The 72,089-nt window shown below is 29.7% G+C and overlaps 2 long non-coding RNA genes, 1 other non-coding gene and 1 pseudogene across 4 annotated transcripts; 2 read left to right on the top strand and 2 right to left on the bottom strand.

Annotated features, from left to right (window-relative positions):
* The first annotated feature begins 49,023 nt into the window (after positions 1–49,023).
* LOC110010520 (major allergen Pru ar 1-like) lies at positions 49,024–50,415 on the top strand (annotated as a pseudogene). Its single transcript, XR_016319667.1, has 2 exons — positions 49,024–49,407; positions 49,943–50,415. The product of XR_016319667.1 is annotated as a major allergen Pru ar 1-like (transcript).
* Positions 50,416–52,139: 1,724 nt separating this feature from the next.
* LOC110010521 (uncharacterized) lies at positions 52,140–53,620 on the bottom strand. Its single transcript, XR_002285513.3, has 2 exons — positions 52,556–53,620; positions 52,140–52,412 (listed from the first exon to the last, which is right to left on the bottom strand). It is a non-coding gene; the product is annotated as an uncharacterized LOC110010521 (long non-coding RNA).
* Positions 53,621–54,151: 531 nt separating this feature from the next.
* LOC110010519 (uncharacterized) lies at positions 54,152–54,742 on the bottom strand. Its single transcript, XR_002285512.3, has 2 exons — positions 54,618–54,742; positions 54,152–54,483 (listed from the first exon to the last, which is right to left on the bottom strand). It is a non-coding gene; the product is annotated as an uncharacterized LOC110010519 (long non-coding RNA).
* Positions 54,743–60,437: 5,695 nt separating this feature from the next.
* Positions 60,438–61,983, top strand: LOC105643895 (uncharacterized). The gene is made up of 4 exons (XR_002285511.3): positions 60,438–60,788; positions 60,908–61,203; positions 61,295–61,320; positions 61,619–61,983. It is a non-coding gene; the product is annotated as an uncharacterized LOC105643895 (transcript).
* Positions 61,984–72,089: the final 10,106 nt, after the last annotated feature.

The following is a 72,089-nucleotide window of genomic DNA, read 5'->3' as shown; positions in this document are numbered from 1 at the left end:
ATAGATATGGTTATTACCCCGAATATCATTTCATTTGTTGAAGTTGATATTACGATCGATTGAACATGGATATCATCACTAGATGATATATGATTGATATGAAATTCTCCCTCCATGTTGAGGTTGTAGATTGCTCCCTCTTCTGTTGAAATCATATCACAGATTGAGGTTGTAGATAGCAGGTCTAGATGTGCACATTAGACACTGATGGCCCTCAGAATTGACTCTATAAAAGCTGTAAAGACTATATTATGAATTGATGATTTAAATGGTATTGATTTATTTTGTTTCTTATTTTCTTTACCATGGTGGATTTATGAATTGTCATTCCTTATTATTTTTATTAGTACACCACTAAGCCATATGCTTAGCGATAGTTGCTTTTGTACTATCGCAGGTAAAGGAAAGGAAAAAGAACCAAGAGAGGATCATTTTTATTTGATGTAGATAGTATGCTACTGATATAGCTATTGTATATTTGACTTCTTTTGGAATATGTATGATGTATTAAACATTAACAGATCATTTATGTATATTTGAGCAGATTCATGTAAATTATGATTGTATGAATTTGAAAATTTATAGTCTATTAAAGTAATTAATTTCTATTATGTATCTAAGATTTGAACAGGACTCCAATATGTAATTAAATCATCCATGGACTTATGGGTTATGGAACCATTTTATTTTATGTTTTTTTTTATAATATGTTTAAGAAATTATATTGAGATTAATATCTACCAAAAGAAGTTATATATATTTAATAACTAAATTATTTTGCTACAAGATATAAAAATGAAGGAATTAAAAGGATTAAGTCCCTTGTAGTATACTTAGTAAGCATTTATAAGAATTAAGTGCTTATTAATTATATTACGGGCGACATGCCATGTCTTACAGTAGGGTAAGGTGTGACACATTCTGCCCTGTTTTAATGCTAAAAACTCTGCTTTACGTTGGTCAATGTAAAGCTCCCCAATATATTTCTGTCTGAACTCAGAAAGAAAGAAGTCCCAAGTCCTCTGCTCAGCACTAACTGTCTGTGATACAGTATCCCACCATTGGTAAGCTTCCTCTCTCAATAAGGAAGTGGCACAAACCAAACTGTCTACAGGTGAGCACTGCATCTGCTCCAATATCCTCTCCACAGACTGGAGCCAATACTCTGCTGCAGAAGCCACATCATCCTTTCTACCCATAAACTCAACAGCTCCATATTTCCTCAGTTTCTCAATAGGGGGACGAACTGGAACAGGGGCTGGAGCAACTGGAGCTTGGGGAACAGCTCCTGTTGCCTGCCTCAAAGCAGCAACTAACTGCTGAACAAATGTATCCTGATTAGGCCCAGCAGGACCTGCAGCAGCTTGCCCCACCCTCGAGGCGTGCTCTGCATCAGAACCCACAGCACCACTAGCGGCATCACCAACAGGAATACCACCACTAGGAGGGACATAACTATCCACCTCCTCATCTGACAGATGTTGAGACATCACTCAACTCCTACAAAGACCAAAAGGTTCGCATCAGAGAGAAGTTCCAAACCAAATCAATATGGCATGTATTTAACTTAAATTACTCATACTCTCACTTCAAAATAGATAAATGCCTATATATGCATATAGCCCTAGAACCGCCTAAACCTATGCTCTGATACCACTAAATGTAACACCCGCCGCCCGATCCCGAAAGACCCGACGGTGGATGCCACATTCGGTGCCGGAGGCACCGTCCTAACCTACATATAAATCAAACAATCATATTATGAATTAGAAGTGACTTAGTATTCACAAGTTTAGCAAGTAATAGTATTCTGTTTTGAAAATGATTTGGGAGAATCCTACAGAAAAACTGCAAGAGTTTCCCCTAAAAATAGAAGTTGCCAAACATATGAATACAAAGCACTCCCAAATTCAAACTCCAAACCCCATCAAACTCCAATAACAACACAATAGCACTTCTATAATTTCATAACTCCATAGTTCCTCAATAACATTATAATATTCATCATTTCAATACATTCATTTAAATATATCAACTTCTAATGTTCTAACCATTAAATAAGTCCAAGTTTATCTCCCAATATATATACACCAAAATAATTTACAATAACATGCTTAAGTTATAAATGAAATAATACAGTCTCCAAAAATGTAATACTTATACATGCCATAATTTTTAGTTACATAAAATACTAATCAACTACCAAAAGATCTCTTCAACTCTGATGCTACTCTTCAGGTCTTTAAGCAGCAAGCACAATCTCCAACCTGCGCGTGATAAAATCAACGCGCTGAGTATAAAACTCAGTGGTGCTCATAAAACACAACAAACCAATGTTGTGATGACAACATACTTAAAAACAATCATTTATATACATAAATGATTAAATTTGAACATGCAGTACATATGCACACCAACACATCATGCTTTAGAAATTCATTTGATATCATAAATAAGTTGTGGTAAATTAAGAGTTATTAACATAATGTGATTTCATTTATTTCACTTCCTTAAAAATATTGTATAAGGGCTCACATACACTTAGGAGAAAACGAAGCAGATAAGTTTTCATAGCTTATTCATAATGGCCATAGGTCGCCAACCTTTTCATAACATATAGAGCGCGTCCGCCCTAACATAAGACACCCACGTGCCTAGCATATGATCATAGCTTCTTATCATAATGGCATCAAATGCCGAGCATGCTCATCATACATAATAAAATCAAATCATGCATCAAATTCACACCAAGTATATTAGAGCCCAAAAACATTTCTCATAAAATTCATTTTCTTTAGTCTTCTCATAATAAAAACTTAATTTAAACTTAAGTAATTCATAAAAATTCTCATATTTAAACAAAATGACTTAACATAAAAAATTTCCAGCATAAAAATATCATGGACCTTTGCTGTGTTTTTAAAACATAACCGGAGCTATGGGTCTCCCAATTAAATGAAATTAGAGGCGTTAGAAAGCTAAGACAAAATCCTACAAATGTTATGAAGGGATCACAGCCCAGATCAATATGGAAGATAACAAAACAAAGCTAGGAACACAGACTGACAGACCAGACCTGATTCAGCAGAACCAAGTCCATTGTTGCTTGAATTCCTACTAAACCCCGCACTCAAATTAAACCAATCTAGAACGAGAGAATTCTCAAGACATAGGGAAACAACTTTTATGAAGAACTAAGAATCTAATCCTGTCATTATAGTGGTCAAAATGGGCACTAAAGTCAGTGATGCATGTGGCCCGACACAAACAGAGTCAGTTTGGGTGTTTCAGCCATAAGTTGAGTTATATATTTCCAAATTGGACACAAGAGAATGGGTTGGAAAGCTAAGAGATAGACCTACAACTTTTATGAAGGACTCAGACACAAATAGAAACTATAAAGGACCAAAAAATGGTCCTAAACCTCACTCAAAATCTCGTTTTTCCCAAATTCAGTTTACTTGAGCCATGAAAGGAACATGAACCACAAAGATACAAGGTAGAAATGTCTACCACAACATAAATACTCATCAAACATCATCCAAGAGCATGTAATGGCAACCAAAATTCAACAAACCAATCATTTCATACAAAATCTCAAAATATACACATAATAGCATAAAGGCACAAAATCAAAATTTGAGTAAGGTAAGTGTGTTTATGAACACTAACCTTCAAAACAAGCTTTAACAAGCTTTAATCGAAGCTTCTCAAGCTTTAATCAAAGCTTCTCAAGCTTTGGTCTTGCCTTTATCCTTATTAGAAGGCTCTCCACCCTCTACATGGAAGAAACTCAAAATCAAACAAAGAAAACAAATAAAAGAAGTAATTGGAGCATGATTAAGCATGTATATGCTAAAAGACAACTCTAAACCCAAAAATAATGAGATTATCATAAAATCACTTACTTGACCCAAGTAGGAAAATCACCAAATTTCTTGAAATTAGTCACCAAAGATTACTTCTCTAGCTTCACTCTCTAAGATTTATGACTTAAATCAAGTTGGATGGGTGTTTACTAAGTAGGAATTGAAGAAAATGAAGAAGAAGAAGAAGAAGAAGGAGGAGGAGGAAGAGAAACGTGGATGTAGAAGAAGATGGCAAAATTTGGTGGTCAATAATTGATAGTTGCTTTATTAAAGCAACTAAGGGGATATTTTGGTCTTTTCTTCAAATATTCTCCAATTAAATTCCTTCAAAATATTATTTATCTCCACAAAAGTCTCTAATTTATTCCATAAAAATAATTCCTCAATTTTCCTCCATAAAAAAAAATAATTGCTCAAATTTCCTTACTTAATATAACACCATAATTCACTATTCACTAAGTATCTAAATTCTCCAAAAATATTCCTTACTTACTTTCTACCCATAAAAACCATGCATACCTGCTCCAAAAATGTTAAATAAAATATAAAACATAAATAGTAATTTTTCGGACCAAAAATAATACCAACTTCCGGACCGGTGGTACTATTCACAGACCGGTAAACTACTATTAAAACACAGGAAAAAAATAGGGCGTTACAACGTGAATTAGATCACAACTCTGATACCTTAAAACTATTTGTAAAATATGAGATGAGGTGAAATGAGTTTTCATTACTATGATGTTGAGATTTAAATAGATGCAAGAGAGCTATTAGTTACAACAATATCCTATAAACAATATCCTTTTTAATGGTGATAGAAGGAGATTTAACAGTACCAAGAACCTAACCCATGAGATTATGTCCTATAAATAAAGGAGTAACTTGAGCTCTCCATGTGGAATAGTTGGTAGTCATGACCTTTAAAGGAAATTATGTTCTATTAATGGCAATAAGTGATTTGCCAAAAGAATGAGTAATATTATTTGTGCTGTTGGGAGTCATGGAAGAAGACAGATAAGAAAGAAAATTGCACGTGTATTAGATCACAACTCTGATACCTTAAAACTATTTGTAAAATATGAGATGAGGTGAAATGAGTTTTCATTACTATGATGTTGAGATTTAAATAGATGCAAGAGAGCTATTAGTTACAACAATATCCTATAAACAAGTAACTTAAATTTAAACAAAAGAATCTAATTTGTTACAACAGAAATTTGATTAAGCTTTATCCTTCACTTGATTTGATTTTAATAGCAAAGAATCTGCATAGACATCCTTAACATTTAATTGATCTAAAATTTTGCAAGTTGAAGTGTTTAAAAAAATAATTTTGCAAGTTGAAGTGTTTAATAAGTGTAATTTTATAAATTGAAGTGTCTAATAGGTCAAAGTAAAAGTTAAAAGTACCACAAGGTTAAAGTAACAAAGTTTAGGGTGAATCTATGTATTCAGCTAATAAAAAAAAATCAATTCAAACTTAATTAATTTAAGACTATGTCATTCATCATTAATAAATTAAAAACCGATAACTACCTTTAGGCATAAGTTGTGCATAGCACAGCCACAGTGTCATAGCCCTACCCTTGGTAAGTATTGTCCGCTTTGGCATAGTCCCCGAATGTCCCGGATGTCCCTACACCTCACGGTTTTGTCCCTTTGAGCCAGGGGTCACCCACTCTGCCAACTCAAAAGGCGCCTACCAAGGTTAGAGACTACCCCTCTTATGTATAGATCGTTTACCTCGTCCGTAGCCGATGTGGGATTCGCCTAAGGTGATGCCTCCTGATGTCCAGGATGTCACATTCACCCCCCCTAAGGGACTCAGCGTCCTCGCTGAGGTTTGCCCCACCACCAGCCAGAGGGAACGAGGCCGGCTCTGATACCAATTGTCATAGCCCTACCCTTGGTAAGTATTGTCCGCTTTGGCATAGTCCCCGAATGTCCCGGATGTCCCTACACCTCACGGTTTTGTCCCTTTGAGCCAGGGGTCACCCACTCTGCCAACTCAAAAGGCGCCTACCAAGGTTAGAGACTACCCCTCTTATGTATAGATCGTTTACCTCGTCCGTAGCCGATGTGGGATTCGCCTAAGGTGATGCCTCCTGATGTCCAGGATGTCACACACAGTGCATTGTTGTGGCATGGCAGTAATGCTCTTGGAGAAATTTCAACAATTTGTCTTGTTTATATGACTTACTATTGCTAATGTGATGCTGCGGTGTTGCCCATATCATGTTTAAAGTTTCAATTGACCAGATTTTGTTAGGATTGTTGCCGTGCATGGTGGCCGAAAAATCAAGCCAATTAAGAAACTTGCCTATTATATCAAAACGATCAGAATTTCATGAGGATCTCAGTTGTACTATCAATTTCATTAAAAGCCCCAAATTTGCCAAAATCAAACTCAAATTTTAAAATATTTCCATCAAACCTTTAAATCAACACAAAATCATGTTTAGTTCATAGAAAATTATAAATTCAAGCTTATCTTAATAAGAATTATGGCCAGAATCGTGAAATCCATCCTAAAAACTAAAAAAATAACAAAACTGGAATTTCTTAATCCGTAAAAATAGGAACTCGATCGATCAAACAGTGATTACATATAGACTTACCATAACTAGAAGAGTGTTTTGCCTTCTTATTCTTTTAAACGGTGACCAGAGTTTGGTCGGAGAAGGAGAGGTAGTAAGCCTCTTTTATTTGACATAAACAGAGAAGGAGAAGAAGAAGAAAATGTGATTTTCTCTCTCCTCTTAAACTATTTATAGTTCGGTTTGATCCGATTAGAGTTCGATTCAGTTTGAATTACAAAAATCTTGATTTCTTTGGTTTTCTAGTGGTTTTACTTGTAGTATTAGAATTAGATTAGACTAAGAAATAAATGCATTAATTGACTTCACATACTTCCCTTAATCGTTAAAAGACTTTCTATATCTATTGAAATGATGACAATCTAAATATCAGACATAATTAATTAAATTGATTCAACACCTTAATTAGCACATATAATTAATCAACGTCAAGATATTTTAAATAGTTGAAATATAATTATAGCATTTTTAATTACTAGCTAGTATTATCCTATATAAAAATAATAATAATAATAATAATAATAATAATAATAATAATAATAATAATAATAACCATTTTATGATCAAAACGACGTTGTTTTGATGTAGGAAGTTTAAATCAACCCACAAGCAAAATAATGTCACTCATGCTAATTATCATTCAAACTCTAATCATATAATAATTATAGACATCCTAATTATAGCTAGTTTTATATTCGGACTTAATATTATAATAACTCTATATATTATATGATTACAAATTTATAATTACCATCGTCATTCCAATAGTACTATAGTTGTAAAATTTCTAATTATCACTAGTTTATAATTAAACCTATTCGTATTCTAACAATATTGCATATTATTAATATTATTCATCTGTTTATGAGGTTATTAGTCCTGTTACTGTTGTAATTATACTTAGCATTATAATACCTAGTAGATATAATGCATAGTATAGAGAACCATTTTAATTTGTTTTTTTGGCTATAGTTATAATTATAATTATAATTATAATTAATAACTATACTAGTAATGCAACATTGTTAGAATATGAATAGGTTTGACTATAAATTAGTAATAATTAGAAATTCTATAATTAGATTACTACTAGACTGATAATGGTAATTATTATTATAATAGAAGTTAGTATTAAATATGATTATAATATTATAATTATAATAATTATATCTATAATGGTATACAATATTGTTAAAATATGAATAGATTTGATTATATATTAGTAATAATCAGAAATTCTATAATTACAGTACTATGAGAATGATATAGTAATTATAATAGTTATAATCATATAATAGAAGTTAGTGTTAAGTTTGATTTTAATGCCGGTAATAATTATAATGTCTATAATTGTGATACAATTAGAATGTGAATGATTACTAGCATAGTTAGAATGACATAGTTTTGGTTAAGGATTGATTTAAACTTCCAACATCAACACCACGTCGTTTTGATGATAAAATTATTATTGTTATTATATAGAATAATACTAGCTAGTAATTAAATATAATTATATTTCAACGATTTGAAATATCTTGACATTCATAAATTATTTGTGCTAATTAAGTTATTGAATCTCAATTTCATTAATTATGCCTAATTTTTAAATTGTCATCATTTTAATGGATATAGAAAGTCTTCTAACGATTAAGGGAAGCATGTAAAGTCAATTAATGTATTTATTTCTTAGTCTAATCTAATTATAACACTGCAAGTTAAACCATTGAAAAATCAAATGAATCAAGATTTTTGTGAGTCAGACCGAATCGAACTCTTGTCAGACCAAACTGAATTATAAATGGTTTAAGAGGACAAAGAAAATCACGTTTTCTTCTTCCTCTCCTTTTTTTTTTTTTTTTTTTTTTTACATCAAATGAAAGAGGTTCACTGCCTCTCATTCTCCAATCGAACTTCGGTCACCGTTTAATGACAATAAGATGACAAAATATTCCTCCAATTACGGTAAGCTTATATTCGGTCACCATTTGGTAGATCGAGTTCCTATTTCTACGGACTATGAAATTTAATTTTATTATTTTTGAATTTTCCAGTTGGATTTTACAATTCTTGTTGAAGTAATCTTGAATTCATAGTTCTCTATAAAGTAAACTAAATGTTGTGTTCACTTAAGGATTTGGTGAATGATTATGTGAATTGAAATTTGAGTTTGAATTTTGGAATTTCGATGAAATCCATAAAATTCATAAAAATTGATAACACAATCAAGGCCCTCATGAAATTCTCATCATTTTGATATATAATGATCAAATTTAGAGTTTGTTCGATTTTTACGGCCACCATACACGGTGGCCGGCGTCAGTCCAACGGCGGTGGCAGCGACAAAGACAACAATCCACCTTGGTTTGATAATTTAATTTGATGAGAAAAAAAAATTTTCTCATTTCACTAAAAAAATAATTGAATATATTAAGGGTATTATGCATATTTCTGTTTTACTATGCACAGGTTGTGCTACTTATGCCGTTTAGCACGTCTCTATTAAAAAAATTAATTTTAATTATTAGTAGTTTCTAACCAAATAAGCTGAGGCATTGGACTATTTTGTTGTATTTGAAGTGTTCTAATTGAAATAAATCCATAAATTTAATACAAAATAATTTTATAAGTTGACCATATGAGTAAATTGATCCGCCCGTAATTTTAATCCGATCCTGACATATCTTTAAATTATTATTGGATAGAAAATTATGCTGTTCCTTGTATATGTTTTCAAGTGAAGCATCAATATGATTTGATGCCTAAATTTCTTAGATTTATCCAAGAAATTAAATTCTACAAAATTGAGTTGACTAACGTGAATTGACAACCACCAGACAAGAATATCTCCTGTTAAGATTTTTCTACAATATGGTAATTTCACCACCAACCCTTGTTTCGTTCCATTGCCAATGGAAAATCCCTACCCTGTTATACGTTCCTACACCCAATTTCTTTACCTTAACTCAACTCGATTTTAATAATGTATTTTATATTTTATGTTGCCACATGTATTCAATTTATGAGTAAAAAAAACCATTTTTTTAAGAGGCATTTAATTGCTAAAAATTCAATATTTTTATGGAAAATTACATTAAAGTAGATTTCTAGGGAAACTCTAAAGTATAAAGAGGAAAGAGAAGAGTATGAGAGAAGTTACCTTAAATTTCCTCTGTTCTTTATTCAATTAAGGTAATTTCTACTTCATTGTATATATTATTTTTGTTTACTTTTGGATCTGTGATTATTTAGCCTACTGTAACTAAACCCCCAAATGGATAAGGGAAACCACAAAAATCGCATATTCATAATATACAGACAAACCATAGAGGTACATAAAATATAAATTAAAGTTATAAAATTATAAATATCTCTTAAATGAAAGAAATCAATATTTATTTCAATTATACTTCAAGCAACAACTCTTGTTCTACCAAAAACACATTATTTTTGTCTGCATTCTTCTGTTGTGTGATCTAAGTTATTTCTTTAAAAATGTCTGTGTGGGCAGATAGCTATTGAGAGGAAAAAAACCAAAATAATAGAGATCCGCCTAAACGTCTCTTATATATTTTTTCAATTAAAAATAATATTAATAAAAACGATTTATATATAAATATATAAAAAAATCACATTTTGTAATATTAACATTAAATTTCATTAACCTCTTAAATAGTTCTAAATAACATAAGCACCGCAGGAACCCACATGATTAAAATTAATAAGGCTACCTTATAATAATAATGTATCTATACAATCTGTAAAACATTATTATAATAAATTATGAATTAGTACACTAAAAATTCATAATTAAATTCTTTATTAATTTCGAATCTCCTAACATTAAAATATATAAACTCCACGTGTTAAGATTATAGATACCTGTCAATTAAATTAAATTACCGGCTATTTTATTCAATTGACAATTTAATTCCTCAAGAAATCCACTTAACTTATTTCATGTGTCAGGTACAAAATTCACCTACAGGGTTTTACAAAATAAAAACTTATAAGCTTCTCAATGATTATCATTATTTTCCTACTTATAAACTCTCTACTCAAGTACAATTATTCAATTTATCTCATTCAATTATAATTATTTTCATCCTCTCCACAAACTTAAGTATCAGAGTGATTGTAGGCTGATAGGCCAATCCTTTTCTCTTCCTTCTTCTTCTATCTCTTGCAAATTCTGACATCGGTACTATAGATCATATTCGGCAAAATATCAATTATTGTGTTAAGGATATTTTAGAAAATAAAGATAAATAAATTAAAACTTTTATTTTTATTCTAAATATTAATTATATAGAATTCAATTAAATTTTATATTTTAATTTAAGGTATATCAAACATGAAAAATTCATTTGTATATAAATTCTAAATGCTTGCTATGTATAATTTTGCGATTTATTTCAATTTCAATGCTTGAGATTGTTTATTTATTCATATATATATATGTTAGTTTTAAATATAACATGACTTAATTTAAAAACCGTTAAATCTTTCACTTGACTTTGCTGAGATACAAATTAAATCTTGATTTTCATTTTCTAAGTAAAATTTTAAGTTGGTTCAAGACTTTTCACATTTACTCATGCAATATTATTTGAAAATCTATTTTACTAAAAATAATTTTACATGAGAATGTTAATCTCCACTATTTTCTTTAATTACTTGATGATATATATATATATATATATATATAACTAATTATTCATATAATAATCATATCTTTAATCGACCAATTATTCATATAACTAATATTTTTAATAAAAAATAAAATTAAAAGTTTCTTGATTTGAGTGGGACTAAATTATCTGTAATGACATTATCGATAAAATTAAAAATAAAATATATTTATTTGCAAATACTTAACATTAATTACTCTCCTATTTATTTTAAGATTCCTAAATTAAATAAAAACTATTTATAATTTATTTCTTATTTATAATTAGGTTAAACTTTCTAATAAAATTTAGATTCAAATAGAAAATTAACATAATATGGGTCCCATTTATGTATGGCACAACCCAACAGGGGGTGAATTGAGTTTTCTAAAAATTTAACTTTCAAAAACAAAAATCAGAATTTTATTACAGTGGAATTAGAAAGCACTTGTGAGAGATAGTTATCAAGTTTAGAACCACCTCACAAAGCTTGTTGCAAATATAGAAAGACTCTATGAAAAATAATTATTGCATTTAGAACTACTTCACAAAGCTTAAACAATTTTAGAATAACTCTGTGAAAGATAGTTGTTGCATTTAGAACTATTGCACAAAGCTTAAACTAGTTTAGAAAGACTCTATGAAGAACAGTTATTGCGATTAGAACAGCTTCACAAAGCTTAAGCAATTTTAGAAAGACTCTGTGAAGAACAGTTATTGTGAACAGAGCAGCTTCACAAAGCTTATTGCTATTTTAGAAAGACTCTGTGAAAAACAATTATTACATTTTAGAACTGGTTCACAAAGCTTTAAACAAGATTAGAAAACTGATTATAATTCATATTGTGAATTACACTGAATATAGAAGGACAGATTAGAACTTGGTATAATCACAATACAGAGATCCAGAGTTCTAGTGTTCCACAGAGATAAAGCTTATTTACGATTAGAATCAAAAACTCATTAACAACTTTGCATTTCTAAACAGATTAACAGTTGTTTAAATAGAATATAACCAAGCAGAACTTCAAAAAGAAAAAGAAGATAAACACAGAGATTTATAGTGGTTCGGCACTAACTCGCCTACATCCACTCCCCAAGACGCATCTTGAGATCCTCCACTATGTTATCTCTTTTCAAGGGTAAGAGACAAACCAACAATACAAGGAAATAGATCAACATCTAGATCTAACCTTTATCCCACTAGATTTTCCAAAGGTTTTAGTCAACCTCAACCCTTTCTATTTTTGCATAGAACAGAAACTCAAATCAAGACATTAGAATCTCACACAAGGAGAAGGTCGCTTGATAACCTATTACACCATAGCTTTTCACCTAAGCTATTACACAAAAGTTTTTCAAATAAAGAGCCTGTCTTCAATAGATTACAGAATCTATATAGACAGAGAGAAATGCAAATATAAGCAGAGGAAGAACAGAAAACGGATTTAGAAAACAGATTTAAAGATTAGAATTATTCCTCAGAAAATGTTTTTAATAAATTTTCTTTTCTCTTAAAAATTTTTCTTGAAGCAAAAAGACAAAAAGAAATAGGGAGATTGAATAGAGAGCTTTAAGAGATTTAAACTTTAAACAATGGACTCATACTCTTTTGCAAAACCCATTCTTTTTAAAAGAGGAAATGGTTTTTATATGAAAAGATGATATTCTCTTTAGAAGTTAACGTTGAGATTATTGCTTTAATGAGCAATGAAGTTTCTGATATTTTTAAACTAAAGAGACAATGCATAGGCTGTAATTAAAAGGGCTGTCAGACCACTTTTAATACTCATACACGCAAGGTTTGGAGGTGAAAGGATTCGTTTAGAAAATAGTGTAACTTTAACAGCAGAAACAGCCAGCTGTATTAGAAACAGACAGCTGTATTGAATTAGAAATTGCTTTTTGCAGAATTTCATTTAACAGCCACCAAGGATATTTACTCCAAAGATATTTTAGATGGGAAAAAGTGAAGAGTAAAGATTTTGGTTATATCCTCTTAATAAATTTATTCAAAAACATTTCAAAATAATTTTGAGAGAGAGATAAAATAGATTTGTGCTTATAAAATTATTTACTCTCTATCCTACAATAATTTCCTAAGACTTATTATAATACTAACCAATAAAAAATATCTTCATTAATCTTTATGGTTTTCAAATAAAAGTCTTGGATTGTAGGAACTTCATTTCTTCAATAATTTCCATATTTAAAAAATTTGCATAAAATAATATCAGCACGTAAAAGAATATTAAATTTATTTGTTTCGTATAATCATCAAAATCTCAAGATAAAATTGACCCTTGAGCCAACAATCTCCCCCTTTTTGATGATGACAAAATCAATAAATTTATCAAACATAAAATCATGTGCTTCCCCTAAATTTATGCTGTCAACAAAATACAAGTTCTAAATAAAACAGATTTATCATGAAGTAGGATTAGAACTTATATAACACTCCCCCTGAATAAGTGCAATATAATATCTGTGGGGATTAGAACAGAATACAGATTTAGAAACTGACATTAGAATTAAAACTGAGTTCTAAGTCTAATAATCAGAGCATACATTAGAATTGAAACTAAGTTTTAAGATCTAACAATCAGACCATACAAAGCATATTCTGTTCACATAGAAATGAAACATTAGAAATAAATATCACAGATTAGAATATGATAAGCAAAGAGATTAAGTACTTAAATAATTCTCCTCCATGTACTCAAGCATTAAGTGTACTGTGTTCTCCCCATTATAATAAAAATATCACAGATTAGAATATGATAAGCAAAGAGATTAAGTACTTAAATAAATATATTATGTTCTCCTCCAAGCACTCAAGCATCAAGTGTACTATGTTCTTCCCTTTTTGTCATCATAAAAAAGGGTTAGTAAATCAGAGCAAAACAGAAATAGAAAAAAAATATAAACAAAGTGAAAAAAAATCTAACTAAACGACAAACACAAATAAAAATCAGAGCAAATAACAAAAAATTGTTCACAAAACAAAATAGAAACACAGTCAGAGAGCTAATTAAAAAGAAATCAAACAGGTTTAGAATCAGTTCTGAATCTTTTAGAACTCCTGAGATTCTGAATAGGTGAAGTCTTAGTTGGTTTCTCAAATCGTTTAGAAAAGGGATGCAGAGGAGGTTTTCTTCCATGAACTCTGTTTCTCCCAGAGTATGCTTAATTCTTTTAGGCTTCTCAGAAGTAGGAATGTAGGGCATAGCTTTAACTTTTAGAATAGCTTGACTTCTCTCATTGACATTCTTGGCTTCAGTTTCAGACTTCTTTTCCTCTTCATCACTTATTTCTAATTTTTCAGTTTGAGGATCACTAGCATCCTCAATTCTACTTTTTCTCCCTTTCCAATTGACTCAGGTTCTTTTCTTCTACAATTAATATTTCCTTTTTTTTTTTTTGGTTCTGTCTTTCTTAGCTTTTTCTTTTTCTAAAGTATCTCCTTTTTCTTTTTCTGACTTTGATTCCATTACCAACTTAAAGAGAAGACTAAGCAAAAAATAAAATAAAAGAAATAACTGAAACAAAATACCATAAAAAATAAATGAAATAAAACAAAACAAAATAAAGAAACAAAATAAGATGAAATAATTAAAAAAATTGACTATTTTAAAAAAAAGTAGAATCTGATGTAGATGGAAACATTAGAAATCGGTGACATTAGAAATCCACATCAGAACCTTATATAGTTCTTCTAAACACGAAAACGTTTTTCAAAGTCACACAGAATAGAATTTTAAAATATAACACAGAACAAGTTTTTTTTTTTTAAATCTCAAATATAGAAAGCATTTTAGAACATACTCACAGAGTTCTAAAATTAAGAGTTTAGAACTAACTTACCCAGTTCTCTTCTAATCAAGTAGAATTGGCTTTCATTTAAAGGTTTAGTAAAATATCTGCCAATTGCTTTTCGGTAGGAATGAACTCGATCACTATATCACCTTTTTGAACATGATCACGTATGAAGTGATGTTTGAGTTCTATATGCTTGGTTCTAGAGTGTTGGATTGGATTCTTAGATAAGTTGATAGTGCTTATGTTGTCACATTTGATTGGAACTGTTTCTAATTTCAGACCATAGTCTACCAATTGTTGTTTGATCCACAGAACTTGTGCAACACAGCTTCAGCAGCAATATATTCTGCTTCTACAGTAGAAAGAGCAACAGATGTTTGTTTCTTGCTGAACCATGATACAAGGGCACTTCCTAGAAACTGCCAAGTTCTAGACGTGCTTTTTCTATCTATTTTGCTTCCTGTAAAATCAGAATCACTATAGCCAACAAGATCAAATGTATCATCTTTAGAATACCACGGACCTAAATTAGAAGTTCCACAAAGATATCTTAGAATTCTTTTTACAGCAATTAAATGAGATTCTTTGGGGCATGATTGAAATCTAGCACATAAACAAACACTAAAGTGAATGGCAGGTCTGCTTGCAGTTAAATATAGTAAATAACCAATCATACTTCTAAACAATTTAATATCCACATCCTTTCCATTTTCATCTTTTTCTAATTTTGAGGATCGACTCATTGGTGTACTACATACCTTGGCATTCTCCATTTTGAACCTTTTTAACAATTCTTGAGTATAGTTGCCTTGGTTTATAAAGATTCCATCGTCACATTGTTTGATTTGAAGTCTAAGGAAGAAGTTTAATTCTCCCATCATACTCATTTCAAACTCACCCTGCATAATCTTAGAAAATTCCTTACAAAGAAGGTCATTAGTAAAACCAAAGATTATGTCATCAACATAGATTTGCACAACTATAATATGAGGTGCTTTATTCTTAATAAATAGTGTAGTATCAACCTTTCCTCTAGAAAAACCATTTTCTAACAAAAACTTACTTAATCTTTCATACCAAGCTCTAGGAGCTTGTTTTAAACCATAAAGTGCTTTAGTAAGTTTGTAAACATGATTTGGTTTATTATAAACTTCAAAATCGAGTGGTTGTTCTACATACACTTCTTCATTTAGAAAACCATTTAGAAAAGTACTTTTCACATCCATTTGATACAACATGAAGTTTTTAAAACATGCAAATGCACAAAGCATTCTAATGGCATCTAGTCTAGCAACCGGAGCAAAGGTCTCATCAAAATCGATGCCCTCTTCTTGGTTGTAACCTTGAGCCACTAACCTTGCTTTGCTTTTCACAACATTACCTTGTTCATTAGGCTTATTTCTAAACACCCATTTTGTATCAATAACAGAATGATTTTTAGGTCTAGAAACAAGTTTCCAAACTTGGTTTATTTCAAACTGATTTAGTTCTTCTTGCATGGCAAGAATCCAACTTTCATCATTTTGAGCATCTTCTAAATTTTTGGGTTCTAATTAAGAAACGAAAGCAACATTACCAAAATATCTTCTAAGTTGAGCTCTAGTCATCATCCTTTCTGAAGGGTTGTCAATGATATTCACTTGAGGATGATACTTGTGGAATCGCCACTCTTTTGGTAATTCAGAATTCTCATTTTCCGTTTCTGGCATTTGGCTTTCTGTTGCATTCTGATATTCATGTTCATTTTTTGGTTCAGCCTGATTTTCAACATTCTGCTCATTTTCTTGCCGTTCTTATTGTTCTGATTGTTCATTCTGCTTTTCTTGATCGAAATCTACAACATCATCATTTTCGAAAATTCTAGAAGTAGAATCAGATTTATCAAATACAACATGGATAGATTCTTCTACAACTAGAGATTTCTTATTAAACACCCTATATGCTTTACTTTTACTAGAATATCCTAGAAAAATTCCTTCATAAGATTTAGCATCAAATTTAGCAAGGTGATTTTTCTTGTTATCTAGAATAAAACATTTACACCCAAATATGTGAAAATAACCAATATTTGGTTTTCTACCTTTGTATAGCTCATATGGAGTCTTTTTCAGTTTAGATCTTACCAATGCCCTATTTAGAATATAACAGGCAGTATTAATTGCTTTTGCCCAGAAATACTTTCATAAATTAGAATCACTCAGCATGGTTCTAGCTATTTCCTAGAGTGTTCTATTCTTGCGTTCTACAACTCCATTCTACTGGGGTGTTCTAGGTGCTGAGAAGTTATGGAAGATTCTTGATTCTTTGCAAAAAGCATTGAATTTCTGATTTTCAAATTCTCTTCCATGGTCACTTCTAATCGCAGAGATGTTGTATCCTTTCTCATTCTGTATTCTCTTGCAAAGATGAACAAACATGTCATATGACTCATCCTTATTTCCAAGGAAGAGTGTTCATGTGAATCTAGAGTAATCATCAATAATAAAAAATGCATAAGATTTACCTCCAAGACTAGAAAGAGTAACGGGTCCAAATAAATCAAGGTATAGCAATTTTAAAGGTCTAGAAGTAGAAACCATGCCCTTAGGTTTGAAAGATGTTCTGATTTGTTAGCCCAATTGACGAGCATCACAAATATGATCTTTTTCAAACTTTAGATTTGGCAAACCACGAACCAAGTCTTTCTTAGACAGTTTAGAAATAAGTTGCATGCTTGCATGTCCAAGTCTTCTATGCTATAACCAACTAGAATTGTCAATAGAAACTAAGCATATATCCAGGTTATGCATATCAGAAAGGTCTACTAGGTATATGTTCCCAAACCTTTTTCCAACAAATAAAGTTTTGTTATCATGCATGTTCTTAACTTCACAATAAGAGGGTTCAAAGATCACTCTTCTATGTTTATCACAAATCTAACTTACACTTAACAAGTTATAATGTAATCCTTCTACTAAGCATACATTTTCTATTGAAGGATTAGAACCTACCACACCAATACCAATGATTTTACCTTTAGCTTTACCTCCAAAGCTTACTGTACCTCCCTTTTTCTTTTCTAATATGGTGAATTTCTTTCTATCACCAGTCATATGCCTAGAGCAAGCACTGTCCATGTACCACATTTCTGTTTTCAATCACTCCTTAGGCATACCTAAAAAAATCATGTAGATTTAAGTAACCAACTCATATTGGGTCCTGGAGGGCTAGTGGTAACAGGTGTATTCAACTTACTATAATTTTTCTTTCTGTTGAGACTAAAAGATTTTTCAAATTGCAATTGATGTTCTAAAGTCACAATATTAGAAATAGCATTTTTCTTATTAGAAACATGATTTTGTCTTGAAATGCTATCATAGCTAGAACTTGTCTTTTCTTTAGAAAACGATTATGAAATTTACTTTAGAATTCTAATTTCAGTTTTCAAAGATTCATTTTCAGAACTCAGATTTTTACATTTTTCTTCAAAGTGTTTCAAATTTTCAAAAAATTTGTCATTACAATCTTTAAGATCTTTGATTTCTACGATAAGATCTTTGCATGTAATTACTTAATAAAAAGCATCTATCAAATGATTGCATTCAGTTTTTAATTTTCTGAAATCTTTCTTTAGAACTTTATGCTTTCTAACAAGCTTTTCAAATTCAGTGCAAATGTTATTATAAGTATCTAGAAGATCACTTTCAGATTCAAGTTCAGAAATACTTACATTGCTTTCATTACGTTTTTGGCCTGTTGCATCTGCTTCACTACTTTTAGCTTTTGAAGTCAGAGTGCTGATTTCCTTGGAGTCAGGATCGATAGTGGCCATTAGATAGATATTCGCAATTCCCCCCGATCACTTTGACTTTCAGAATTAGAATCGTCTGAGTCACTCCAAGCAGCTACAAATGCCTGCTTGAGCTTTTCTTTCTTTGACTTCTTTTTCAGCTTAGGACAATTAAGCTTGATATGATCGGGCTTGTTGCACGCATAACAAACCACTTTAGAAGGTTCTTTCTTAGGCAAGTTGCTAATTTTAGGTGAAAAGTTCTTTTTAACAAACTTTTTCTGTGGCCTTCCACCCTTTTTATAGAACTTCTTGAATCTCTTAGCAACAAATGCTAAATCATCACTATGAAGATTAGAAGAACTTTCTTCACCAGAAACTACTTTCAAAGCCAGTCCTTTCTTTTTCTTATCTTCTACAGTCAAAGAAGATTTCATTTCTTCTGAAATAAGAGCTCCTATCAAATAATCATAGGTTGCTGAAGTTTCTTTATAGTTCATTACAATTCCTATAGAATCCTATTTTTTAGGTAGAATTCTAAGGATTTTCTTAACAAGCTCATCTTCTAAAATTTCCTTTCCAAGAGTTCTCAAAGGATTAACTATATTTGTGAATCTGGAATTTAGTTCAGCTATAGTCTCTCCCTCTTTCATACTAAACATTTCAGATTCTCTCCAAAGGATATTGATTCTGGATTCCTTCACTCGGTCAGTACCCTCATAGGTAACTCTAAGTTTTTCCCAGGCTTCTGTTGCAGACTTACATCCAAAAACTTTTTTATATTCTGTTGGATCTAATGCACAGTGAAGAACATTAATGGCTTTTGCATTTATAGATATGTCATTCCAATCAGCATCATTATATTCTTCTTCTATCTTTTGAACTCTTACATTGTCTACAGTTTTCATAGGAATACGAGGACCAGTAATAATGTTTCTCCAATAATTTATATCAATTGATTTTATGAAATTTTCCATTTTGATTTTCCAGTAAGAGTAATTAGAACCATTGAACAGAGATTGTCTAGAAATAGATTGACCTTCTAAAGATGTACGAGGAAGTGGGGCTGGCATGGGATCTTTTCTCTCAAGCTGTTAAGCTTCGGTAAGTCAAGAGCCAAGGGCTCTAATACCAAATTGTGGGTCCCGTTTATGTATGGCATAACCCAAGAGGAGGGTGAATTGAGTTTTCTAAAAATTTAACTTTCAAAAATAAAAATCAGAATTCTATTGCAGCGGAATTAGAAAGCATTTGTGAGAGATAGTTATCAAGTTTAGAACCACCTCACAAAGCTTGTTGCAAATATAGAAAGACTCTATGAAGAACAAAATTATTGTATTTAGAACTGCTTCACAAAGCTTAAACAATTTTAGAATAACTCTGTGAAGGATAGTTATTGCATTTAGAACTATTTTACAAAGCTTAAGCTAGTTTAGAAAGACTCTGTGAAGAATAGTTATTGTGATTAGAACAGCTTCACAAAGCTTAAGCAATTTTAGAAAAACTCCATGAAGAACAACTATTGTGATTAGAGCAGCTTCACAAAGCTTATTGCTATTTTAGAAAGACTCTGTGAAAAATAGTTATTGCATTTTAGAACTGGTTCACAAAGCTTTAAGCAAGATTAGAAAACTGATTATAATTCATATTGTGAATTATACTGAATATAGAAGGACAGATTAGAACTTGGTATAATCACAATATAGAGATCCAGAGTTATAGTGTTCCATAGAGATAAAGCTTATTCACGATTAGAATCAGAAACTCATTAACAACTGTGCATTTCTAAATAGATTAACAGTTGTGTAAATTGAATATAACCAAGCAGAACTTCAAAAAGTAAAAGAAGATAAACACAGAGATTTATAGTGGTTCGGCACTAACTCGCCTACATCCACTCCCCAAGACGCATCTTGAGATCCTCCACTATGTTATCTCTTTTCAAGGGTAAGAGACAAACCAACAATACAAGGAAATAGATCAACACTTAGATCTAACCTTTATCCCACTAGATTTTTCAAAGGTTCTAGTCAACCTCAACCCTTTCTATTTTTGCATAGAATAGAAACTCAAATCAAGACATTAGAATCTCACACAAGGAGAAGGTCGCTTGATAACCTATTACACCATAGCTTTTCACCTAAGCTATTACACAAAAGTTTTTCAAATAAAGAGCCTGTCTACAACAGATTACAGAATCTATATAGACAGAGAGAAATGCAAATATAAGCACAGGAAGAACAGAAAACGGATTTAGAAAACAGATTTAAAGATTAGAACTGTTCCTCAAAAAATGTTAATAAATTTTCTTTTCTCTTAAAAATTTTTCTTGAAGCAAAAAGACGAAAAGAAATAGGGGGATTAAAGAGAGAGCTTTGAGAGATTTAAACTTTAAACAATGGACTCATACTCTTTTGCAAAACCCATTCTTTTTAAAAGAGGAAATGGTTTTTATATGAAAAGATGATATTCTCTTTAGAAGTTAACGTTGAGATTATTGCTTTAATGAGCAATGAAGTTTCTGACATTTTTAAACTAAAGACACAATGCATGGGCTATAATTAAAAGGGCTGTCAGACCACTTTTAATAATCACACACGCAAGGTTTGGAGGTGAAAGGATTAGTTTAGAAAATAGTGTAACTTTAACAGTAGAAACAGCCAGCTGTATTAGAAACAGACTGCTGTATTAAATCAGAAACTGCTTTTTGCAGAATTTATTTAATAGCCACCAAGGATATTTACTCCAAAGATATTTTAGATGGGAAAATGTGAAGAGTAAAGATTTTGGCTATATCCTCTTAATAAATTTATTGAAAAACATTTCAAAACAATTTTGAGAGAGAGAGATAAAATAGATTTGTGCTTATAAAATTATTTACTCTCTATCCTACAATAATTTCTTAAGACTTATTATAATACTAAGCAATAGAAAATATCTTCATTAATCTTCATGGTCTTCAAATAAAAGTCTTGGGTTGTAGGAACTTCATTTCTTCAATAATTTCCATATTTAAAAAATCTGCATAAAATAATATTAGCACATACAAGAATATTAAATTTATTTGTTTTGTATAATCATCAAAATCTCAAGATAAAATTGACCCTTGAGCCAACACATAACCAGTCAAAATTAAACTACTTTTATTTTTCAACCAATAAAATTAAAGTTCTCAATGATATTTTTGTCAATTCATAAACTTAGCATGAGCATTTTTATATATGTATTGTCTATTAAAGCAGTATGAGATAATAAGTACTTCACAACTGGCATGAGATTATCTTATTCATACTCATTTTGTACAATTCATGAAAAGCAAATGAAATAATGTTTTACCAATTCAAAACCTTAACCTAGAAATTAAATATGAAATGTCAAATAGTACTGATTAACATATTTATTGAAAATCAAGGCTCATTCTAATGTACTTATGTCTGTGATACTTTAACAGTTGTCCAAGACTCTAAGGTACTTGATCACTGTAAAAAAGTGTTAAAATAATCTCTAGAAAATGGTAGAGTTATATTATTAACCATGCATTTTGTAATAGTATAGTTTGTTGAATGATTATTTTTGGATAATTATTTAATATATTGAATTTGAGATTTGAGTTTAATATATTATTTTGTAGTCCATTTAATAATAATGTGTGTCACTTATCTTATATTTGTGATTGATTTAATGTATAGAGATTAAGTTATACATAGAAGATTAAATCTTAAGTTCATATAAGATATAAAGTTTAATTCACAGTCTAAGGTTGAATTGACACACTGCCGGTATGATAGCACAAGATTATATGTAGTTCATCTTGATTATGGGAATTGTAAAATTCCAACTTCTTGTGCTAGTGCATTTTGTATGTATTGAACTGGACCAAGTTCAGAATATTATTTTTACACTGACTTAATAAAATAAGATTCTCTAGGGCATTAGAATAATATTTATACTCTTAATCTTGATTCAATTAATATGATCAAATGTACATTGTCTTTTTTTTTTTTTTTTTTTTTGATTCTTTAAAAAGTGAGTTCCATTTTTAGAATAATAAACTTGGTGAATTGGACAAAAGCAGAGTGCATTTGTAAATTACTAACTGATGATAGAATCCATGTCTCGGTATAGAGGATGATGATGCTCCTTAAGTAAGCTTATAAGTTTTCATCGTGTAAACCTTGTAGATGGATTTTGAATCCGACATATGAACTAAGTTAAGCGACACTCTTAAGGTTCTAAATTGCTAATTAATTAAATTGTTAGTAATTTAATTTAATTGACATGCATTTGTAATCTTAACATGGAGAGTTTTATAAATATTTATGTTTTGTTTTAGAAATTTGAAATTAATAAGGAGTTCAATTATAGATTTTTAGTGGAATGCTTCATAATTAATTATAATAAGAATTTACTAGTTCTATAAACATTCTTATTATAATTAGTAGTCTTATTAATTTTATTCCTATGGTCCCTGTTATGCCTGTGTTAATAAGATCCAGTTTGAGATGTTGTTTAATATTTAATAAATAAAAATATTTTATTTTAATTTAAAATAAGAAAATCTTTTCGTTTTAAATTTTAAGCAAACCGCGTCCGGAACAGATCGATAAGTCTTATCAATCGTTTTGTTCACGGAAGATAATATAGAGAAGTCTATATAGCGTGTTTTCTACCGATCGAAGAAAACACACCCTTTGAAACAGTTCTCTCTCCCTCTTCTTCTCATATAGAAAAGTCTGCCCACATAGACTTGGTTTCTAGCTTTAACAGAGGATACACAACAAAAGACCTTGGGTGATTCACAAAAAAATATAAATGGTGTTTCGGTGTTCCATTCGTGCAAAAAAAGGAAGATGGTGAGCGATTCTACGCTACAAGAGGTAGGTAGAATCTATTGTTTATGAAATATGTGTCTGGTTTGCCTATGTGTATGTTTCTGTTCTTGGCTTACTTTCGTTGTTTATATCGGTGTTCCCATCAATTGGTATAAGAGCCATAAAAACATGTATATAGGTGGCCTACCTAATCTAGTTTTTGTTGATGTTGAAACATGATAATATATGGTTTCTGTATTGATGGTTGATATATAAGTAAAATCATTTTAGCTGCCATAATGAAATTGGTTTTAATTCATGTTAAAATCATTTTTCAACAGAATGGAGATTTGATGAAATCTATTAGTTTTCAAATTTTTTTTGGAAATCAACTAAACTCATTTTGATAGAATTGGTTTAATTTTGAACCTCTACTACCTGGTTTTGTTTCTGTTCTTGAAAAGTTTTTGGCAGTAATCATTTTTATGCAAATCGTTTTGAATTTTTTTTTAATCGTTCATGTCTAACATGATCAAAAGAAGACTTGATTTTTGGTAGAGCATTTAAACTGTAAAATCATTTTCCTTTTCCCCGTTTCAGTTTGAATATAGTAATTGCTTTTTCGTTTATTGCTTGAAAATCATTTTTGAAGGTTCCACCCTCTGATAAAAACAAGAGGATTTAATTCTAGTGGTGGGATGTGACTTAAGTCTCTATGAATTTGACATTGAAGCAACTTTTCACAGAAGAAATATAGTCTTCTTCGATTGTTGACTAGAAGAACCCTTATCTAAGAATTTTCTTTGCTAAAGCTTTTCCATTCATGTGGGTCCCGCAAACTCCAGCTTGGATCTATTCCATCATTTCCTCAGCTTCCTTCATCGATACATATCTCAACAATACACTGTCTGGCATTCTCTTATAAAGCTGACCATCTAGAACTGTAAACTGTAATGCCAAATAAGGCTCGTATGTCATCTCTAGTAGCCAAATCAGGATACACTCTCTTGGTCATCCACTGTAGAATACAATGAAACCATGGCTGGTCATATTTCAGTGATGCTTCATTTAGATCTCTGTAATCTTCACACATTTTGACCCGTCCGTCCTTTTTAGGAACTGGAACGATTCTCGCTAGCCAATCAGGATAGTGAACCCTTTTAAAAATTCAGCATCAATATGTTTGGCCACTTCCTCTCTAATCTTTTCAGCCCATTATGGTCTCGACCTTCTCCTCTTCTGTTTCACTGGCTTGCCCTAGGATATAGTGGAATGGTGTGCTCAGCTATAGATCTGTCAATACCTGGCATGTCCTCATATCTCCATGTTAAGGCTTCTTTATTATCCATGAGCAGGTTTTGAAATTTCATGTTTAATTCTTACATAAGGTTAGACCCAATTAACAAATTTTGTGCATTGTGCTTTGTCCTAATATTAAATTCAAGCATGTGTGATGAGTTTATGTCAAAAATGTTCATGAGCTTATCTAGTTGATGAATGGAACCGTAAGGAAAAAGGTCAAACAAAATAAGCAAAATTAAATTTGAATAATAAAGAAATTTTTTTACAGTCAGTGAAAAATTCAAGATTGGAAACATCAAGGAAGGGGATCCAGCTTCTTCAAAGTTCTCCTCTGTGGAAGATCTTAAGATCTTATCTGCAGGATCAATGACAAACTCCTCGGTGCTTTCTTTATTCTTTTACTTGAATTCCCTATTAGGTTGTCTTCCTCTTGCTCGACTCCTTTCAACACCTTAAGCTTTCTTTTTGTTTTTCCTTCTTTTTCCTCCTTTTTTTTTTCTTTCTTTTCTTTTCATTTTCATTTTCTTTTTCGTTTCTCTCTTCTTCCCCTTTTTTTCCTTGGCCTTAACCAATAGAATTTTGACCTTTGAGAGGTTTGACTTCTTGTGCGAGCTACGGTGGCTGCAAGGTTAGATATGATGCATATATGCATGAATGCATGAAGATGGAAATGTCACATAAAATGTGATCATGCAACACAACATAGTGAAACGCAACTAATGTTATATTCTGTCATAACTTGGTCGAAACCATTCAAAATGAAGATTAGAGAAAGGCCCTTAAGAACTGGAAGAATCAAAACGTGCCATATTTTGTAGCCAAATATTTGAAATGTCTCTTTCTTTATTTTCTTTTGATTCCCTTTCTTTTTACCTTAAACAGTGATGACGTTTGAGCATGGTCTTTTAGTTATATACAATTGAGATTTTTCTTTCTTTTCTTTTTTTCTTTGAAAGACATTAAAATAATATTCGGCTCAAAAATAGAGATCTCATGTATTGGTCTAAAAGTTGATTTCTTATAATAACTTTGGGCCCTATCTAAACATTTACACTGCTTGTAGAATTCAAGGCCTAAGACCTTTGATATAGTCTAGCATCCTCTAAAGCAAAGCGCCCTATTTCCATAAGGGATTGGCAATGTTGCACACGAGAGTGAAACGTGCCTCAACACCTTGAAAGGGAGTCATGGCTTCAAGTGGTGCTTGCTTAATTTCGAGCAAGAGTCGATGAGCCTTTTGTAGGGGATCCTTATTAATCGTGTTGGGACCGAAGGAGCTTCCCTCTTAGGCACTTGAGCTTTGGCTTTATTGTCACATTTGAAAGAGCTCTCTTAGCTCGCTTTTATTCAAGCACTTCTCTTAAATCTTTCCCTCTTCAACGTTTCAAACAACTGGAATGAGACATGACAGAATATTCCTATATGGCTTAAAGAAATGTTGGGTGATGCATGAGGAGATCACAAGTCAATACAAACATATACAAACAATAGAGACAAGAGTTGGGGAAATGCATGATCTCCACCCTTATATCCCCCACATAAGATTCATGGTCAAAGTCCAAACTAGAACCCTAGGACATATTGGATGGGCCCATAAACCATCATGGGGTTTTGGACCGACGTCTCTCACATTTATTGGATGAATGACATATATAATTATTTATTATGGTAACCCTAAGGGAAAATTAGGGTTGATTATGTGAGCTTTGGTCGGGTTAAACAAGTCTTGGGTTCCAAAAGCGAGAATTGGTTGTTTCCTCCCATTTAGCTTTGGGTCTAAGCCAATGGTAATAATAGATTATGTCAATTCTTTTGATATACCAAAAGGTACATGACTTATGGGTGCTCTATATTAATGGCAGATCCCAATGGTTGAGTAAAGTGAAAGAACCACATCCCCCAATATCACCTTTAGGGTTTAGGGTAGAAAGGAAATTAAGAAGAGAATAATGCATGAATGCCATTTATATATAAAAAAATGTAAACTCAATTTGAAGTTAAAAATATTATCAACAATTGTGAATAAGTGGACAATACATTAGAGTCAACTCCTTATTCGAACCCAAAACCGAAAACTAAAGTTTCTAGGTTCAATCTCTAGTGGAGTCGCCAGGCTAAGGATGTTGTATTTTCTACAAATGCAAATAGAATGGCTTGGTTCATTTTATTTTATTAAAGCGGTTTTCTCTTATTATACATATTCATTAGTCCTCAGAAGGGCAATCCTTTTAAAATGGATTAAAAATGACTCTTACTTTGGTAAGAGTTTTCATTTTGGAGTCAACAACTTTTTTAGGGAAAATTTCTCGAATTAATCGGTTCTTTAGAATCGAATAATTCGATTTTGAACCAAAAACCGAGTAAGGCAGTTAGGTAAGGTTTCGAGAAGGTGTTAAGTACTCGAAACATCAGTTAGAAATCGGCCTCCTTCGTTGTCCATTCATTCACAATTATTGATAATAAAATTAACCCTACTTGATATGTAAAAACTTTTATGCAATTTTGAAAGTATGACAATTAAGCATGAGAATTATTGCATAAAGTAAATCATCCAAAGAATGCGAGAAGGAGAAAAGAGTTACAACCATCTCCTAAATATACATTCTATCCATTAACCCATTAAACTTTCACAACCAATTAAGTGATTACAAATAAATAATAAATAGGACCCATCAAGGTCCTTTACATGGAGCTTAACAAATAAAGGAATAGATAACATAAATGAACAATGAAGATCACAGAATTAAATAAACATTCATAAAGTTAAACCAAAACACATTCATTCAAAATGATAAAATGATGAATTTTAATGTCCACATATAATGAGTTATTATCAAATGGGTTAGCTAAACAATAATTAAAGGACAATAAAGTGAAGGGCATAAAGATAAACAACAGGAATTAAAAAGTACATAAAAGTAAAGAACAATAAATTAAAAGCATTAATGTAAAGGTTTAAGCAAGATTTGAGTTCAAAGCCTTGATGTTCATCATGGTTGATGAACAAATTCATTTGTCACTACCTATCTCTTGTTGGTTATTTGCTCATTCGGGCCAAAATGAGTTTTATTTGCACTTTAAGCAAGGAAGCTTAAGGCTTGACTCAATTGGATACCGAAATCATAGCTAGATTATAGGCTTTATGTGTTTGAGCTTCTGAAATGAAGACTCGATTACCAGTAAAAGTAGCATGCGCCATATATAGTGGCGTGCGGGTCTTACCCTGATTAGAAAACTCAGGAAATAAGCCTCAAACTCTGTCCATGAAGAAGTAGCTCAGAGCCACTGCTTGTGGCGCACACCACACATAGTGGCTTGCACCACTTAATTACTTATGGTGCCACTTCAATGCAAATAAGCCCTTTTTAGTTGATCCTAGGTTTGCCTCACAACCAGGCTTAAGAATGGTGATTTATGTCACCGAAGAAAAGAAAAGGATGAGGAATAAGGGTTTAGACTCTCAATTGATCTTGTTTTGAAGAAAAACTTGAGATTGAATTGAAAATGGTAAAAAATACCCTATAAGTTTTGATCTTTGATCAATGAATCCGAGATTTGTTTTACTTGATTAGTGTTTTGAGAAGGTTGATTGCAAACCCACTGAAGTTTTTGATAAAAAATTGTTCTCCCTTAAAACCAATCTATAATACTTATTATAGATTTAAATTAACAGAGTTTTGTGAAATAAAAATTTAAGAGTTTCCTTAGGCAATCAACTTTTCTTCCCCATTTGCCTAAACCCTTGGTCTATTTATAGGCAAAAGAGGCTAGGTAACCTTAGTTTTAGGGCTTATGTGGCGTAGGCCACTGATAGCCCCAAAACAAGTTTGGCTCACTTTTCACGAAATCAGCCCGAGTGTTACGCAAAAATGAGGTAGTGCACGGGATAAAATTACGGGCACACCCGAGACGCTTCCCATGCTCTGTTTCGATGCAAACTTGAAAACGTGAAAATGACCCGACATATCACATTTCTTAAACTTGGATCATTGATTTAAGAATCAAATTCATCGGATGTCTCAAACTCATTTTATCATAAAAAGGTTATCATCACTGAGTTTTTTTGGGTAAAAATTGATCATCTACACATAGATTTTGAAATCCAATAAGGGAAGAATTAATTAAACCTTAAGAATCCATTAACACCCATAACAAATTGAATGAGAAGTAAAGAAGCTTCATTTCGAGCACCATCAAACATGATCCTATAAGTAAAGAAAACTAATTTTTCTTATAAAATCAAAACAAAATGAATAAAGGAATCCCTCCTTCCAAAATGCTTTATGGTGGTGTTTGGTGTTTTTCGCTCTCTTGTTTGTGATGAGAGAGTGTCCAAGTTATGCCCTTTTCGTTATGTGTCTCTTCATTCCTTATAATGCTCCAAAAGAATTCAAAATTAAAAAAAAAAATCCCATCTCCACAATCTTCTCTAACATAAAATGTCAAAAGATCATGAAGAACATATACAAATAAACTTTTAACACAAATGTGTCGACTGACGACGAGAGAAGGAAATTGAAACTCTATGTTTGACATGGACGTGTTGTCATGTGATCCATTTGTGTTTGACCTTCTATCTAACAGAGTTTAAAACACAACCTCAACACGGATGTATTACAGGTTGTGTAGCTCTCTAGAACTTGTTGTCTCATTATACATGAGTGTGTTACCTCTGATGGCAGGTTGTGTTGAGACTAAAACTCTTTCAATTGTAAATCTATAATAGTCTTATCTTACATCAACAACACTTAACAGCTTTTTGGGGTAAAAATTAGTCATATATTCCATCATTTTTTGACTCGAAATCAGAAAATAGAAATAATTAAACTAAAATAACCAAAATAAACAAAATTAAGGACAGTAAGAACTTAAAAAACTAAAATAGTAGCACAAATAAAGTCAAAGTAGTTGGTTCTACTCCTCAAGCTTCCCATGCATAGAACAAATCGTCTTAAGGAGGGGGTAGGCAATGTGATGTGAACTCGATGCTACATTTCATAAGAAGCACCTAAAGACCCGTAACATGTTGAGACCTATAACCCGAGTCCATATACTTATCTTTTCCTTCTCTCTCTAGCTACCTCCAAATATATAAGAGGACTCATTTTGCTGATAATTTTGTCGCCCTTTAAAGTATTGGATGTTAGTTGCACAAGTTGAAAGTATGTATTAATTGTATAATTATAACAGAAAAGAAATACATAAGTCGTACATGTAATTTTTTATTTTACGTTATCAATTGAGAGAAATTGAATATTAAAATTATTGTAATACCTTAGGTCCACCAATCAATGTATCCACTAGACGATATAATTTTTATCGATGAATAATAAAGAGAAGAGGAAGTGAGACTGCAAACAGAAACTGGTGACTATTAGATGTTAATTTTTAGGGAGAGAGCAAGTTGTGGGTGGTTGACAATGACAGAGAAAAGGGAGGGAGTAAAAATGCATGAACAAGAAAGAGAACTATTCATTTTGTGCCTGAAATAATATCAATAGAATTTTCTATCAGTAAATGCTAAAATTGGTTGGCAAATAAGTAAAGTAGAGAAATTCTTCCATGTGTAACATGAGTTTTATCGGTGTTTTATTGTTTTTGTCAATAAAATACAAAGCACGTGTCCTAAATATCTATTAGTAATTTTACCGATGATATATTTCTATTGGTATTCCTTGCATGTCAAATCAACATTACTTTTGGTAAATATCCTTGCTAAAATGGTCAGTACTTTCATGGGTGAAACTCATGTCTTTTGATTGTTCACATGTTTACCAACCAAAAAATTTCTATTAGTAATTTCCATTGTAATTCCAATAGTAATCTTTGATTATATAAATGAGACAATTTTGCATTTTTCACACTAATTTTTGCTTGTTTGTTGTTGATAATCTATCAGTAAATGCTATTTTTCTTGTAGAGCGAGAAATTAGAAATTTGGTAATGGAAAAGTAAGGTTTAGTGATAAATTACAAATTTTGTAATGGAGCAAAAGGTTTGTTGATATTAATGATGAAGAGAGAGAGGCTCAAGAGCATTTGAAAACACGCTTACTTATATTTTTATGATAAAAAGTGTCTGCTTGTAAAATTATGAAATTAAAGGGCAAATAAGTCTCTCGCAAAGTTCAATATACCAAAAGATTAAACTTGCAAAGTTTAGGTCTCTATTTATTTACTCAACTTATGGCCTATAGAAGAATTTCTTTCCTTAGGTCACTAGAATTTTTTTAAGGAAAAATTATAATGTTGTCCATGTAGTTTGTGATAATTACTAGTTTATTCCTATATTTTAAAAAATACGTTCCTATATCCTCATAATTTGGTTCCGTTACATATTTTTGTCCTTTCAACTATTTTTCATAAACGTGCAAAAATGCCCTTAATTAACAAACCACTTATATCAAGAACAAATCAATAAATGCAAAAAACTCAATTTTCAAAATCCACCTTTGGTTTCTTTGTCAAAGTAAAAAAAATTCGCATACAACAGTCAAAACCCCATAAATGATTCAAAACAGAATAAGTTTTTGCCTTGCTTTTGAACATCTCTCTATCACTTTCTACTAAAATAATAATTATAGTAATAAATGAAAATTATCTCCTCATTGGATAAACCAAAATCAAACGATAGACAAATTATATAATAATAATTATAGTAATAAATGAAAATTATCTCCTCATTGGATAAACCAAAATCAAACGATAGACAAATTATATAATAATAATAATAATAATAATAATAATAATAATAATAATAATTAAAACAAGCAGGAGAAAAGGAAAAAAGAAAGTTCTGATCTTGTTCCTCTCCTTGTTGGCAAGATCCCTCAATCTCCATTCTTGTCCACTGCTTCTACGATTCTAAGGTTTGTTTTCTCCCTCATCTCATCATTTCGTTTCTCATTTTCTTTTCTGTCAAGTGTCTCTATTTTGTTTTGAACCATAATGTGGTTGTTATTGAATTTCTACAATAACTAGGTTTTCGGTGTTTTGCTTTGGTAATTTTATTGCTCTTTCTGCGGGGTTGACAGTGACAAAGAAGAAGAAGATGATGACTGAGTTGTTAAGTGTTTTTTTTAATCAACAATATTAGCTTTCTCTTCTGACTATCTTTTTCCTTTAACTAGTGTTGAAAAATGGAATAAAATGGACGAAATGACAAAGTATGTAATGGGACAAAACTATAACAATATTGTAGTGTATTTTTTAAAATGTAGGTGTTTCATGTCCAATAATGAAAATCAACAAGCTCATGGTGATCATGAAGACATGACCTAAAAGGAGATCCAAAGCTAATTAACATAATCCAAACATGTGGGCTTTGAGTCTTTGAATTAGTTTTATATTTTAATTAGCGTAATTGAACCTATTTAAATTGGACTTTTATAGTTTATTTAATTTTTAGGGTTTATAAGCTTATACATGCTTAGTTTTCAGTATTAGAGGGGACACATTGAGACAGATTTCAGTTTATAAGATTTATTTCAAGAGAGGAAAATTCTCTTTAGTTCTTTATTGAACTTGTTTTCCAACTTATCAAAGATAATTAATCCTTATGGCGTTCATCCTTTGACCTTGATATCTTTGGTTTATACTTTAGTTGAGTATTGGGTCAAGATTCGCAATTCCATCTAAGAAGAAATTTCTAATTTGGGATTTAAGGTTTACATATCGAATCCCATTTGGGGTGTCAAGACACAATTCTTGGGGTTCCGCATCATTTAGTATTAGAGCCTTGGCTCAAATCAGGTTGTATCTACCTTTATTTTGTATTAATTTGTTCTTGTTTGTTCCATTTATTTCCATGTGCTTCCTTTGTTTTCATTTGATTCTGTTTGTTTCCGTTTAATTTTGTTTGTTTTCATTTATTTTTGTTTACTTCCATTTATTTCCATTTGTTTCCATTTGCTTTTGTTTGATTATATTCGATTCCGTTCATTTTTGTTTATTTCTATTTGTTATGTTTGCTTCAGCTTGTTTCCGTTTGTTTCCATTTGCTTTCATTTGTTCCCGTTTGTTTTTGTTTTCTTTCATTTGCTTTCATTTATTTTCGTTTGCTTTTGATTTTTTTTTTTCATGTTAAATCGTCTAATTTTTATTCTTTATTGAAATCGAAAAATAATTGTTATATTTCTTGCTATCTTTTGATTCTATTTGTTTGAGTTCTTGTCCATTTATCATCATGTTTAACAAATGTAGTGATGTAATGAAACAAGATGTTCTATTCTTTAAGATATACAACAACGTTTCACGCACATGACCGTGATGTTTGAAGAAATAGGAAATAGAATATAAAAATAGGATGCACTTATTAATAACCTGCAAAGGAGGCAACCAAGGCATGTTCCTAATGTTTATGTAAATAATGATGATGAACAAAAGGTGAGGTTATTCCTCAGTACATTCTCAGTAAGGAGTAATAAGATTGGTAGAATTATTATTGATGAAGATAGTTGTGTCAATATAGCTTCTATTTACTTAGTAGAAAAACTAGGGTTATCTACTACCATACACCATAATGCATACAAGCTTTAGTGGCTAAATGAAGGTGGTGAGGTAAGAGTGACTATGCAAGTTCTTGTTCCATTTTCAATTGGAAGGTACAAAGATGAGATATTAGGTGATGTGGCTCCAATGAGTACTAGTCACTTGCTTTTGGGAAGACCACGACATGTTAACAGGTCTACTAATCATGATAAAATCAAAAGAACTTATTCTTTAATGAAGGATGGAAGACAAATAACCTTAGTACCTCTTGATTCACAATAGCTACAAGCTAATAATCTTTTGTTGGCGAAAAGAAAAGGGGAAAGTTTATTTTTTATCAAGGATAATTTAGAGCCATTAATTGAATAGAAAGAGGAAAGATACAACTAGTTAAAGAGAATTCTATTGTAGCTCAGGTGGAATTACAAAAGGAACACTATCTATCGAAGGAATTACACATCAAGTCGATAATGTTCACTTTGATTTTTTGTAATATATAGAGCAGGTACTCAAAAGTACAAAAATTGGTAACATACTTTAACAAAAAGAAGGTTTTGAAACTAAAAGGAGAGCACTTCTATTGGCTAGTAGAGATGATTCTATACTCTTTTCAATCTAATCTGATGCAAGATAAAGAATTTAAGAACTTTCCATTTGATCTAGGAGTATGCATTAATCTAGTTACACTTAAGGGAAGCGACACACCAACATACTTATGGAGCAATAAAGATTTGGATTTGAGGACAAATCCCTTTCAAGAAAAGGGGTAAGATGCATGTTCAATAATGAAAATAAACAAGCTATGATCATGAAGAGATTAACCTAAAAAAATATCCAAGGCTAATTAAAATGATCCAAACATGTGGGCTTTGAGTCTTGGAATTAGTTTTATGTTTTAATTAACATAATTGGTCTATTTAAATTGGGCTTTATGTTTTATTTAATTTTTAGGATTTCTTAGTTTATAAATACTTAGTTTTCAGTATTTCAGGAGACAATTGAGACATACTTTAGTTTATGAGTTTTATTTCAAAAGAGACAAATTCTCTTTGGTTCTTCATTAAACTTGCTTTCGAACTTATCAAAGATAATTAATATTTATAGCATTCATCTGTTCACCTTGATATCTTTGGTTCATACTTCTAGTTGATTATAGAGTCAAAATCCGTAATTTCATCCGAGAAAAAAGCCATAATTTGAGATTTAGAATTTACACATAAAATCTGATTTGTCGTGTCAAGACACAAATTATTGGGGATCTGCTTCATTTACAATAAATAGGGCATTGGTGTTTTGCCTTGGTAATTTTATTGCTCTTTTTACAGGGTTGACGGCGACAAAGAAGTGGAAGATGATGACTAAGTTGTTAGGGAGGTTTTTGAGCAACAATATTATCTCTCTCTTCTGACTATCTTTTTCCATTGACTTGTACTGAAAAATAGAATAAAATGGGCCTGAATGGCAAAAGTATTTAATGGACAAAATTATTAGAATATTATACTGTATTTTTTAAAATATAGGGATAGACTAATAATTTATAGCAAACTACATGGATTAAAATTATAATTTTTCCTTGTTTAATTTGAAAATTATGATTAAAAATTGTTAATTTGAAGAAAAATTAAATATTACTAATTAATTGTTATTCTAATGCTACTAACTGTTAGTTTGAATAACCAAATTAAAATTAATGGTCAAAATGCAAATTTTTAACATTTCAATAATAATCATCTCAAATCATTAACTATTAAATTTAAAAATATTGCAAAATTTGTGGATAAAAAAATATCCAATAATGATTTCTCTCTAACCACTAATTCAACCAAACAGCTAAACAAATTTAATCGAGTATTCATAATCTCAAATAATAATAACTATTATTAAATTTGACCAAATGTCTACCATATAATCCATATAAGAACATGCCCAAGTATCCTCACAGATTGAGAGAGAGAGGCGTGCAAAAAGACGACTGACAAATAGACATTGCAATGAGAAAGAAAGAATAAAAAAGAAGGGACAAAAGAGGGTTTGGCTTTGAATTGAAAGGGAATGTGTGTGTGGTGTGGGCAGGGGACTGGTTTTTTTTTCATCTTACACATATTTCAAGGAGACAAAGTGCACACCGCAGGGAGTGGGCTTGTCGGGGACGTGCTTTCTCCGCCTCTACACTTTTTCTGTCACTGCCGCCTAGCGTGCTTCATTTTCTTGCTCTCTTTCTATATTTTGTTTTTGGCCTTTTAGTACTTAATTTTTCCTTTTTCCTTTCTTCTCAAGCAATCATGTTTTTCTTCTCCACCACTTCCTTTTCTACATTTGTTTACGCCATTATTATCATTCTCTGTCTTCTCTTTCATAATTTTTTTCTTTTATCATGTTTTGTCTTTTCTTTCATGGAGAATGGCTGACTATATTTTTTTGACTTAATAAAATCCAAATCAAATGAAAAATTTTCATTTCTATTTATTAAAAAGAAATCAAATTGATTATATGAAAAATTGAACCAGACTAATTTTGATCAGTTCGTTAGATTTCACTGTATTTTGCTCATTATATATATCTCTCAAAATATAAATGATTTAAGAAAATAATTATTTTTTTAAATTATCACAAAATCAAATATAATTTATCTCAAAATAAAAAATAACTTGCAAAGACAGTTATATTATATCTAATATAAATAAAGATAATATTTAAAAAATATCATTTAAAAACAACTTATACTTTAAAAGGGAAGGAGTATATATATATCAAATCAACTATTTATTTTTGTGAAAAAACTGTCATGCATTTTTAAAAATTTTAAAATTAATATAATCCTATGATTATTTAACTAAAAGACAAAGTGAAAAATAAGTCTAACTCCAGTTGGATTAGACTATATGAAAATTGTTGATTTGTAAATTGGTATAACCAAATTATATTGGTTTGACTAACTAGTTCATAAGTTGAGTAGTCTAAGGTTTCATTTCAAAAATAGTGCTGGTTACCCACTAGTAGTAGATTTAATATTATATAATACCTTAGTGTGTTTAATTAATTAAGCACTCAAGCGGTTTACAGCTTTCAAGTTGTTCATTTTCTGCCAATAGTTAATTGGGTGATGGAGGATTTTTTTTTATTATTATTATTTCAATGAAAACGAAGCAGGTTTGATTAGCGAGACGATGCTTGCAAAGTGACCTCTACATGTAAAGATCGAGTGAAAAAATACACCATTAGACATTTAGACTCATTTTATATGAAAAAATAAATAAACAAATAAATATCTAACCGACACAATGATTGAGGTGAAAAATCTCCTAGGTCATAGGTTTCAAAGATAGGATGATATCATATTTACCAAAATTTTTCCACAAACCTTGTGTAAAAGATAATAATAAATTAACAAACGATTTGTAATTTAGTGGTAACAAGATGGTCGTTAAATTTAAAAAATTTTGAGTTAAAATTTTAATAGGAATCAAATGAAAAAAAATATATATACACTTTTTGATTATAATGGCCCAGTTGAATTTTACACATCATGTCATAATTAAAAAAAAGTTTTTAAGCAATCATATGATCCTCTAAATATCTCAATTATGAGAAAGTGTCATTATTTCCTTTTCTTGAGATGAAATATAAAACTTTTTTGTTAAAAATTATATGATTAAATTGATAGAGGTTTCTTTCCAAAATAAGATGCAAATATAATGGAACTGTATTAATTGTTAGGGACAATGAAATTAACATATCATAATTCAATGTTTCATTTAATGAAAAGATGTTAAGAATCCAATCTTTAGCTCTCCCAAGTCCTTTTTCATAATTATTACTATTATTATTTTGAAAAAGCCAGTATTATTTATTATAGTAATTTATTACATATAATGTTCTGTGGCCCATGCATACAAGAAATGCTAAATTATAATCATACACTTCTTAAAGTTAAAACAGCTAAAATAGCACTTCCATACCATGACTTTGATTTAGCATCCAGCTCACACCGATTCGGCTCATAAATGAATAAAGTACTTCTTGTGAGTATTTAGTCCATTCATGATATCCAACTCTCAATCTCAATTTTTTTTTTTTTTTTTTTTAGGAGAACATTGCATTTTAAGTCGTGTAATTAGAGCTTAAGTTATGGTACTTGAATTTATTTGGCATATAAAAATCTGCAGCAATATACGAAACTGACAGATTTTAAATCCAGTACCATATTAGAAAAAGACAAAATCCATATTAAAGATGAGATTTTTAAATTCATCATTTTTATTTAATGGTTAAATCTAAAACACCTAGGCCCCGTTCTAAGTGTTTTAATAGCTATTAATTATAACAATAGTGGTCAAGTGTTTTGCTATCGTTCCATCAAATGTTAAAAGAGAAATTACATAATGCATTTTCTCACCGACTAAACACCGGTATAGAACGCTACATCAATACTATAAACAATAAAAGTAGTGCTTTCACCATATCAAAATAATATATGATATCTAAAAGTTGTTATCTAATATGACCTTAATCTAATATGACCTTAATTTAATCTGAAAATATCTTTTAGATATATAAATTTTGTTTAGTGATTAAATGATGGAATGTAAAATTCTATTAATTTCAAAATCAATAAAATTTAAATTCCAAAAATTTCATTTTCCATTGATTTTAAATTCTATCAATCAAGAAAGCCTCTGGAAATAGAATTTTTTTATACTTGCATAAGGTATCAAGGCCCGTATCTGTTTTACTGGTTTATAAACCTGACTAATTCCTGCTCACTCTCGGAGGCAAGGGGCTGGCCTGGGAGGAATTTGCATTGCGGAGGATCAAACTCATGACCTAAGCAATGGTGATCAACCCCACAAATACTCTTTGTCGTTGAGCTACCTCCATTCAGGTTACCTCTAGAAATAGAATTGGAAACTAAACACATCAACCTTTAAAATAATTGATTCATAATTTGGTGAAAATTAAAAGATTGCAAATGTAGATTAAGGGATCATTTGGTTTAGCTATTCATACGTGATAAATGACAGTGGTTGTTGATATCTAGTCACTAATAACGGTTAGACGGTGAATGTTGGTATTTAATAAAATTTTAGTAGTGTTACTATTAAAATGTAAAATGACTATTAAAGATTTTATTTCTTACGATGTATAATATATATAATTTTTTTCAAATTTTAAAGTGAATATATTTCTTTTCATTTTAATGTGTGACATAAAAATATATTAATTAAAATTTTAAAATAATATTTAATAGAAAATCATTATTTTTATATAGCTATAAAAAATGATAAAATATATTAATTAAAAAGTATTAGCAATTATTCTTATGAGGTTAATAGAGCCTAAGGCTTGGTTTAGTAACAACTTTTGAGTTAGTTTTTAGCGTTGTGACCAAATCAAAACTCTATCTCTATTAATTGTGGGAAAATTTGACCTAGACCGGGTCCATGGCCACACTCATATACCAATCCAATGAGAATAAAATTTTTTATTGAAATGATGGTATTTCTGACCATACATTGAGAAAAAAAAAAAGAATAAAGTTGAAACATTTTTTAAACAATCCTTATTGTCATTGGTTTGCTTTATAAGTGTGGCTATGGACCTAGTATAGCCAAATAATTTTCTTTAATTATAGCGTTCGCCAACATAGCTTTTATAACAGTTTTTAGAAATGAAATATTAAACACGATAATGTATGGAACGTTAAACACGATTACGCTTTGCTTTTAACGTTTTGCATTTAAACTTTTAATTATTATTATTTTTTTTACAATTTTCTCCATTATTTTTTTCCTTTGAATTCAGCTAATTAAACAATTAATATCATTTTTTTGTTATTTTAAGTAAACAGCTAATTAAACACACGACTATCAAGGCAACTAATAATTAACCGCTAATAGAACATCTAACAGCAACTACAACAGCTAATATTGCCGAACAAACTCTAAATAATATAAGTATAAATTAGCTATTAATTGACACGAAAAAAAGCTCTAAAATGTTAGTTGATGGAATCAACACCTCATTAGGACTTTTAACAATTTATCAACTGCTCATTAAAATATTTTCTGAATACCTAAAACCTACCAGTTAGGCTCAAATTAAATATCAGCTGTATAAATTAGCTGAACTAAAAACCGTATAAGGTACATTAAAAAAGGTCTCATTGCTTCTAATTATAGTTCCCCGGTGCCGGGGGAAATAGCCCAAATGAGATAAGTGCAAACACCGATACTGGTACCTGTTCTCGGGTGCCGATTGGAACCTCTTTAATATTCTTATGGGCCTATTATGAGGCTTAAATCCAATGCAGGTAGACCCAGATTTACCCATTGGGCCAAGGTCCCCCTTTTATCTAATGGCTTCATGTGAAACGGTATAGAATGTACTTAGGGCCTCTTGATTTGGGCCTCTGGATTTCGTCCCACATCTATATAAATATATAATTACTAAAACCTAAACGCTTACGTGAAAACTTGTTAAAATATGAAAGTGAAGATATGATATTTTATTTTTTTATTATAATTAATATTTTTTATATTTAAATAGAAATTAAATATTCTTTATTAAATAATGGAGTTACAATCAAACAATAAGATTTCATTATAATTAATATATAATAAATATAAATTTTTTTATTAAATAGTTTTTTTTTTTTGAAAAAAAATAGTTTTTATTCTATAAAAAAACTAATGGGGTTATAATAGAGCCGTAGTTAATAAAAATTAATTAATTAATATAATTAGATTAATAAATATAATTAAAATATTAATTTCAATTCCCTAAAATTTATTCATTAAGATTAAATATTCTTATACTTTATTTAATTTGAATATATGAAAATTTCAAAGAAAAAAAATAATTAACTAAATATATCAATTGAATAACAATAATTTGCTTACAATAATTATTTGTGCTAATTAATATTTCAGTTCAATATTTGAGAATTTAAAAAAGAACCTGTTTTAGCTTCTATCATTTAATCAAAAGTACATAAGCAAATTATTTAAATTAAAGCAAAACAAATATAAATTAAAATTATTTTCTTGAAAATTACATTAAATTTAATTTTAAAAACAGAAAATTATACGCGCAGATTCAGTATTAGCTAATCATAATATCATATGCCTTATACTAATATATTACAATAACATATTAAATTCAAAGGAGAAAAGGTTTTAGAATCAACCACAAGCATTTTAAGATACGAATTTTTTTATTCTAAAAAAAAAAGATACTAAATTTTTTGTTATAAAAAAAATGAATGTCCTATAAATCTAGAAGTAATATCAAGATAATTATGAATATTCTAACAAGTGTAAAAGTTTATCTCTTTAAATATGTATTTATATTAGTGTTAGAACCTGCGCGATGCGCGGAGCAATATTAAAAGATAAAATAATTTTTTATAATATCATTTAAAAATAGTAAAATTATATAATAAAATGATAAATTGTATCTCATTAAGATATGCTGAAAATTTGCAACGTTAAGATATGTCTTCTTAAGTATCCTGCGAAGCTTTTCATAAGGTATGCAATAACAAAAGTCATACATGGTATAATCTCATTAAAAAATGCAAGATACTATTGATGTATTTTTTAATAGTGATAATAATTTTCATAAGGTATGCAATAGCAAAAGTCATACATGGTATGACCTCATTAAAAAATGCATAGATACTATTGATTTATTTTTCAATAGTGATAACAATTTTGAGAATTTAACTAATTATACTGAAAAAATTAAGTATTTTTTCATTTTATGTTTATAATTTATTATAAATGATTGTTTATTCATGTGAAATATTAATGTATTACTTATTTAGTATATTGTGTCCTAAGCGTGTAGATATCCTATTTTTTCAAAAATTATCATATCATGTATGTTCTCGTATCTCGTGTACCTTGTCTATGCAACCGAATTCGTAGAATATGAGACTACTCTATACATTAAGTTAATCAACCAAAGTTTCGTTTTATTACCGATAAAAAATGAAGTGTTTCTTTTTTTATTTTTTTTAACCGTTGAACTAAGAAATTAAGTATTTTTTATTTTATGTTTATAATTTATAATAAATGATTGTCGTTTTATTTTCAACATTAATGTATTACTTATTTAGTGTAGTGTATTCTAAGTGTGTGGATGTTCTACCTTTTTAAAAATTATTGCATTATCGTATCCCGTGTCCCGTGTCTGTACAATCTAGCTCTTAGTATATGAGACTGCTCCATACACCAAGTTAATCAACCAAAGATTTTTTCCTATTACCAATAAAAAATGAAGTGTTTATTTTTAAATTTATTTTTGAGTCATTGAAACAAGAAATCAAGTATATTTTATCTTCATAATTTATTATAAATGATTGTTTATTTATTTGAAATATTAATTTATTACTTATTTAGTACAGTGTATTCTAAGAGTGTAGATGTCCTACTTTTTTAAAAAATTGTCGTATTATTACGTTATTGTATCTCATGTCCCGCATCCGTGCAACCTAGCTCATGGTATATGAGACTATTTCATACACCAAGCTAATCAACCAAGATTTTTTTTATTGCCAATAAAAACGAAGTGTTTTTTTTTTTTTGTGCGATTGAAATAAGAAATTAAGTATTTTTTTATTTTCTGTTTATGATTTATTATAAATGATTATTTATTTATTTAAAATAGTAATGTATTACTTATTTAGTGCAGTGTGTCCTAAGCGTGTAGATGTTCTACTTTTTAAAAATTATTGTATCTCTTCCCGTATCTCCTATCCCGTATCCATGCAATCTAGCTCCTGATATATGAAACTACTCTATAGACCAAACTAATCATTAAGATTTTTTTTATTACCAATAAAAAATGAAGTGTTTTTTTTTAATTTATTTTTGCGTCATTAAAATAAGAAATTAAGTATTTTTTTATTTTATATTTATAATTTATTATAAATAATTATTTATTTATTTTAAAATATTAATGTATTATTTATTTTGTGTACTATATTCTAAGCGTGTGGATGTCCTATCTTTTTTAAAAATTATCATATCACGTACATTCCTTTATCTCGTGTTCTATTTCCGTGAAACCTAGCTCCTGATATATGAGACTACTCTATACACCAAGCTAATTTACCAAGGTTCTTTTTATTACAATAAAAAATGAAGTATTTTTTTAATTTGTTTTTGAATCAGTGAAATAAGAAATTAAGTTTTTTATTTTATTTTATGTTTATTATTTATTATAAATGATTGTTTATTTATTTAAAATATTAATGTATTACTTATTTAATGTACTGTATCCTCAGCGTGTGAATGTCCTACTTTTTAAAGTTGTCGTATCTGTATGTTCTCGTGTCTCGTGTCATGTGTTTGTGCAACCTAACTCCTGGTATATGAGACTACTCTATACACCAAGCTAATTAACTAAGATTTTTTTCATTACCAATAAAAATGAAGTGTTTTTTAAATTTATTTTTGTGTCATTGAAATAAGAAATTTAGTGTTTTTTTATTTTATGTTTATGATTTATTATAAGTGATTGTTTATTTATTTGAAATATTAATGTGTTACTTATTTAGTATATTGTGTCCTAAGCGTGTGGATATCCTGCCTTTTTTAAAAATTGTTGTATCTAATACGTTTCTATATCTCGTGTCTTGTGTTCGTGCAACCTAACTCCTGATATATAATATTACTCTATATACTAAGCTAATCAATCAAGTTTTTTTTTTATTACCAATAAAAATGAAATGTTTTTTTGTTGTTGAAATAAGAAATTTAGTGTTTTTTTTTATTTTATGTTTATGATTTATTTATAAATGATTGTTTATTTATTTGAAATATTAATGTATTACTTATTTAGTGTAGTGTGTCCTAAGCGTGTGGATATCCTATATTTTTTAAAAATTATCGTATCTCATATATTCTTGTATCTTGTGTCCTTTGTCCGTGTACCTTAACTTTTGGTATATAAGACTACTTCACGTACCAAGGTAATCAACAAAGTTTTTTTTATTGCCAAAGGTAATCAACAAAGTTTTTTTTATTGCCAATAAAAAATGAAGTGTTTTTTTAATTTATTTTTGTGTCATTTAAATAAGAAATTAAGTATTTTTTAATTATTTATTATAAATGATTGTTTATTTATTTAAAATATTAATGTATACTTATTTAGTATACTATATTCTAAGCGTGTGGATATCCTACCTTTTTTAAAAAATCATTATATCTCATACGTTCCTATATCTCGTGTCTCGTTTCTGTGCAACCTAGTTTCTAGTATATGATATTACTCTATGCACCAACCTAATCAACCAATGTTTTTTTCATTACCAATAAAAAATGAAATGTTTTTTTAATTTATTTTTGTGTCATTGAAATAGGAAATTAAGTTTGTTTATTTTATGTTTATTATTTATTATAAATCATTATTTATTTATTTGAAATATTAATATATTACTTATTTAGTGTAGTATATCCTAAGCGTGAGGATGTCCTACTTTTTAAAAGTTGTTGTATTCGTGCGTTCCTGTGTCTCGTGTTCTGTGTTTGTGCAACCTAGCTCCTAGTATATGATGCTACTCTATACACCAAGCTAATTAACTAATTTTTTTTATTACCAATAAAAACAAAGTTTTTTTTTAATTTGTTTTTGTATCATTGAAATATGAAATTTAGTATTTTTCTTATTTTGTGTTTATGATTTATTATAAATGATTGTTTATTTATTTAAAATTTTAGTGTATTACTTATTTAGTGTACTGTGTCCTAAGCATATGAGTTCCTGTCTTTTTTAAAAATTTTCGTATATGCGTGTCATGTGTTCGTACAACCTAACTCTTAGTCTATGAGATTACTTCATGTACCAAGCTAATCAACCAAGGTTTTTCTTATTAGCAATAAAAATGAAGTGGTTTTTTTTTTTAATTTATTTTTGTGTCTTTGAAATAAGAAATTTAGTGTTTTTTTATTTTATGATTATGATTTATTATAAATGATTGTTTATTTATTTGAAATATTAATGTATTACTTATTTAGTGTAGTGTGTGGATATTCTTCCTTCCTTAAAAATTACTAGTGTTAGAACCCGAGCGATGCGTGCAACAGTATTTAAGGATAATATAATTTTTTATAATTTCGACACAAACATAACACGAAAATTAGACGGTTGATACAAATACGACACGTTTAACCTGCTTAATATCATAAATAGTTTAAGTGGGTCGTGTTGATCATATACAACACTTGTAACCCGCTTAATATCATAAATAAGTTAAGCATATGTGTTGATCTATATACGACCCACTTACTTTGCTTATAGTATTTTTAACTTTTAATATATTTAACTCCAATCATATTTAAAAATAAATTTTCACACCTAAAATACATAAATTCTTCAAGATTTATAATTAAAATTAAAATATAATACAACAATAAAATTTAAATAGGTTTTTGTTGGAGTATTTATATCTAACACTAAAATTACCTATTTACTCTTAAATAAACAGGTCACTCATTTAACCTGCGTGTCAACCTGCAGCACAACACATTTATATTCGTATCATAAATGAGCGAGGAAACTAACTCTTAAACTAATTTTCTAACTACTGGTGACACGTGGAAAAGTTTGTTGTGGAGTCCAACTGACTTCGGTGCTTTTCTTCAATTTGTTAGGCTCCTTGCTGTATTTTGGCGGTAATATTCAATTTGGCATGTAAATATATTTTTTTATGTTTCGCTTTTCGAAGCATTATAATTTAAAATTTAATTATTTAGAATGATTCCCTAATTATATTGAAATAAGAAATTAAGTTTTTTTTTTATTTTATGTTTATGATTTATTATAAATGATGGTTTATTTATTCGAAATATTAATGTATTATACTTATGTAGTGTGTCCTAAGCGTGTGGATCTCCTACTTTTTTAAAAATTAGTATCGCATACATTTTCGTGTCGCGTGATGAAGCATTTTTTTTAATTTATTTGTATATTTTTTTATTAATGAATAATCAAAAAAAATATGAAGGGACTAAATTTTTTTCGGAAAAACTTTTGTTACTTATTTTTTTTGAATATAAAAGAAAAATAAAACTAATTTTTCTCTATAAATTAATTTTATAGTTTTTTATTTTCCTTCTAATTTGAAGAGAAAATTATCAGAATTCTTTTCCCTAATATTCATTTCTTATTTTCAAATAAAATAGTTTTTGCTTATTAATATTAATTTAGTTTTTTTTCCTCCTATTTGATATTATCTGAAAATATAATTGTTTTTTTCCCTTATAATCCAAACGATGTGCAGGGTAATATTAAAAGATGAAATAATATTTAGTAACATCATTCAAAAATAGTAAAATTATATAATAAAAAGATAAATTGTATCTTATTGAGATATGCTAAAAAGTTGCTATGCTAATATATATCTCCTTAAGTATCATGCGAAGCTTTTCATAAGATATGCAATAGTAAAAATTATGCATGGTATGACCTACATAAAAAAATGCATACACACTATTAATATATTTTTCAATATTGATAAAAATTTTGAGAATTTAACAATTGAAATAAGAAATTAAGTATTTTTTATTTTAGGTGTATGATTTATTATAAATGATTATTTATTTATTTGAAATATTAATGTATTAATTATTTACTATAGTGTATCCTAAGTATATGGATGTCATACTTTTTAAAAATTATCATATCCGTACGTTCCCGTATCTCGTATCTCATGTCTGTGCAATCCAGTTCCTGGTATATGAGACCACTCCTTACACCAAGCTAATCAACCAAGGTTTATTTTTATTACCAATAAAAATAAAGTTTTTTTTAATTTGTTTTTGTGTCATTGAAATAAGAAATTAAATATCTTTTTATTTTTTTGTTTATGATTTATTATAAATGATTGTTTATTTATTTGAAATATTAATATATTATTTATTTAGTGTAGTATGTTTTAAGCGAGTGAATGTCCTATCTTTTTAAAAAATTATCGTATCACGTACCTCGTGTCCCGTTTTTCTGCAACTCAGCTCCTTATATGTGAGACTACTCTATACACAAGCTAATCAACTAGGGTTTTTTTTATTAGCAATAAAAAATAAAGTATTTTTAAATATTTTTTGTGTCATTAAAATAAGAAATTAATTTTTTATTTTATGTTTATAATTTATTATAAATTGTTGTTTACTTATTTGAAATATTAATATATTACTTATTTAGTGTAATATGTACTAAGTGTGTGGATGTCCTACTTTTTAAAAAATTATTATATCCCGTATGTTTCAATTTATATTTTTTAAATTGTTTATATATTATTTATTTAATAGTAATATATTATTTATTCACACTCTTTTTAATCGTGTGGATTACTTATTAATTATTTTGTAAGAAGAATAAATTTATATTAATATTATAAATTAAATGCTAGAGATAATCTTTTTTATATATATTATCTTGATAGAAGGATTATCTGAAAATATAAAACAACTGATCTTTTTACAATTCTTACAATTGTGTTAAATTGTGTGAATTCTAACATCCATCATTCTACAACTCAAAATAATGTCAAGTGGCAAACTGTGCTACTTACACTTGGCTTCCATATAAAGCAAACTACCATGCTTTTATATATTATATAAATAGATATAGATAGATATAGATTTTTCAATAGTGATAATAATTTTGAAATTTAACTAATTATATTGAAATAAGAAATTAAGTATTTTTTATTTTATGTTTATTATTTATTATAAATGATTGTTTATTTATTATCATATTCCGTTCGTTCTTGTATCTCGTGTCTTGTGTCTGTCTAGCTTCTGGCATATAAGACTACCTCATACGTCAAAGTAATCTAAGAAATTAAATATTTTTTATTTTATAGTTTGGTTATATATATTTTGATTTAATTTTGATTTAATTTTAATTTAAACCAATTATATTAAAATAAAAATTAAGTATGTTTATTTTATGTTTTTTATTTATTACAAATGATTGTTTATTTATTATCATATATCCCATATGTTCCGTATCTCGTGTCCTATGTCCGCGCAACCTAGCTCCTGGTATAAATTAAGTATTTCTTATTTTCTGGCTTGGGTTATTTGTTTTTTAATTAAATTTTAATCCAATATAATGCATTATCTTTATGGGATGTAACTAATAGATATTATTATGATAAATACATTATCTAAAAATATAAAATAACTTATCTCTTACAATTACTGTCATTACACATTATCTTCTTACAACCGTGCTAAATAATAATAATTATTGTCCTTCTCATACTTGGCAATTTCAGAGGCTTACACTTAACTTTCATATAATGCAAATCGCTCTGCTTATTTATATATAGATTGTATCTCGTATATTCCTGTATCTCGTGTCCCATGTTTGTGCAACCTAACTCCTGGTATATGAAACTACTCCACATACCAAGTTAATCAACCAAGGTTTTTTCTTATTACCAATAAAAAATGAAATGTTTTTTCAAATTTTTTTTTTGCGTCATTGAAATAAGAAATTAAGTATATATTACTGTTGTTCTAATTGAGAGAGAGAAAACGTTAAGATATAATTGAGTGGAAAATGTTAAAATATAAAAAAATGAAAAATAAAAAAAAAATAAAAAGCTAGAAGTATATATTTCAATTGGTCCATACTGTAGTAAATGTAAAGATCTAGTTCGATTGATTTTGTACAAAATATTTGTGATGATTAATTGCCGGTCAAAATTGAATTGTTGGTCTCTATGGTTCCTATTTTTGGTTTTTAATTTTTAATAATTAATCAAACTTGTTTGTCCCTACTGTTTCTCTTTATACGTGGCAATTTTAAAGGTTTACACTTAACTTTCATATAATACAAACTGCTCTGCTTTTATATATTATATAGATTTATATATCTATAATTTTTTTAACTCTTATATTTGGCCCCCAAAAATATTGTAATAAATTTAAGTGTATGCCTTTCCATCTAATTCTAAATCTCGCGTTTGTCACTGCTAATAGTCTGGTTCTCTTTAAATGTTTTCATATGTATAAAAAAATTGAATAAAATTTAGGTTAGCAGATTTTATATTTGTCTATTTCAGGTATTAAGTTAATTATCATAATATTTTTATTTCTTTCAAAAACCTAATAAGCCAAAATAACAATTTGAACCTCTTAACTTATAAAATTGACTAAAACTCTTATGATTGAGAGGACTGAGAGTTAAGACCTCACATCCCTCGAATCAGTGAGAAGAAAATTAATTATGGTAACTCAATCATATAAGTTAAATATGTTATGTGCAGGATACTGTGTGGCCAAATGCACAAATATACCCTTGTACCATGCGGAAAAAACCTTGTAGCACTTCAAACTTTGCAAATGGCCTATTATGCTTCTGAAATTATGAATTCTGCTAATAATATAGCCTTTTCCATTCTAACAGTAACATTTTTTGGTGCTTTTGGCATCTATTTGCAAAATATTCACTTAATGTGTGATCGTATTTGGAAGAATAATTTTCAAAATTTTCAACTATCTAATAAGTGTTAATAGCTCTAATTTTTGAAGTTTGAAAATTCAATAGAATATTTTTTGCAAGTAGAAATATTTAATTGGTACAATTTTATAAATTAAAGTATTCAATAAATCAAAGTAAAAACTGAGAGTGCCATAAGATTTTTGATATAAAGTATAACTATGAATTTATGCATTGGCATGACAACACGTGGAATGACCTTTGTAAGCACTAAGCATTTGCCTAGTCATCTCAGCTTAAACTTTATTAAGACAAAAAAGAGTATACTGATTCAACTCTTTTTAAGTTTAACACAAGCTCGACCTGCTATAAATAGCACCTCTTGGGTTTTCATACTCTCCATCCCAAAGCCAGAATATCAGTAATTACAATTTCTTCATTATGGATGTTGTGACTTATGAAATGGAGGTTGCTGCTACAATCCCACCAACTAGGATATTCAAGTCCTTTGTACTTGAGGGTAACACCATCCTTCCCAAGGTCTTACCTCAGGCTATCAACAGTGTCGACGTTCTTGAAGGGAATGGCGGCCCTGGTACCATCAAACAAATTAATTTTGGAGAAGGTGATTAATTAGTCACAGTTAATACAATACTGTTATCTCACATTTGTTTGGGATAAGTTCTTTAGATATAGACGATCCTCCTTCCATTGAGTTAGCTTTTGGGAAGTGAGTTAGATCTGGTCTATTTTATAATATAGGATAAGAGCATGTCTGATTCATTCAATTTCAAAGGCAAAAAATGCAATTCAACTGAATGTCCAGTTCCACTTAAACCGGTCCTACTTTAGGAGGAGTAGGACATATACTAACCTTTTAGCTTTGGGTCCCATATGTCACTGTTATTTGTCTATAAACTTCACGCTCAGATTGGTTTGAGATAAAGTTTTTATTCAAAATATAAGATTTAGGCGATCATTCTCCCCTTAAGCAGAGTTAGACCCTGTCCATTTAATAATAAATATTTAATTGAAATGGTGTGTTGTTGTTTTTGTTTTTATTTATACATTGGAGTCTAATTAATAAAATTTTAAATGTAATAGAGTTATAAGTTTAAATCTCAATCAAAACTTAATTAATCAAAAAATTGCATCTTCAGGTAGCCAATTCAAGCATGTGAAGGAAAGAACAGATGCAATAGACAAGGAGAAGTTGACATATTCCTATACAACAATTGAATGTGATGCCTTAATGGGAAATTTTGAAAAAATCTGTAATGAGATTAAGTTTGAGGTGCCCCTAATGGGGATCCATTTGCAAGTCCATCAGCAAATACTACACTGTTGGTGATTTTGAGATCAAACAAGACGAAATTAAGGCTGGAAAAAAAAAGTCTATTGGATTGTTTAAGGCTATTGAAGCCTACCTCTTGGCAAATCCTGATGCCTAATTAATATTAATGTTTGTGTCTTAAGCCAATGCAGGTGGATTTCATGTTTCTTTTGTCAAAATTGTAATTTGATTAATAAAGAGTTCTCTAGGTGTGAGTTACAAGTGAATGCAATTTCCATGTATAAGGTTGTTACTTGGAATAAATTAAATTCAAATGTCTCACACTATGTTTGAAACAAATGAATCATGATTGTAGAATTCATTTGTAAATGAATTCTAAGTAGAATTCATTTATAAATGAATTTCTCATGTTTGGTATCTGATAAATTAGAATAAAGAATTTAATTGAATTCTACGAAATTATGTTTGGAATAAATTCTTAAATGAAAATTCATTTGTTTTAATTTCTTATAATACCCTTGACATAATAATTTAATAAAAATAAATAACAAACACCAATTATATTTATTATATACAACATAATAACATATTATTTTTAATTATTTAATTAATTATATAATTATTAACATTCATCATAATAATTATTTTAATTGTTAAAAGTCCTATTAATTTAAGTATTTAATTTGAAAAGTATAAAAATATTTAAGAAGTTATTAGTTTTTTCAATTGCATTTGGAAACAATTATTGATAATCAATTTTTGTAGTTTCACAGTAATAACTAACGTTTTTACTAGATTAGCAAAAAAATTAATGTTATTACTAGATTAACAATTGTTAGTTAGTATCAGATTTTCAGAAAAAAAAAAAACGTTAGTAGGAATTTTCCAAAAAAAAAAAAAAAAAACAAAAATGGAAAAAAGGAGTAAAAGAAAAAAAATATCGTTAGTAGGAATTTTCCAAACAAAAGTAAACAAAAAGGAAAATAAAAAAGAGTAAAGAAAAAAAAAACCTCAGTAGGAATTTTCCCAAAAAAAAAAAAAAAAAAACAAAAAGGGAAAAGAAAGAGTAAAAACAATTGAGTTTATAATAGAGGGTAATTTTGTCAATAAAAAATTAATGGTTCAATTTTGTGGAATTCATTTAGAAATTCCACCAATTTTAATAGAATTTGAGTTAGGCATACTTAATTCCATAGAATTCAATTTCTAGAATTTAAATCTATATATTTTTTTTATTCCAAACACAAATATTGAATTTCCAAATGAATTCCACAAACGGGCTGTCAATCAAAAAAAGTTATTTGCTAATTAGTGTATGGCATGATAATTTCCGGTTTACTTTTAACTTAGTCATAATTAATAAAAGATAATTGTATTATGGAAAACATGAAGAATATATATATAATAGATTACATTTTCAACTAATAGTTGAGTGATTAACTATTAGTTGGTCCAGTAGGATGAGGTGCTGGATCCTTTAAGCGACATATGATGTTATGAATGGAAAAAATTGGATTAGGAGGGTCGCCTCTATAATAGACTTCTGCAAAATCCGAATTCGGATTAGTCAGCTGTGTAAGATACGCGGTGGTTTAAAAAAAAAAAAAAAAAAAAAGAGGTAGTCAGAGTGACTAAAGCGGAGAAAGTACAGACCAAACTAATTGATTTTTCATAAACAATAAACTGAATCAAACCAAAATAATTTGGTCCAGTTCTCAGATAAGACGTGTGAGGATCAATTAAAGAAGAGTCATAAAAATGCTTAGTAGAATAACTGAGGTGATAAACGACATAGGTGTGTGTACCTTTTAACCAACTACTTCCTTATTCAAGCAACTACTTCCTTATTTTTTGTGTGAGTTTTAGCATTAATTATGTGGTTTTACCTTTAAATTGTGTGATATAAGCTTTAATTGTTTATACAAACATCATAAGTTCAAGCTATGTTGTTTTATTTTTTGGTCTACAGAGTTTGAATATTGCTATTTCCTCTTTAAATAAATAAAATAAAATAAGAACCTGATATGTATATATATATATATATATATAGCATCCCCTTATAATTTTTGTAACAAAGGAAATAAAGCTTCATTACCATTACAGATCTTAATCTCTACGAGAAAGGATCACAGGGTAGCGTTATCTGAAGAATTTTCTGGCACATGCGAACATTATCTTTACAGTAGATACGGTCACAATTATGGGACATATTTTAATACAATAGCTATCCACAAAACAATTGAATTTTGCTCTTTTATTGCTTTTAAATGAAATTTCTTGTCTCACCACCTTCGCCTTTATTGTCATTTCTCTTGGTTCAATCCCATCAACAAAACCTGTTAAGAGAAAAGAAAAACCAAAATCTCTTTCTTTTCTTTTATCCATACTAGTTATTATTATATCAAAAAAAAAAAAAATCGAACAAAATAAATTTAATAAGAAAATATATTTGAAAAAAAAAAAAAAAAAGGAAACTTACATCATATGGTAACTATTAGGGCTATCAAGACTGCCAAGTTGAATGAGTTGAATGAAGCTCTGTCCATTTTCTTTGTTGAGAGAACTATAATTGCTGTTGAATTTAGCCTAATTTTAGGCATTTATAAATAGATATGTGATATTAGAGATAATGGGGGGACAAAAACTGAATGTTGGATAGTAGTATGATATTATTCTAGGTGCATGTATACTACATGTTAAAAGTTTACAAAAACAATTTGTCTAAACTTTGTCTATGGCTTCACTTATGAACAAATCAATGAAAAACACTTTTTTTTTTTTTTGAAATATGATAATTTCGACCATTCTGTGAAAAAAAAAAAAATAAAGTGAGAATAATTTTTAAAAAACCTCTACTTTCATTGATTTGGTATATTGATAGACTCGTAAATTGGGTTTAAGTAAGTTTTATCCACTTTAACAAATAATAATATAAATTTATAATATTTAGAAAAAGTTCAAATTGATATCCTATGAAAATGTTCAGTTTTCTTTTCTAATTTGTTTCCTTATTTTGTTAATCATGGATTTATTTCCTCCTTTAAAAGAAATGAGAAGTTTGATATACTTTTCTATATTTTATTTTATTATTATTTTTTTTGAAAACCAAAGAGAGATTTATTCAATTTGATAATGCGAATACAAGATAGATGGGACCATGTCCCAAACTACTAGATTAGCACATTGATAGGATACTCTTGCTAAACAATGAGCCCCAACGTTTGCATGTCTATTAATCCAACGATCTATGTCATTACGACAGCTAAGAAACAACTTACAATCCTCTACCAGCACACCAAATTCAAAAAATCCAAAGTATTAGAGTACAAAGCATAAAAAGAGGCTGACAATCACTATAAATATATCTTGAACCTGTCATATTACTAACAGCCCGTTAAATAGTAGTTCGCTAGGCCAGGCTTCAATCAATTGCACCTCATCATATACCGAGAAGCTGCTGGATATTGCCTTATGAAACACACCCTTCTGACACTAAAAAATAGCTCAAAACCTCAGACATTCTTTGGGGGGGGGGGGGGGGGGGGGGGGGGGAAAGCTCCTTCCATAAATGCAAACCAAGCATATTGAGGCATATAAACTCGAGAATCACATGAGAAGACTGTCCAGCATGCGCAACATAGGCAACATGAAGACACTATATATAATATATTACATTTTTAATCAATAGAAAAGAGGTTGTTAGAGAGCCGAGTGACTGAAGTGGGGAAAGTACAAAACAAACTAACCGATCTTTCATAAAAAATAAATTGAATCAAACCAAAATAATTTAGTCCAGTTCTAAGATAAGCTGTGTGTGAGGATCAATTAAAGAAGCGTCATAAAAATGCTTAGTAGAATAACTGAGGTGATGAGCGACATAGGTGTTCCTTTTAAGCAACTACTTCTTTACTCATGTCTTTTGTGTGAGTCTTAGCATTAGTTATGTGGTTTTATTTATAATTTGCGTGATATAAGCTTTAACTGTTTATACAAACATTATAAACTTAGCTATGTTGTTTTATTTTTTGGTCTACAGTGTTTGAATATTGCTATTTCCTCTCTTAAATAAACAAAATAAAAAGAAACCTGATAATTATATAATGATATATATATAATTCTAGCATCCCTTACAATTTTTGTAACAAGAAATAAAGCTTCATTACTCCATTTGAGATCTTAATCCCTATAAGAAAGGCTCACAAGGTACTGATATCTGAAGAAATTTCTGACATAGACACGTACCATGTTTACAGTAAATATGGTCACAGGTATCGGGACATATTTCAATACAATTTTCATCCACAAAACAATTGAAGTCTTGTCTCTTATGATTTTTAAAAGAAATTTCCTGTCTCGCCATCTTCGACTTTACTATCATTTCTCTTGGTTCAATCCCATCAACAAAACCTATTAAGAGAAAGAAAAAACAGTCTCTTTCTGTTTAATTACCTATACTAGTTATTATTATATCAAATAAATAAATAAATAAATGAAACAGAATAAATCTAATAAGAAAAATGTATTTGAAAAACGTAACTTACAGCATATAGTAAATATTAGAGCTACCAAGACTGCCAAGTTGAATGAAGTTCTGTCCATTTTCTTTGTTGAGAGAACTATAATTGGTGTTGAGTTTAGCCTAAATTTACATCTATAAATAGATGTGATAATGGGTGGAGAAAAACTGTGATTGTTGGATAGACGTATGATATTATTCTAGATGCATACATACTGCATCTTAAAAATTTATAAATAAAAGATTTGTCCAAATTTTGCATATGGCTCCACTTATGGACGAAATCAATAAAAAATATATTTTTTTAGAAAAATATTTTTGACCATTCTGTGGGAAAACAATGGGTAAAATGAGAATAACTTTTTAAAAAATGTCTATTTTCATTATTTTGGTCCATTGGTGGATCCATAAATCAAGTGTAAAGTTTTATCCCCTTTAACAAAAAATAATGTAAATTTGTAACATTTAGAAATTTAAATTGATGTCCTATGAAAATGTTCCATTTTCTTTTCTAATATGTTTCCTTATTTTGTTAATCATGATTTTATTTCCTCCTTTAAAAGAAATGAGAAGTTTGATATACTTTCTGTATTTTAGTTATGAGTTAAGTAAATTTGTGATGAGTTTTTCACCAATTTCATTATATTTCAGTATTAAATTAAAATAATGAGATAAATCTTCTTCTTTTTCCTAATTTCTAATGGAAATAAAACTTTGTATGAGAAATTTCATTTGAACTCCAGTTTCTCCATCATTATCAAAAAGGGGAATTTACTAGTTGTTCTTAGCATTTCACGGTCACTCAACGACAAAAAGATAATGGGACCTTATAGTATAATGAGATAATAATGTAGGGACTAGAAAATATAATTTTAAACGCTGTATAATTAAGCAAACCCTCTAGATTAAATAGTAATTACCTATTATAAAAAAGATACATGCAAATTTGGTTCAAGTTTTTTCTTTTTGTATTTAAATTCATCGTCTGATCCTGTGGACTTTTGCCCTATCAAACAGCTCTTCATTGTGTTAAGGTCCAGAGGGCCCAAGGAAAGACAAATAGGCCCAAAGTCCATTTGGAGAATGAAAGTCACCGTCTAGATGAAAATTAAGACAATGTGCTGCATCTCACCCGTTCTAACTCGAGCAACTCAATCCAATCCAACTCAATTCCATTCAGTGGATTTGAAGATATAATTAGTTGGATTGGACGAGTCATCTTTATAACTGATCGGTTGAACATAGATCACTGATTCACTAGATAAATTCACAGATCCCATCCAATCCATAATAATATCAAATAAACATATGCATGTATGTGTAATTATCAATTATTTAGTTAATTTGTTTTGATTTGCAATTTTGAATATAAATACTAAATTATTTACACATTTAATAGATATCGGATTAAAAATTTTTTTTTTCCTTTAGTATAAACTTGTTTTGGATTGTTTCTATTGGAGTACATTGTAGTTTAAAATATATTATATAATTATATTACCAAGTATTTTTAATTTTACTGGTTGTCTTTTTTATTAGAAAATTTAATTTTGCATTGTTGATTATGATTATGAAACTCTAAAAGATAACACTTTTCATTTATATTCTTTTTAAAGCACTAATTCGCTATAATGTCGAAAACATTATATTAATAATCTATATATATATATATATATAGTCTTGAATTAAAAAATATCTTTGAAATGCTGAGTGACCATTCTATTCTCCCACCAATTCTTTTTTTCTTTTTTTACAGATTTTTGAGCTTTTTTCTTTTTTACTTTAATGTGATTGCCTACAAAAATGTTTTTAAAGAGTTATATTGATATATAGATTCTATTTGAAAATTAAATTTAACAAATTTAAGCAAATCTTTTGCTATATCTCTTTGATAAATTTAAGCAAATTTCTTTGTTTATATCTTTATATTTAAATGCTTTTAAATTGAATCTTTTTATCTCTCTTTAACTATTTATTCTTTATATACTTATTTAAAGGGAATTTGCAAAGCTGAGCATGGCCGGAATGAGCAAGTTTGTGAGTTTTTCTTTAGAGGTGCAAATTTGTGAGTTTTTCTTTAATTTTTTTATTCTCTCATGTTTGATTTACTCTGTCAATGAATAAATGATGCATGACTTTTTTTCTTTTTTTTTTTTGACAATTCATTCTGTTGTAATCTATTTAAAGCTTGGATATTGTTGTATATTATACTATTGAAATTAAATCAAGAGTAAAAGCAAGCTATATTTGATATCTGATTTTCAAGTAATTATGTAGGTATCAATAATTGCATTTGTTAATGGCTTTGACATGCGATGATGCAGGTTTAGATTCAAATTACATGCTATATTCATTTAGTTGCCTTTCATTATTACTAAACGAAGGAAAAGTTAATTATCTAGGATTTGATTTTTTTTTTTTGGAGATACGAAAAATGTCATCGAAGAGCTAGGTATAATAATCTTATTCAGTTTGGTTCAATTTATATTATATGGAAAGTGTATGTGATAGAGGCACAGTGGTATTTGTATTGAAAAAATTACTGTTTCTTCGTATTTATCATAATTCATGTCTTTTCATTATGATCTTTTATCCTTTCTTTCAAACTTTTCTATTTTTTTTCCTTAAATTTTTCATTAGTGAAATTATATTTGTTTAATTCATTTTTGTATTTTTCATTCGTGTAGTTATCAGTTTTATACATATTAAGAGATTGTGGGTAAATTAATTTTGATATTTCTTTTAATTGATTTATTTTTAGTGTCTATTTGTAATTTTAATCTTGAAATTCATTTTTTATTCATTTTCTTTCAATTTACTTACATTTTGATTTAATTCACATGGTAGAATTACCTAAATGACCGTGTTAAATATATTAGATTAACCTAAAATATTAATAGAATCATTTTAATTTTTCTTTCATTTTTCTATGTTTTATAGAATTAATATTTAATAATAATAAGTTAATGATATTTTAATATTAAATAATTAAATTATAAATAATATTTATGTATATGTTATTCATATTAAATGATTTGAACTATAAAATCTTTATCTATATAGAATTATCAATTACAAGATATGGTATTTAAATTGTTTAAATTATAAATTTTAACTGAAACTTAGACATGATTAATTAAATATATAATTATTTAAATAAATTTAATGGAGTAATCTGCCGGAAACATCTGTTAACAATATACTAAATAAGTTATAATAATAAAGCCGTGTAAACCGCGGACGTTCAACTAGTTATTATCTAAATTAGATTTGTGCTATTTGTTTTCAAGTTATCCAACTTGAATTAATGGATTATAAATGTTTAGAAGATTTTCATCTCTTTAATTTAAATTTTCTTTTGAGTTTGATTTTATTTCAAATACCTATTTTAAATATAATAATTAATATTTAATATTATACTTGTAATTCTATGCATTGGGTGTCGATATAAATATATAGTTTAAAAAAAATTTTGTTATTAAATTACATTACTATTTATTTTGGTGAAAAACAATAAAAATTAATATGTATTTTTACTCATTTAAAATTAACGATATAAGGTATTTTTCTCCCTTTCAATTAATATACTTTATAAAATAAAAAAATAAAAAGACTACTATTTCAAAAAGAGAGTGATACAAGATCAAACTCGTTGAAAAAAAAAAGACTATTACTACTCGTTAAATTAAAAATATATTTAAAGGTAACTAAAAATTTTGCAATATCCTATTTGATATTTAACATGCAACTACTTTTCAATTGTTTCAAGATTTTTTCTTGACTAAAAAAGAATTCAAAATGATATACATAAATGTTAATAGGTAACTTAAAAATCAATGCACAAACAATAATATTGATAATGAAATATCATCTCTCAAGTTTATAGATAGATATACTTAACATTAAATTCAAAAATTTCAAAGTCATATATTTATTTTAAAAATGTTTAAAAAATTAAAATTTCAAAGGACTAATTATCTTTATATCTATTTTAAACAAATACATCTAATTAAGTAAAAAAAAATTAAATAAAATTTCATAAATTCAAAAAAAAAATTAGAATAAAATATTGAATAAAAAGAGAGCTCTTTAATTTTCTCATAATTTCATCTTTAAAATAGACAAACTGAAAATGAAAATGATAGCAAATATGCGCAAATAGCCATTTTTTCTTTAATTCAAACTTTATAGTGTATTTTTTTTAATAAGATTTCATTAGATTAAAAAAAGAAAAACTTTTATATATGATATTAGTCAAATACAATAATGTGTAAATAATCTAAATAAGTGTATACCATCATCTCCAAAAAAATCAAAGAGAAAGAATATATTTTAAAAAATCTATTTTAATTTCATTATATTTAACTAATAGAGTCTAATAGTAAAGTGTTTACCTATATTTTAAAAATTTAGAATATAATTGATTAAAAAATTCATATTGCATTTCCCATACCTAAATTAAAGTTTTTGATTTACTTTCTAAAAAGTAATATCACATGAGAAATTATAGTTAAGAAATTTAATTTTGATATTGTTATTGGTATATATTTGTAGTTTGTGAAAATTATAGTATAATTAAGTTTTTAAATATATTTAATTTTTTAGTATTTCCTCTCAAATAATTGTATTTTATTTAAAATTATTATTATTATTATTATTATTTATTTATTTGACCCGCAGTTTACATTGAATCTGTATCCAACCCGTTTATAACCCACGGGTTCATATATTTAATACATTCGATTAGGTAAAAAAAAATCATTGATCTGCACGTATGGATAATATACTTTAAATTAATAAACTCGACCCAACCCGACCCATGTGCAGCCGTACGCACCATCCACCATACATATCAATGATAATCTTTCTGCTAGTAAGTCCGACATCTCCATGGAGTCCTCCAATGACAAAAAGCCCTAAAGGGTCAAGGTGGAAAATAGTCTTGTCGTCAAGATATTGAGGTGGGACAACAGGCTCAATTACATGCTCCTTCAAATCGGCTGCAATCTGCTCATTGGTAACAGTCTCAACGTGCTGGGTTGAAATAAGAATTATGTGAACCCTAACCGGTACCATGGCTCCATTATCATTTCTATCACCAGGCATCAACCATAAGTTTTGCTCTTTCTTACTTCAGTCAGCTTGGCACCAAGTTCAATGGCAAGAGTATGAGTTAGTGGCATAAGCTCAGGTTATCCATTGTACAAACTCTTCAATTGAAAGCTACATCAAAATATGAAACATAAATATTGACCTTAAATGATGGAGTTGAATAAAAAAAATACTAATTGTAATCCTAATACTAATTAGGATATGAAAATAGAATCGTGAGTTAGGCAAATATCAAAACAATTAGAGGTATTATAACAAATCTCAACATTAATCATCTTTCAATCAATGACGAAGTCAGAAATTAAAGTCAGGAAAGATTAAAAAAATTTCAAAAGTTAAAAAATTTATTATTTAAAGAGTAAAAAAAATTTTTAATATTTTATAAGTAAATTTTTTTAAAAAGAAAAATTTCAAAAGTTTTTAAATTATTATTATTAGAGAGTAAAAAAAAAATTTTAATATTTTATAAGTAAATTTTTTTAAAAAGTTCTTCGTCAGGGGTGCGGGCCACCTCTACCCCTAACTCCGTCGTTGCCTCCAATAATAATACATCATGCAATGAAATTTAATGAAATTTATATTTTGGAGCTAAAGTTTTTGCTAAATAACAATAGTTCATTCGATGAGAGTACCTTGCACTATGAGTCGGGAATTCTGGCCACGTATAACAATTGGGATGATTGATAAAAATGTAGAAAAATATTATTAAATTATTTATTTTTCAGAATTAAATCATATATCCCAAAACCCGATTGGAAAATCCATTAGAAACATGAGTTGAACCAAAGCAGGATCAGGTTTAAAGTTTTTGGGCCGGTTATTGATATGGAGTTTAGGAGAGAGAAAACAAAACACCTTCTCCCCTTCGTTGCTATGCAATCACAGCGCCACTCTCCTCCCTCCCTCTCTCTTACGGTTTCCGATCATTTCCTCGGCCAGAAGGAACAGCGAGAAAGACCCTAGCTTCTTTCCAAGCCTTCTCCTCCATTTGTTGTCAATGGTGTAGCTTCTTATCACCGGAGATGGCGTCCTCAAGGTGCTGTGACTATAACAGCCATTAATTCAGGCGACCTTAAGTTTCCAGGTAGGCCTTAAACCACTCAACTCTTCTCCTATATCACCTCCTTCTCTTCAATTTTGAGTTACAATGTGGATTCAGATTGTTGTTGGACTTAGGTCTAAACTGGGGATTTTCTATGTTAGGTGTAATTAGTATTCAGAGGAAAATTTGACGTTAGAATCAAATTCCTTATAAAATTTCGAGCATCTTGATGTACAAGTTTCCGGATTCTGAGTCGGCTCCATTTCCAGTCACCGCCTGTGAATTTCGACCAGCAGAGCACGAAAACGTGAAGTAGAAAGAAATGGAGAGCTCAACGAAAGGATTAGAGGGTACTGGCATGAACCTGCTAGTGAATCGCCGTAGCAACCTGAAGAGTGCTTCTAGCGATCAAAATCTCCTCGAAATTCTTTCTAACATGAAAGCTTCCAAGACTACGGTAACCATACACTCTCACCTTCAATCGCTTTTTCTTTAGGAGCTTATTTTGTCCTTCAGTTTTCACTTATTTCTTTATTTCATGCTTGCAGGCTGTTATCAACTATGACGCTTCATGGTACGTTTCCTTCTCATGCTTTGATGCAAGGCTTGGTATGTGCACACAAGGTGTTGGATGTATAGCCTGTTAAAAAGTTTTTACATGAAATCTCAGCCTTGACTCTTACTTCGCCTAAATGCCTAATATATCCAATGTTTGGTTTGCTCCATCCAGAATTAGACGTAGAATGCAATTCTTGATTTGTAACAAGATCCTATATTTTGTGTATTTTTCTGCTGTATGGTTTGTAGCCAGATCCTTCCTGCAGTTTGCCAGCTGAGCAACAATTTACCTAAGCTTTCTTTCATACGTGCAGATATTGATGAATGTCCAGAAATAACTCCGCAAATTCGTTATACACCCACATTTCATTTTTATAAAAGGGTTGATGAAATGGTTGGTGCTGGAGAAGAGAGGCTGCATGATCGCTTGTGGTTGCATGCTTGAAATCTATCTTGTCTTAGGACCCATCAATATATATATATATATATATATATATACATTTTTTTCCTTAGAAAGTGAACTTGTGACGTATCCACTTGGCATTTTAATTTGACATGTGACATATTTTTCCAATTAGGCTACCACTTGGTATGGTTTGATTTGATTATTTAATGTATTGACTTGATTTGGTTTGGTTTGGATTTATTTTGAATTAGTATTTTTGATTTGATTTGATTATTCAATGTATTAATGTATTGGTTTAGTTTGGATTTATTTTGAATTAGTGTTTTTGATTTTGGTTTGATTTGAGTATTTAACATATTAATGTATTGGTTTGGTTTGGATTTATTTTGAACTAGTGTTTTTGGTTTGGTTTGATTTGATTATTTAATGTATTAATGGCGTTAAGTAATTATTATCAATTATTAGTTTTTAAAAAATGATAAGTTTAATAACAATGAATTATTCAATTAATTATTAATGTATTGCTTTATAACAATTGTTTACTCTCAAATTTGTGAAGTAACAAACATTTCCTCTAACAACCTTTAATGTATCATTTACGTTTCTTATCTAAATGTTTTCCATTTATTTTTTTTTAAAAATGGTGTAGTAATACACTTTTTTTAAATTTTATATTATTTACCCTCAAGAAACACTTTAGCTTTTTTAGAAATGCTATATATAAGTTGTATCAATATATTCTTCTGTATTTTTTGTAAATGTGTATTAGTCTCTACTTTTAAATATATTATTTATTTTTTTAGTCCAGAATTTTCTACATTTCAACTATTTCCATTAATGGTTTAGTATTAATGGGTTAGTAGTTCTTACTCAATTTTTTTTTCTTTTTTAAAAATAATTTAACATTTTTTTGTAGCCGTAAACTCACCGACTCTCTCTCTCTCTCTCTCTCTCTCTCTCTCTCTCTCTCTCTCTCTCTCTCTCTCTCTCTCTCTCTCTCTCTCTCTCTCTCTCTCTCTCTCTCTCTCTCTCTCTCTCTCTCTCTCTCTCTCTCTCTCTCTCTCTCTCTCTCTCTCTCTCTATATATATATATATATATATATATATATAAGCAAACAGAATCTTCCTTTGTATTGCCATGTAGGATTCCAAATGACATGTGTATGACTTAATTGTTTATTTTTATATTTATTTGAAAATAAAATTAATTTATGATTGCATTAAACCGTCTTAAATGTAATTGATTATATAACGTTAGAGAATTAATAGTTTATTAAGTAACAATTTATATAACTTTTAATGATACAAATAAATTACATAATTTATAAATTCTATGATATGGGCAGTTATTATTTTATATTAACAAAATTAAAAATTTTTGTATTGAATTAAATTATGTCAAATATAATTGATTAATTATAATATTAATAATATGATAAGTTGAAGATTTATACAACTCTTAATCATTTAAAATAAATTATTTATTCATGGATTTTAATGAAATAATGAGTTAATTATTTTTTACATTAATTTTAAAATAAATCAAATTAATGAATTTTACCACCTTTCATTTTGTTTTTTTTTTTATTTATCTTTATAAATTTCAACATTTTTAATCCATATTCCTGAACACATGTCTATTTACTAATTTTTACTTTAATAATCAAAATTTTAATAATTAAAAATCTCACTGTATTTTTTTTAAACTATTGATATATCTTTATAATAATTGAAGGAGATAGAAAAGTGTTTTTGTATTTTTCTCCAGTAAAGAGATATAACATATATATATACATAGTTAGTCCCTAAAACTCAGGGATTGCATAGATACAAACTCATTCAAACTTAATAAACTCTAGCCAAGAATATCTCAATCTGTTATTATCTCCAATACCCCCGCTCAAGCTATGAACTTCGTGTAAGAATTCGAAGCTTGTTCTTGTGCTGAGCAAACCTGTGAGAACTCAAAGGTTTGGTAAAAATATCCGCAATTTGATCCATCGTGGATATATGCTGTACACTAATGTGGCCAGCTTTAACCTGCTCTCCAATATTATCACACCAAATGATTGTAGGATTCTGAACTGGTTGCTTTAATTCTTTCAGCAATGATCTAATCCATATTATCTCTGCAGTGGTGTTAGCCACAGCATGGTATTCGGCCTCCGTCGATGATCGAGCAACAGTTGGTTGCTTCTTGGCCTACCATGAGATCAGATTGGAACCCAAATAAATTGCAAAACCACCTGTCGAACGACGATCTAAAGCATTCCCCGCCCAATCAACATCGCAAAATGCTTGTAATTGAGAACTTGACGCAGACCCAATAAAGAGACCATGTGCTAGCGTGCGTTTAACATAGCGTAGAACACGTTTGCAGGCTGTCCAATGAGCTGTTGTTGGAGTGGACATAAACTGACATAATCTGTTCACCGCAAATGCTAAATCTGGACGGGTTAAACAAGCATACTGTAAAGCACCAACAGTTCTACGATACAAATTAGGATCAGCCATCGGTTCACCATCATTATTGGTCAATTGACATATAGTAGCGATAGGTGTGGTAACTTCTATAGCTTGATCCATATGAATGGCAGCAAGTAAATCACTCAAATACTTTTGTTGAGAAAGTAAAATACCTTTGGAGTGATAAGAGACCTCAACACCAAGAAAATAACTCAACTTCCCAAGATCACGAAGCTTGAATTCAGTTGAAAGTTGCTGAACACACTTTTGAATTGCTACTGAACTACTTCCAGTAATAACAATATCATCAACATAAAGCAAGATGTAAATAACAGCACCAGCCGTTTCTTTAATGAAAAGAGAGGAATCTGTATGAGAGCCTGCAAAACCAATTTTAAATAAATATGAATTTAGCCGCTAAAACCATGCACGAGGAGCCTGCTTAAGCCCATAAATTGATTTTCGCAATCGGCATACGTAATCCGGGCATCTAGAATCTGCAAAACCTGGTGGTTGTTGCATGTAGACAGTCTCCTCTAAATACCCATTAAGAAAGGCATTAGAAATATCCAATTGCCGAATGGTCCACTTCTTTGTAACTGCCAATGATAATACAATTCGGATCATAGTTGGTTTGATAACAGGACTGAACGTCGCTGCGTAATCAACACCTTCAACTTGATTATACCCCTTTGCCACCAAAGTAATTGATTTTCCAAAGAAGGAACATGCAAAATTTTATTCATTTTAATTTGTGCAATAGAAGTGGGAATGGTCCGTGTACCAACATAAGTAATATGTAAACCAGAACCATTACCTATAGTAACTTTATCAGGTCCTTTATACTCATCTGAAAGTTCAAGAGCGGATAAATCTGGCGTCATGTGATGAGAAGCTGCAGACTCAGCAAACCAAGTGTTTGAATCTAAAGAGTCTGAAACATGAGCTGTATTAGCGGAAATCTGTTGTTCATCTTTATCATAACGCTTTCGACACCATTTGGCTTGATGATTATTAAGGCCACAAATTTGGCAAGGATTAGGGTACCACTTTTTCGAACCCTTGGAAGCAGAAGTGAAATTGCGGGAATTGTTCCCTCGCCGTTGATTATAAGATTTTGATCCAGAATTGCTTTGCCGTGCGACATTGGCATGAATCGGCGATGTGCGATTGGATCCCTGCAGAAGAATCTCATGAGCCAATAGCTGACCAGAAAGTTCAGAGAAGGATACCTTCGTTTTGCTTGCAGAGAGAGTCGCAATAACCGGATGATATTCCGGAGTTAACAATCGAAAAATAGTGGCGTTGAACTCATCGGTAGAAATAGGCGTTCCAGCAATAGCTAACTCATCAGCAATTGCTTTAGCTTCACACAGAAATTGGGAGATAGGTTTGTCTCCTAAGGTCAGATTCTGTAGAGAAATGTGAAGCTGTACTCGTTTGGCACTGTTGGTTGTTCCAAACGCATCAGACAGAGAGTCCCAAGCCGCACAAGCAGTGTCAATTCCAGTAACATAGGGCATAACTTCCTCAGTCAAGGAAGAACAGATCCAGCTAAGAAGGAGTTGGTCCTCTTGCTCTCATTTGAAATAATCTGGATTAGGATCCGACTGCTGCGTTGTTGAATTGGTAACAAAAGGAGCAGGAGGTGGTGTTCCATCAATATGCCGTTTTAGATTGTAGCATTTGATGATAGGTAAAAACTGGGTTTTCCAAGCTAAATAATTTGTTTCTTTCAACTTTAAGGAGAAAGAGAGTTGTGCGTGAGGTGGCGCAGAAAAAAGATTTGGAGCTTGAAGAGAAATAGCTGATAGTGGAGATTGAAGAGAGGAAGAGATAGAATCAGTGGTTTGTTGGGTAGTGGCCATCGTGAGATGTTAGATGGCTCTGATACCAAATTGAAGGAGATAGAAAAGTGTTTTTGTATTTTTCTCCAGTAAAGAGATACAACATATATATATACATAGTTAGTCCCTAAAACTCAGGGATTACATAGATACAAACTCATTCAAACTTAATAAACTCTAGCCAAGAATATCTCAATCTGTTATTATCTCCAATAATAATATTTTTAATATCATAATAAAATAACTTTTATTCAAGAATCTATAAATTATCTATATATTCTCTCAATTTTACTTTTTTTTACTTTTTTTAACCATGCATAGCACGGATATATTGCTAGTTTATGTGTAAAGTAGACGCAGGAATAATTCTGTAAGCATTTTATGACAATCACACTTTACCAATATTTATGCTTCTTGATAGTGCGTTGACTGAATCTATAATGCATTGACTGAAGATTATAACTACAAGTCATTATAACAGAGCCTAAGTTTAGCACTGTACATTATCTCATGATCTGTCAATTTTTTCACTTTGAAATAATGAGAGAATTCTCTTAGAATGGTTATAAAGTTGTACCGGGAGAGAGACTGTTAGTATGAGTTGCTACGACTGATGAGGCCCAAAAGGAGAACGAACTAAACGACCATGTGACTAACAAATCATAAAATTACTAAATTACTAATTACATGCTTGCACTTTGGATCCTGAAGCATCATGGTCCAGAGAAAGATAGAATCTTGTGCTTCAGTTGCACATGGTAAATTTATTGATAAACTATAATCTTTCAAGTTAAAATTATGATAATATCTTTCATTTTCCTCCATAAAATAAATTGAATCTCATTTAACTCCTAATTCTGTTGTTATAGGAGGACACATGTTCATATTTGGCAGAGTCTATGGTGAATTATGGTTTCCCATTTTAGTAAAAGCAAGAAAGCCTTTCTTTCAACAATAATGATCGGCAGCGGGAATCGCTCATCGGAGCCATATTATTTAAAAGGATAAAATGTAAAGTATGGGGCTAACTATTTGTAAAGAAAGACGCGCATAGTTGGATGCGTAACTTATACGCGTTAAATTGAATAGGATAAATCTGTCATTGCGAACCTAGTAATTGATACGGTTATGTATTTTTTTGAGTTCTCTCCTATGTGAGAGTAGGGTTGCTGTCTATACAACTAGAGTTTCTCTTTTGGGAGATTTTGTTCTCTTCATTGTCAGAGGCCATATTGATATCTGTGATAATCTCACCTATCTTATTTGTTCTCTACCTACGTGAGTGCTTCTTTTCTTTTCTTTTCTTGCTTCCGTTACCTATATTGCTTGTTTTTCTCTTTTATTGTGTCAGGTTTTCTTCTCTCATTTTTGTTTTCTCTCGTTTGCTCTTTTATTTTTTTGCTTCAGGTGCATGCTTTCTCTCTACCGCTACATACTCTCTATCTCCTTGGCATAAATCAGTTGTGGATGTCGAGATGAATACTCAAAATAGTTATGATCCAACAACGGAGGAATCTATCGTCACCGAAGTTAGTGATGAAGTTGTTCAGTCTGCAGAACCAAAAGAAACACTCTGCCTAGTGGGGAAACTTTAGACGGAGAGTTCCTATAATAAGTTTGCTTTGATGGATACAATGGTTAGGGTCTGGAAGGCGAAGAACGGGGTTCTAGTCCGTGAATGGGGTAAGAATATATTCTTCTTCCAGTTTCATCATGAGAAAGACATGCAACATGTGATTGAGAGTGAACCTTGACATTTTGAAAATAATCTCTTGGTGTTGAAGGAAGTCAAGGGCAGTGAACAACCTTTTGCTATCATTTCTCCCATTCACCAGTGTGGGTATGTGCATATGATTTTCCACTCCGATGCATGACTGAGGGTGTTGCAAAGTTAATTTATAGTAAGATGGGGATTTTCAAAGGATGGTATGATGAAGATGCCCTTGGTTGGGGTAAGTTTATTCGTTTCAAGGTATGCTTGTACCTTAACAAAGCTCTATTACAAGGTACTTCTATAAAGTTGGTTGGACAGATGCTTTGGATACCCCTAAAATATGAGGGTCTCCCCATATTTGCTATTTCTGTGGGAAGTGTGGACACTCATGTGAGCAATGTGAGGAGGTAGAAGCTGTGAATTTGACTGAACATGATAATATGCAATATAATGAGGCGTTGGAGCTTCCCTTCTCTGACGCAATTCAAGAAGGCTTGTGATGGGAGAGTTTGGTGATGTAACAAAGCGGAAGTTAGTGTTTAAATCGACTATAATTCAATCCAAACCAGGTCAGAATAATAATGTGGCTACACCTGAGGTCTATTCACCAATCCGTGTTGAGAATGAGACTATTACTGACTCCATCCTTCATTAGCTATGGCATATGAATGTACAAACCAGTGGTCCTCTTCCTAGCCCAACCTTAAACCCTCCAATTGTTAGATTGCCTTTGACTATAGATAGTGACCGTACACGAACCATCTCTATTTCCCAAACCCATGAACCGGTTATTAACTCAGCCAACTTCCCTAGTTTTATTCCTTTTCATTTTACTTCCTCTGGTATTGATCCCAAAAACACTTTTGACCAGCCTTCTTCCTTCAACAATCACTCAACAAACCTACTCCTATGAAATCCATTCACGATTCTCTTTCTCCTCCAGTCCCTAATCTCACACCTCTGTTTGATATACCAGTCACTCAATCGCAAGAACCTCTGAACCAAACCACTCCACCGAACCCATTATCCCTTCCTAGAACTGTTATTATCCCAACTAAAGATATCCAAATTTTGTCACCTCATGGTCCATCACCCATACCTGCTTCCCCTGGCTCGAAAACTATTCAGGGTCTATCTTCAGGTATTCCAGCTTCCAAAACTAAAAATTAGAAAAGATTAGCTCGCAATGGTATTGGTTAGGAGCAGGGTGAATTGATAATTACTACTAGGAAGAGGAAGGACTCTTAGACTCTGAGTCCTTTATTCCTATGGACATAGATCATGTGGACAAGAAAGTAGAAGAGATGTTAGGGAGTCGACATTGAGAATGATGGCGACTGCGAGGCAGTCCCGTCGAGCATTATAAGTCTGATTGCTTGGAATTGCAGAAGGCTTGGGAACCCTTATGCAATTCGTCAACTAAGGCAGCTGGTTAAGCTGAAAGCTCCCAATATTTTGTTCCTTAGTGAGACAAAGCAATTATCGGTGGAAATGGAACGAATATATAAACCTTGCGGTTTTGCTTTTGGGATTGTGTTTTCATGCAATAGGGAGGTAGGAAGAAGGGGCGGCATTTATTTATCATGGATGGAAGGGGTTAATATCCAGCAACTGTCGGTCTCCTAGCACCATATTGATGTAATAGTGAATAGGCAATGGCGATTTACGGGTATTTATGGCTAGGCTGAAGAGAATCAGAAATTTCAGACGTAGGATTTGTTAAAAGGTATAACCCTAGATTCCAATCTCCCTTGGCTTTGTGGTGGCGATTTTAACGAAATTTTATATCAATGAGAGAATATTGGTGGATAATAAGGACCCTAAGAAACTCGAGGCTTTTCATGAAGCTCTTGACTATGGACATCTTACAGACTTGGGATTTACGGGTTATAACTTCAGTTGGACAAATGGGCAATCATGTGCACATAGTATCTTGGACAGGTACGTGGCTATAGTCGAGTGGATCGGAATGTTTCCTAGCTATAATGTTGAACATCTCTTCTGGCATGGTTCAGATCATTGCCCAATTCGAATTCAGTGGGATAATCATCGTTTTAACTCCCAAAGGACTCAACATCCCTTTAGATTCGAGTACATGTGGCTTAGGGAGGAGTCTTGTGTCTCAATTGTGGAGAAGGTCTGGTTTGACTCTTCTTATGATATGATTCTCGCAACATTGAAGGCCGAATTGCTTTCCACAGGCAGGCTATGAAGTGGTGGGAACGTGCTCATATTGGGTCTTTGCCAAAAACAGTTACATCAGCTCCATCAAAGTGCTCAATGCCTATATATACCTCGATTTAACAGGAATATTCAAAAGAAAATAGCAAAACTGCAAAAGAGAAGTTGAAGATGACAGGCAAAAGCAAGAACCAACTGTTTTGTGATTCTACAAACAAGGAATTTGAAGAATGACTTCAAGAGATTAGTTATTATTATGTCCATGACGGACCCAGACTCCAAGGAGAGACCAAAAAAAATTTTCAAAAATAAAAAAAAAAATTCTAATATTTTATGAAGCAAAATTAAAAAAAAAAAAAATCTTTGGTTCAGTTCTAATTGGCATATTATTTACTTAGGTGGAGATGATCATTCTGGGATGATTATATTTATGGCAGTAGGAAGTACAAATGTTTTTACTAGAGAAAAGTTCATAGTGTTAGAAATTGATTCAAATACACATTTGTTCACGGCTCATGTTTGATGGTTTACACTCCGTTTAATATAAATAAATTTAAAATATAAAATTTATTTATAAATAAATTCTTTCGTATAAATGAACTCAAAATATGAAATTTATTCATTTTGAAATTTATTTGTGAATGAGTTTTTATGTTTGGTTTTATTAATTTAAAATACGCAATTTAATTGAATTCCACATAATCATGTATATGGAATATATTCATAATTGAAAATTATTCGCTTTTGTATCCTAAATTTTTCTTGAAATAGTAATTTTATAAAAATAAATAATAAATAGCAATTATATTTGTGTTATGTTATATAATTTTTTTATATTTTTATTAAATAAATATATATAAAAAAATAAGGTCTAATGACTAAAAAAAACTTAAATTTTGGCCTTAAATTGCTACAATTGATACCGCAAATAATTTTTTTTTAACAATTGTGGTCTCCATCCATCAATTATTACTATTATGCTGATGTAGTCGTTATTGGGATCCCCATCATGATATGTCACTTGCTGACTGTAAATTTGTAAGGTTTATTTGTTAAAAGAATTGGCCAAAATTATTTAAAAAAATCAAAGTTCAGGATTTTCCTTAGTCATTAGGTTAAAGTTTGTTAGTTTACCAATTTAGTCGTGATTATTATATGTACACCAAGACATAGTCTAGTAGTAAGTACATATATAATTTTGGCAATATATCCAGGACTTTTTTTTATTAAAATTAATTTCTATTACTTATATAATATTATCAATAAATAATTTTATAACTTGTAATAGTCCAATTTAATTTAATAAATATAGTTATTTTATAAATTTTAATTATAATATTTTTTATTTTAAATGATATATTATAATAATTGATGAGAAACAATGAATATTATGCTTAAAAGAAGTTATTTCATTTTAATAAAAATTAATTTAAAATAATAATTATATGACACAAAATAAAGGAAGAAAAAATTTGAAAAGGAGATATAACTTGAAAATTTGAAACGCGATAAACTCTACAATCAAAATATAATAAATTTTAATAACGAAGATCGATAAAAATTTACATTCACATATAAATTTTTCAAAAAAGATTAGTGTAGAAAAAAGATTAGTGTAAATAATGCGAATAAAATTTTAAGTAAGGCGATAATATTGTTAAAAAGGTTCCTACAAATAATACTATCACTTTTGAAATTAAAGCGAATTTACGATTGATTAATTATCTAGTATTTGATTTTCCCTCTCTTACTATATTGATAATTTTATTGAATTTTTATATCTTCTTTAATATTTAATTATTATAGCATGAGTATTGACAATTTTGAATAACTAAAAAAGAGTACCACTTTTTTTCCTGAAATTGAATAAAAAAAATCCTGAACTTTGGTCTTTTTAATAATTTTGGCTAATTCCTTTAACTTTGCAAATTTATGGTTAACAAGTGACATATTATGTCGAGAGTCCCACTAAAGGTCACATTAGCATAGTAGTAATAGTTAATGGATGAATGTCACAATTGTTAAGAAAAATTACTTCACGGTATCAATTGTAGCAATTAAAATAACTGGCCAAAATTGTTAAAAAGGCCAAAGTTAGGTTTCTTTTTTAATCATTAGGCCTAAAAATAATATTAATAAAATTATTACATTTAATTTAGTGATAAATGTAT

This window comes from Jatropha curcas, chromosome 2, assembly GCF_041381405.1.
Source record: "Jatropha curcas cultivar XTBG-Jc1 chromosome 2, XTBG_Jcur_1.0, whole genome shotgun sequence".
NCBI lineage: Eukaryota > Viridiplantae > Streptophyta > Magnoliopsida > Malpighiales > Euphorbiaceae > Jatropha > Jatropha curcas.
Note: the sequence above shows the minus strand (reverse complement) of the source record. Positions and strands in the feature narration are given on the sequence as shown.